We start from the raw sequence: 72,089 nt of genomic DNA on the forward strand, positions 1-72,089 counted from the left end.
TGGCAGCAGGCTGAGTGTTCCCTGGAGCTCATTAAATGAAGTGTTTTTCCTAAAATGACGTTTGTCTCCTTGTTTTCAGCCCCTCTCCTTTCCTCTGCCCTTTACTATAACCAGAGCTCAGCAAAAGCTGAGTGACTTTGTGCAGACCTTACTTAGGCTCAGCCTTTTTTTCTCCATTATTTTATTCATGGCTCCTCCATTTCATTGCTTGCCTTCTCGAAATGTGTTGAAATCTTTCTGTGGTTGATGACTTCCAGAATATCTTGGCTTTTATTGGTTGATTCATTTTGGTATTTCTACAGTTTTATTTAGATATGGTTTCAGGAGGAACAGAAAGTAAATATATTTCCTAGTCTGCCATCTTGAGCTGAAAATCCCTGTGGATTTTAGCATCCAATGTTCCCATGGGAAAACACCCAACCATGGCCTTCATAGATGTAACACTCAAGATTTCAGCTTTTGTTGAGCAATCACTCAGGATTTCATATGTGGTCATTTCTAATGGGGAAATAATAACTATCTCATGACGTTGATTGGAGGATTAAATTAGATAATGAACATGAAAATGCTTTGTAAGATTTAAAAATCAGTAAAAATGTTTTTTGTTATTATTTGATTTGTTGCTATTTCAACTTCACTTGACAGTTGTTTATGACCTTGCGTATGTGAGAAAATGTCCTCTGGGTTATTTTTCTGAAAGGCAGAATGTATTTTTCAATAGCTCAATGGAACTGGCATCATTTGTGAAGGTTAAGGGTGAAGGGGTAAATGTTTCTTGACACCTATCACTTTACAGTGTTTTCAGGAACTAACTGCCTCATGTATTCCTCTTCCAAATTTGGTTGAGGACCTCCTACCAGCCCCATGCTTTACATCAGGTGTTGGAAAGCATTTTCTGGATTTTAAATATCTTAGGCTTTGTGGGCCATATACAGTTTCTGTAGCTTCTCCTCCTCTTTCCTCTTCAACAAGCTTTCTAAACGTGAGAACCATTATTAGCTCACAGTCCCACAGATCCAGGCTGAGAGCCTGATTTGATTCGTGGCCATTATTTGCCAATTGCTGCTCTGCGTCTTCACTGAGGAGGGGGACCATGTTTGAGTAATCATTTCTTTGAATCAACTGTTGGTCTTCTGGGGCTTGTCCTTGCTCTCCTACAGTCTCTAATCAGCGTGGCATCCAGAGAGATCTTGTTAAAACATAAGTCAGATCATGTCACTCAAATTTCTTCAGTGGCTTCTTCACAGAAAATGCAAAGTCCTCAGAGTGCCTCCACAGACCTAGAAATCTGGGCCTCTGTTTCCTCTCTGACTGTTTCATTCTCCTCTCCAATTTGCTCGCTCTGTTTTCCACACGCTGACATCCTTTCTGCTCCTTGGATACTCCAAACCTACTCTTGCCTCATTGACTTTCTGCCGCACGCCAGCCGCATAAGGAGGATTTCACCGCCCAGGGTCAGAAGGGAAGGGGTGAGGACCTGAAGTAGCACTGACGAATGGTGTCAGAAGCCCATGGGGTCAGAAGGCTGCAATGAGAAGCCTACTCTCCGCAACAAAGAATAGACCCCCGCTCGCCGCAACTAGAGAAAGCTCGCATGCAGCAATGAAGACCCAATGCAGCCAAAAATGAATAAATAAAACATAAAGTATAGAATCTTAAAACAGCAACAAAAAAATCGATAAAGAATATTACGAGAATAGAATCACAGGCCAGTTTCTCCTTTGAACATGCATGCAAAATGTGTAAAGAGAAGCACAAACTGTATCCATGGTATGTAAAACAATCATATATCAGAATCAAAGTAGCTTTATTCTGGCAATGCAAGGTTGCTTTAATGTCCAAACATGAAACTGATCCCAGGAATGAATTAGAGTGGGGAAAGAAGTCATTTACAACTGAAATCTTGGGACTTCCCTGGTGGTCCAGTATTTAGAACATGACGCTTTCACTGCTGGGGCCCTGGGGTCCAATCCCAGGTCAGGGAACTAAGATCCTGCAAGACATGAGGCAGGGCCCCGAAAAAAACCAAAAACAAGGAAAGAAAGAAGTCTTAACCGGGAGAAGCACAAGATCGAATAAACATAACAGATAACACCTTATGAAAAGTAGGTAAAGATTATGGAATATTCTAAAATTTAAAACAAAAAGAAAGTTTTAAAGATTCAAAAGGATGTGACAAATATTGTACATAGGCAAAAATGAAATGAAATAAAATATACAAATGATGGGAACCCAGAATTCCAGATGCCCAAGTCCTGTCTCTGAAGAGTCTCATTCAATGGGTTCAGGATTTCCTCTATATTTAAAAACCTACAGGTGATTCTGATACGATTCACAGACACAATGTAAAGCTTCTGTTTTACAGGAAAGAATACCAGATTATTTTGTTATCTTATAGTTATACTAACAGGTTGTACTATTGACAGATAAGTCTGCTGTCAAAATGCACCCCCACTAGGGGTAGAAAAGGAACTAGTAGTCTCTACTGCTACTTGGTGGCAGCATGCATGTATTGCAAGGGCAATTATTGTAGCAATCCAAATTAGTGGAACATTTTAGAATTGGAAGACTACATACAGATCATCTAGTCAAGCTTCCAACTATTAAAGTTGTGAAAACTAAGGCCCATATAAATGACATGATTTATCTCCAAAGAGCATTAGTGAAAGTATGAAATAAAAAATATCTCTGAACTTTTAATTTAGTGCTGTTTTTATTAATCTCAAGTATTAGCTTAAACTACAGTGTGACAGATTTGGGATTGAATTCTTGCTCACGTTTCCTGCTTGCGTGCCTTTTAGTAAGTTACTAAAACACTTTTCTTAAAAATAGACGTATTTATTTATTTATCTTTGGCTGCCTAGGCTGTTCGTTGCTGTGCGCGGGCTTTCTCTAGTTGCGGTGAGCGGGGGCTACTCTTTGTTGCAGTACGTGGGCTTCTCATTGTGGTGGCCTCTCGTTGTTGCTGAGCACGGGGTCTAGGTGCATGGGCTTCAGTAGCTGTGGTTCACGGGCTCTAGCACGCAGGCTCAGTAGTTGTGGCACATGGTCTTAGTTGCTCCGTGGCATGTGGGATCTTCCCGGACCAGGGCTCAAACGTGTGTCCCGTGCACTGGCAGGTGGATCCTTAACCACCGCGCCAACAGGGAAGCCCTACTAATACACTTTTAACTTTACTTTTCACGTATGTAAAATGGTAGCCTTGACTGATATAGAATATGAGATAACCTAGCACTGTTCTTCACACATATATGTAGTTAAAATTTTTTGGCTCTCATCCCACTTAAACAGCCTCTATCCCCTTAATAATGAATGTGTCTTTCAGCTAGCAGAGCACCCCACAGCTGACCACATTCTGGCAAGAGATATAGGATTCTTTTTCTTACTGGGGGTTCTTTATACCTGATATTTGAAGTGCACTTAAACTTGAACAACTCTTGTTTATACTGTATTAATGGATTTGATGGATGAATTTTAGAAAGTAATATGCAGGAATTGAGCTGCCTTACTCTCAAGAAATATAATTCGATAGTGGTGGCTAGAACGATAAACAGTGTTTGGACAGGGAGTCCATATTGGATGTGAACTTCCTGTACTCCCATTCGTCTATTAAGAATAAATAGAATCCTTTCAAAATGTGTTTTAAAGGGCAGTTATTTCTTTCTGCCTCATTTAAGTTACCTGCAAGAAAAAGACAATCTCCTGCATCCTTGTTTAATAGGCTTTTAACGTAAAGCAGATAATTTTTTGCAACATTTCCCAAACTTTTCGTTATCCAATTGGCTGAGGCTTCTCAATGATTATCATTTCACAACAATATCTCCATCTTCAGCTTCTTTCAATGAATTGGCCTAATAGATGTGCCATTAAAACAGAGCTTCACTCTCAACGTATTTTTAATTTTGTATTCAAAGGGTATGAAGGATTCAGCCATAACAGTGAGTGGATTTCTGATACATGCTACATGATGGATGCAACTAAGTGAAAGGAGTCAGGCATGAAAGGCTACATATCGTATGGTTCCATTTATATGAAATGTCCAGCAGTGGCAAATCCATACACACAGAAAAGATTCTACATTAGTGGTTTCCGGGGTTTGGAAGAGAGGGAAATAGGGAATGACTCCTTAAAATGGGTGTAGGTTTCCTCTTGGTTGATGAAAATGTTTTGCAGCTCGGCAGTGGTGATAGTTGCACAACATTGTGACAGTAGTAAATTCCACTGAATGGTACGGTGAATTGTAAAATGATCCAAATGGTGGATGTTGTGTTATGTTCCTTTTACTACACTAAAAAGGAGAAAGAATTCGGGAAAGACTTAGAGTTTGGGAAACTAAGGTGAACTGGTCAAGAAAAAGACAGCTCTATTGTTCAGTTTTCTCTCAGCTCTCCCAGTGCATTAATCCTCAGCCAAAAGTAGCCTGAACTTGTAGATGATAGTCATTCAACACAGTCCAGGGAAAAGTAAATAAAATAAAACCCAACTCTTCTTCTTTAGCACATGCAGGAAAGGTTAACTTGCTGCTCAGCCACGTGGACATTCATGAAGACGTTTCACTTTAGCTGTCCTCTACTTCAGTACTTTACTCACTTGAGCTCATTCACACATGTAGGCAACAGCATTCCTTAATTCGATGGAATCTGCAGCACTGGTTGTGATCGGTCTCATGGAAAGAAAAGGAAAGGTGGTGCGGAAGCCAAGGGAAGAGATTTTCAAGACAAAGACGTTGTTTAAGATCTGACTCGGCGTGGCGGTCAGAAAGATAAGGATTGAGAAGTAGTGCCCTGGACTTGTCAACGGAGAAATCATTGGGGGCTTCAAGGAGATCAGTTTCACGAGAGTAGGGGGGCAGAAACCAGACCGCAGTGTGGATGGGAGGGGAGAAATGGGGGGCAAGTCAAGAAATTGATGGCAAAGGGAAAGAAGGGAGGGGTGGATAGGACAGGAGAATGGAATGGAGGAGAGCATTTCCTTGTGGCTCTTTAATATGGCTGGGAGGGGCCAACAGAGAAGGAGAGCGTGAAGATGTAGGAAGAGGGGGTGGCATCCCGAGCCCAAGGAGGACTGGCCCCTGTCTTCAGCTCCCACCAGCTGGATGTTCCCTCCCTCTAGCTTACCACGTAGGCTGCGGAAGTTGCCCCTTGCCTCCTTGGATCAGCCGCCCTTGATTCGTTCATCCTTTTCTTATTTCTCAGCACATCTGGGTCATACGTTATGTGAAGACTAACAAATCACCACTGATGCTTAATTTTCTTGAAAAATCCCCAGGCAGGTACCATTTTGGAGAACTACATATTGTGCCTCAGCAAGCCAAAGTAGCCCATTTTTCCTCTCTCATTGGGAGAGATTGCTGTTTCTTGGAGAACCTGATGAAGAGGGTGACTCGCACTTAGGAATAACGTTGCTTGAAAAGTGCAAAAGGTGAGGTAGTTTGGCTCTGAGGGGCCTCTGAGGCCTGAGACTTCCTGAGAGATGGCAGACTCACAGCTCCCATTTCCCTCTGACCCTGGGCTAGGAGCTCATCAAATGAGATGGTAAATAAAGTCACTGACATGGTTTAAAGGATAATTTTGTTCTCTCTTGTTCACTCAGAGCAAATTGAATGGAATTTGCATACAATATATGGATGAAATATCCATACGATGGGGCTTGACCATATCCTCATGGTTCCCCTTCCCTTTTCTACATCTGGCCCCTTTAGCTCTGCAGACTTAACCCCACACCATCAGTCCACCCAGTCGGTCCGCTGAACGTCGCTTCCTCCTTCGCATCTGGTCGTTGTCGTCACCTTGTTCTCCACTACCGCCTCCTGCAGTAGCTGTTAGGTCCAGAGAGGTTGGTTCACTGTGAGCAAGTAACTGTCAACTCCATGGACAGGTGGAAGTGACTTGGCAGCCGGGATGCGCCCATCCTGAGTTCATTATACCCATGAGGGTCAAGGAGAATGGGGATGCAGCTGGTCTGCAGAGCCCCGGCAGTTCTGAGACACATGCTCCTGGATCCACACGTTGCTCCAGACCCAGCCTTGCCTTTCCTTGTTCTCTCTCTTGACTCCATCCAGGTTTCTGCTCTCCTTGTCCCTTTGGGGAGGGAGGCCAGTACCAGCCCAGGTGTAGTCCTCCAAAGCTTCCTACTTCCAAGCGTTACGTAGGCTTGTATATCCACTTGCTCGGGTTGCCCTGGCATTCGTGCCAACAAGTTGAGTGGTTTATGCCCTAGGCTCTCTTTTCTGGCAAGAATGTGCCTAAAAATCTCCATCTCTGGTTTGGTGGTCCCTAAAAATTCCCAGTCAGTTTTGGTGAGGGGACACTTGGTGACAGTGTTGTCTTTCGAAATGAGTAGTTCCGTTACCGACAATCCTTTGCTCCCCATACGTTATTTATAAGGTTTCCCTGTTTGTATGTGCAAACTATTTGTGTGTATATTTGGAGAAATACATTGTACAGGCCTCTTTTTTATTTTTTCCACACACCCTAGAGATGTCATAGAGGCAGTAAATATGTCCAACTTTTTGAGAACTTGGAACAATCAAGACTTACCTGTACGGAATGCTGTTAATGATGTCAATTCCCACGACAGTACCTTTCATCTGACACACTTAGGGACTGTTAACAGATTAAAAGCAGTAAAAGATGCGGATACAGAGAATTTTCATTATCTTGTGCTCTGAAATCTTGGATTTTCATTGGTTTCAATGGGCCTGAAAATGTATTTTTCTTAGTAGGGACATAGAAGCCTCTAGCGGTATTCTTAACAAAGCAAGGTGAGTTATAAGCAATCATCTGATGGAGGGTAAATGTACCACAGTCCAGTTTAAGAAAAATACAATATAAAAGTCTTACCATGGAAGAAAATCTTTATATGATCTTTTGAAAAAAAAAGCTTCAAGAAACATAAAGACATGACACCATATTCAGTTTAAAGTCAGTGACTTGTAAGCAAGGCAAAGCAAAGACAGTCTGATTAAGGCCGTTGCATTGTTCTGGCATTTTTTAGGTCTCACCCATTTCTGTGGCCTTTTTAGAACCTAAGCTTCTAGGGCACAGAGAACTTCATCTTGACGTAGGGCTGAGCAAATGCACGGAGCATTTCTCAATAAGTAGGCATTAAATTCTTAGTCCAGAAGGAGCCTTGAGATGCCCTCTCTTTACTCCTTGGTAGAACTGTTTTAACCATCCCCCGAAAACAGATTTTTTTCTTTAAATCTCAAAATTCAGAGATTCCACAATCAGAAGTTACTTCTCATATTGCCTTGTGGTCTGCTGTGGGCATCTGTCGAATGGTGTGAACTCTGCGTGGGGAGCCTGGCCTACCATCGAGGCCCTCGGTTTGGGCTGCGGTGGTGCCATGCTGTGCTCAGGGGCCTTCTTTTTTGGAAGTCTGGGCTCCAGTGAGCCTTGGTCATGTTCTCTTATGGAACCTTGGGTGCTAGACCACTCTGACCCTCAGTCTCATTTGCAGGTTCTGGGGAGGATTAAATGAGCTCATGGGATATCCAGGTGACTGAGGCAGAGTCGGCTCGGGATGAATCTTTGCTTCGTTTTCATTAGCTGCGGAGAAGATGATGACAGCTTGGTGCCTCTCCAGCTTTAATATGGGTATGCCTCTCTTGGGGATCTTGTTCAATGCAGGCTGGTATTCAGTAGTTCTGGGTGGGGCCTGGATTCTGTGCTTCTAACAAGCTCCTAGGTGATGGTGATGCTGAGGGCAAGGGTTTGGCACCTGCGTTTCTCCCTTTCTGCAAGAGCAGGATGTCTGTCCCACCCCCACCCCGAGAGGAGAAAACATCCGCAATGTGACTACTAGGAACCAGCTTCCCTCACATGCAACGGTCCTGTACCAGTGCTCCCAACCATTCTGTCTGAGGCACAGCAAGCCAAGACACTGAAATGCTGAGGTTTGCAGCAAAGAGGAGGTTTATTCACAGGGCAGCCAAGCGAGGACGTGACGTGACAATAGGTCTCAAATCCGCCTCCCCAAAGGCAAGGGGCTTTGGGTATCTGTGGGATAAAGAATAAAGAAGCAGGGCAGTATGAGGCATGGGGAGCATGAGGAAAGGTGATTGGAAAAACGTGTGCTCATCATTGTTCTGAGCTGGCGTAACTAGGCTACAGGCCTCAGCACATTCTCAGGCTGGAGTTTTCGGCCCTCTGATGGCAGGAGGTCAAAAGGCACTTGCCCAGGTGGAAGATCGGTGGTCCTCTCCACTCTAAACCAGCTCAGCCTAACCAGGCACAGCTGATTCCAAGTTCCTGGACGATCACGGGGCAAACATCTTATTGCTTATGCTACATGCTACTTGGAGGACGTGCAGGTGTTCAAGCTACCTTGATGAGTGAAGACCGGGATTTGACTAATCATGACACCTTGTTTCACCTCCAGGCGAGCAGAAGAGAGCTGTAGGCTGAGCCTGGCTCCTGGCACCTGGAATTGGAGGCAGGTGGTTTAAAAACGGGCTCTCCCACCCTCTGTGTGATATTAGGTAGATAGACTATTGAACCTTCCTGTGCCTGTTTCTCCACAAGCAGCATGGGGACACTCAGAGTCCCTCTCTTGGGGGCTGTTATGGGGCTTCAGTGAGATATAGATGCATGCACAGGCACACGGGAGACACCCAGTGTGTGTTCCCTTCGTGCTTATTTTTATTAGGACACCAGTATTGTTAGAAGATTTCTGGTTTGGACAACAAATTAGATAGGTGGTCATTGCTATAGTTTATGCGAGAGCAATTCACATTGCCATTTGCAAAAAAGTAGTTGGTTGTCCAATGGGGATTATAAACATCCGTTTAACATGAGCTACTGAACAGATAGTTCACACAGTAAGTACTTTATTTAAAATCAATTCTCTTTGTTTTCTTAAGCAATTGTTAACCCCCAATTTCGTGAGTACTACCAAGTAAGTCACTTGAAAATCATCTAGAGCAATCTATTTCACTTAGCAAGCCTAAAGCTATAGTTCAACCATATTTACTGTTCTATGACAAAAATTACTCTAAACAGCTATTCCCTGGATAAGTAATCAGCTAAAGCTAGTTTGACTGACTAAATCGATTTACTGAGTTAATAAGCCAGTTGTTTTAGAATAGGTCGAATGCATATTTCTCATCCATTCTGCATTAAACTCTTTCCCATTCGTACATACCCACATTCCTACTTCTGTGCTGTAGGGCTTGGCTGAACTACACCTGCCTTCAGTGAAACTTTTCTCTCCTGCACAACTGGAGATAATTTTAGTCTCCTCGTGACTCCCACGGGGTTACCTCTGTTGTGACACTTGACTATTTGGGGGCATATTTTATTTGAAAAAGCCTTCCGTTATTCCAGGCACGTCAAACAGTAAATGCTTTCTCTTCGTAAACCTGCATAACAATTTTCTGAACTCTTCTGCTCTGGGCAAGATTCATCAGTACACCAGGCAAACATAGTGAAAGAGGAGACAGTACTTGTGTTGTATTCAATTGGGTCTTGATACCTAAGTGTGACTCTTAACCAAGGATTATGCAGTAGTTAAGGACACAGATTCAAGTTGTTTAGGGTGTGTCCTAAAGTGTCAGTGGCAGAATTTAAGTCTCTACTCTGGAAATTGTAGACCTGAGACAAGCTACTTCCCTAAACGTCATTTCCTACGTCTGAGAAAGATAATAGTATCTACCTTGTAGTAGACTGAATAATACCATTGCCCCCAAATGTCCACATTCTACTCTCCAGAACCTGTGGATGTCAACTTAAATGGCAGAAGGCACTTTGCCAGTGGGATGAAAGTAATGGTTCTCAGATGGGAAGATTCTCCTGGACTACCTGGATGGGCCCAAATATAACCACTGGTGTTCTCGTAAGAGAGAGGCAGAGGGGATTTGTACTCCAAAGAGAATGTGATGACGAAGTTGGGGTTGCATTGATGTGGCCAGAAGTGAAGGAATGCTGGCGAGGAAACAAACAGATTCTCGCTTAGAGCCTCTAGAAGGAGGATGGATGGCCCTGTCGACTTCTGGTTTCAGCCCAGGGAAACTGGTTTTGGACTTCTGTCTTCCAGAACCATAAGAAAAGAAGTGTGTTTTGTTAGAAGCAAGCACATTTGTAGTCATTTGTTACAGCAGCCATAGGGAACTGATGCCTACCTCATAGGAAGTAGTTCTCCAATTAAAATGTGTGACTGGAAACACACTTAGTGGCATGTGTGACACACACTAGTTATGCTACCGTAGGTCGTTCTTGGAAACTGAAGCCTTGGTTTTGAGAGATCATCAAAACCAGTACAATGGTTGCCATGTTTCTCCTTGTTCAGCCTGGTGACCAACCCGGTAGAGAGAGCTCCATCCTTTCCCACAGGACCCCACCTGTGGCTACGTAGAGGGAAGCGGTTATGTCTCCCTTAAGGCACCTTTTTCTTTTCCTTTCTACTTTTGTCTTCATTAATCTTCATCCAACTGACCTTTCTAAATTTTACAGAAAACAAAACCATTTCTCCATGGATTCAGATACTACCCCAAGTTAATATTCCAACCAAGTTCTTCTTCTTCCGGGTCTCATCACCAGAAATTTCTGAGCCTAACTCTACTCTAGTTTCTAGGATCACTCATTTTCTCATTTCTCCCTTCTCCTTTTAGTTCAGAGTCTTGTCAATTGAGTTCCTTCCCTAACCACAACTTATAGTACGGCGACACAGCAAAGTGATGAAAGTCTAGACGGTCTGGTTTTAATCCCGGGTTTTGCCACCTACTTACTGTGTGGCATTAGGCAAGCTCTTCAACGTCTCTGGGCCTCAGTTGCCCCCAGAAAAGTGAACATTATGAATATTACCTACCTCTAGGGTTGCCATTATGAGGAATAAGTGAGTTAATATTTGGTAAGCCCTTAGAATAGTACTTGTTATAGTCTAAGCACTACAGTTGTGCTTGTTAATAATAATAAATGAAATTCCAAGCGTATAAACTTACTCAACTTTCTGTCATAACTTTGAAGTGTTGGTCTGTCTGTTGGCTCACGTTGCAGGTAAATGAGTCGAGGCATGGGCTGAGGCATTGCTATCACTGGGTGGTGTGTTCCCAGAACTTGGAACAGCGGTGTGAAATGGGTAGTGGTTCTATTGGAGACAGGGCAGACTGGAAAATGACAGCCTGGGAAGGAAGTGTGGTGTCCATAGCTTTGGTGTTAGAGGTGCTGCCTGCTGAAGCACCAGTGCCGGCCTAAGCCGTAAATGGGGTGCTGGGGTAAAGAGGAGCAGGATGGAAGATGACAGCGTGGGAAGGAGGTGTGGTGTCCATAGGTTCGGGGTCTGAGGTGCTGACTGCTGAGGCACCGATGCCAACCAAAGGCGTAAATGGGTTGCTGGAGAAAACAGGAGCAGAATAGTACATGACAGCGTGTGAAGGAGGTGTGGTGTCCATAGGTTCGGGGTCTGACGTGCTTCCTGCTGAAGCACCGATGCCCGCCAGGGCCGTAAATGGGGTGCTGGGGAAAACAGGAGCAGAATGGAAGATGACAGCATGTGAAGGTGGTGTGGTGTCCATAGGTTCGGGGTCTGACGTGCTTCCTGCTGAAGCACCGATGCTCACCAGGGCCGTAAATGGGGTGGTGGGGAAAACAGGAGCAGAATGGAAGATGACAGCGTGTGAAGGAGGTGTGGTGTCCATAGGTTCGGGGTCTGACGTGCTTCCTGTTGAAGCACCGATGCCCGCCAAAGCCGTAAATGGGGTGCTGGGGAAAACAGGAGCAGAATGGAAGATGACAGCGTGTGAAGGTGGTGTGGTGTCCATAGGTTCGGGGTCTGACGTGCTTCCTGCTGAAGCACCGATGCCCGCCAGGGCTGTAAATGGGGTGGTGGGGAAAACAGGAGCAGAATGGAAGATGACAGCGTGTGAAGGAGGTGTGGTGTCCATAGGTTCGGGGTCTGACGTGCTTCCTGCTGAAGCACCGATGGCCGCCAAAGCCGTAAATGGGGTGCTGGGGAAAACAGGAGCAGAATGGAAGAGGACAGCGTGTGAAGGAGGTGTGGTGTCCATAGCTTCCATATTAGAGGTACTGCCTGCCTGATCTGAGAGCAGAGAGTGAAAGTGGGAGAGCCTCTTCCTAGATTCTAACTCCTCTGAATTTATAGCACTGGCTCTGCCTGGCTTTATGACATATCCATTGTACGTGTCACAGAAAGAGCGGGCGGGGCAGGGGGTGAGGCAGGGGTCACATGCAAGCCCAGCTGCTGGCTTAACCCCGGCCCAAAGGCAAAGGGCGGGGCCCCTTCTGGACTTTCTAGTGGCTGGGACTTCTGGCTGTGGGTGGCAGGTGTTTGGCACCAGATGGGCCACCATGCGGAGACTGTTGGGGACTGTGGAAGCCTCCTCCAGAGCTCACCCTGCCTGGGGACTGGCTCTGCAGGTCCCTCAGCCCTGCGTATGTATCGGCCAGGCCTTCCCCACCACGGGGCCCAGAGGCCAGAGCCTGCTCAGACCTGAGGGCAGGAGGCAGCCAGAGCTTACCAGGGTGTGGGCCACCTCGTCCGCAGACCTCCCCAGCTCCTCTGCGAGACCTGGAGATAGGATCGCCTTCTCCAGGGCTGCTCAGCTGCCATCATCACCATGAGCCAGGTGGCCAAGGTTTGTGAGCAGGAGATGCAGAGCCCTGATCCGGCTGGATGCTGCAGCCCACGATGTCCCTTCCTGGCAGATAGGTTCTTTCTTCACTTCTTTTTTGAAATTTGGTAAAAGAACATTTAAACCTTGGCCTGTCCTTCAGGGTATATAGATGGTAGTGGCTTAGCCGGGATTCGATCCAAGCCTGTGTGATTCCAGAGCTTGTGCTCTGGACTGTGGTGCCTCCTTATCGTATATGCTTCATGTGTTACTTGTTTTTCTTTTTTTCTTGTAGTCCTTATGGTACTTAGCCCTAAGTGCCATACCTGTAACGAACAGCTACACTGCCCTGTGGGAGGTCTTCTTTTGTTCAACGCATGAATTGGTCATCCACCACACTGTGTTCTAATCTCAGAAGATACAGGTCAGGGAGCACCAGTTGTCAGCATGGCACCATTCCATATTTCTAACTGAGGCTTGAAGCCCGTATTTTCCCTTTGTCTAGTTTGAAGGATCCAGATATGTAAAGATGATATTCTAGATAAATCATGGGGTATCCTGAAAGAAATTCACCAGTGAATTGTTCCATATGGATTAGAAGCCAGCTTCTCTGGCCTTCCTGGAGTATATCCAGTAAGGCGTCTCATTCATATGTCCAGAAAGCAAATATATCATTTATTGCAACTTCAGCGTGGAGCGATGTATTGGTATAAAGTACGATCAACACAATTTGGTCATTGTGAGTATGACAGCTGGGTCCACTCTTTACTACACATATGTAACTCTAGGGATTCTTATGCCCAAGAGAGGAGACGTACTCTTGGCTGTCTAGGACAAGGGAAGCATGTGTTGTTATTCAGGAGCTGGAAGCTTCAGCATGACAGGTAGGAATTGAACAATCCTGGTCTACACATCACTTGATCTTGCTTAAAACTTGTTTCTTTGGCTTGCTTCATTGGAGTGTTTTCTCCCTCCTGGGGCTGACATTGTCTGTTATGTATCACGCATGTGACATGTAGAAGTTTCAGAACCCAAAATCATATAGATCAGTAAAAATGTATATATATATATATATATATATATATATATATATATATATATAAACCTATTGAAACTCACACTGGGCATAATTCATATATTCCAAAATCAGTTTGACCCTCTGCTCTTGAGATTCTTTTTATGGTATGTCCCAGCAAATCTGGGCTTCCATCCCCAATAAATTTTGGGGTTGGAGGACACAAAATCTTTTGCTCAGACCTAAATTCTGTCTGAAAACAAGGGAAATATTATAAGCCCTTTGTAACCTCTCCAAGAGCAGAAATGATTTACAGCTGTGGCATTGAACCATAATTCCTCGATCTCATTTGAGAAGAGTTCAGTTAGAAACAGTGTCTTGATTTTTGTTTCTTTTGTTTCTTCCCTGTTTTCTTGTCTTGCTTACCAACAATCCATTGTAATTCATGAGTTAGTATGGCAGCAGGCTGAGTGTTCCCTGGAGCTCATTAAATGAAGTGTTTTTCCTAAAATGACGTTTGTCTCCTTGTTTTCAGCCCCTCTTCTTTCCTCTGCCCTTTACTATAACCAGAGCTCAGCAAAAGCTGAGTGACTTTGTGCAGACCTTACTTAGGCTCAGCGTTTTTTTCTCCATTATTTTATTCATGGCTCCTCCATTTCATTGCTTGCCTTCTCGAAATGTGTTGAAATCTTTCTGTGGTTGATGACTTCCAGAATATCTTGGCTTTTATTGGTTGATTCATTTTGGTATTTCTACAGTTTTATTTAGATATGGTTTCAGGAGGAACAGAAAGTAAATATATTTCCTAGTCTGCCATCTTGAGCTGAAAATCCCTGTGGATTTTAGCATCCAATGTTCCCATGGGAAAACACCCAACCATGGCCTTCATAGATGTAACACTCAAGATTTCAGCTTTTGTTGAGCAATCACTCAGGATTTCATATGTGGTCATTTCTAATGGGGAAATAATAACTATCTCATGACGTTGATTGGAGGATTAAATTAGATAATGAACATGAAAATGCTTTGTAAGATTTAAAAATCAGTAAAAATGTTTTTTGTTATTATTTGATTTGTTGCTATTTCAACTTCACTTGACAGTTGTTTATGACCTTGCGTATGTGAGAAAATGTCCTCTGGGTTATTTTTCTGAAAGGCAGAATGTATTTTTCAATAGCTCAATGGAACTGGCATCATTTGTGAAGGTTAAGGGTGAAGGGGTAAATGTTTCTTGACACCTATCACTTTACAGTGTTTTCAGGAACTAACTGCCTCATGTATTCCTCTTCCAAATTTGGTTGAGGACCTCCTACCAGCCCCATGCTTTACGTCAGGTGTTGGAAAGCATTTTCTGGATTTTAAATATCTTAGGCTTTGTGGGCCATATACAGTTTCTGTAGCTTCTCCTCCTCTTTCCTCTTCAACAAGCTTTCTAAACGTGAGAACCATCATTAGCTCACAGTCCCACAGATCCAGGCTGAGAGCCTGATTTGATTCGTGGCCATTATTTGCCAATTGCTGCTCTGCGTCTTCACTGAGGAGGGGGACCATGTTTGAGTAATCATTTCTTTGAATCAACTGTTGGTCTTCTGGGGCTTGTCCTTGCTCTCCTACAGTCTCTAATCAGCATGGCATCCAGAGAGATCTTGTTAAAACATAAGTCAGATCATGTCACTCAAATTTCTCCAGTGGCTTCTTCACAGAAAATGCAAAGTCCTCAGAATGCCTCCACAGACCTAGAAATCTGGGCCTCTGTTTCCTCTCTGACTGTGTCGTTCTCCTCTCCAATTTGCTCGCTCTGTTTTCCACACACTGACATCCTTTCTGCTCCTTGGATACTCCAAACCTACTCTTGCCTCATTGACTTTCTGCCGCATGCCAGCCGCAGAAAGAGGATTTCACCGCCCAGGGTCAGAAGGGAAGGGGTGAGGACCTGAAGTAGCACTGACGAATGGGGTCAGAAGCCCATGGGGTCAGAAGGCTGCAATGAGAAGCCTACTCACCGCAACAATGAATAGACCCCCGCTCGCCGAAACTAGAGAAAGCTCGCATGCAGCAATGAAGACCCAATGCAGCCAAAAATGAATAAATAAAACATAAAGTATAGAATCTTAAAACAGCAACAAAAAAATCGATAAAGAATATTACGAGAATAGACTCACAGGCCAGTTTCTCCTTTGAACATGCATGCAAAATGTGTAAAGAGAAGCACAAACTGTATCCATGGTATGTAAAACAATCATATATCAGAATCAAAGTAGCTTTATTCTGGCAATGCAAGGTTGCTTTAATGTCCAAACATGAAACTGATCCCAGGAATGAATTAGAGTGGGGAAAGAAGTCATTTACAACTGAAATCTTGGGACTTCCCTGGTGGTCCAGTATTTAGAACATGACGCTTTCACTGCTGGGGCCCTGGGGTCCAATCCCAGGTCAGGGAACTAAGATCCTGCAAGACATGAGGCAGGGCCCCGAAAAAAACCAAAAACAAGGAAAGAAAGAAGTCTTAACCGGGAGAAGCAAAAGATCGAATAAACATAACAGATAACACCTTATGAAAAGTAGGTGAAGATTATGGAATATTCTAAAATTTAAAACAAAAAGTTTTAAAGATTCAAAAGGATGTGACAAATATTGTACATAGGCAAAAATGAAATGAAATAAAATATACAAATGATGGGAACCCAGAATTCCAGATGCCCAAGTCCTGTCTCTGAAGAGTCTCATTCAATGGGTTCAGGATTTCCTCTATATTTAAAAACCTACAGGTGATTCTGATACAATTCACAGACACAATGTAAAGCTTCTCTTTTACAGGAAAGAATACCAGATTATTTTGTTATCTTATAGTTATACTAACAGGTTGTACTATTGACGGATAAGTCTGCTGTCAAAATGCACCCCCACTAGGGGTAGAAAAGGAACTAGTAGTCTCTACTGCTACTTGGTGGCAGCATACATGTATTGCAAGGGCAATTATTGTAGCAATCCAAATTAGTGGAACATTTTAGAATTGGAAGACTACATACAGATCATCTAGTCAAGCTTCCAACTATTAAAGTTGTGAAAACTAAGGCCCATATAAATGACATGATTTATCTCCAAAGAGCGTTAGTGAAAGTATGAAATAAAAAATATCTCTGAACTTTTAATTAGTGCTGCTTTTATTAATCTCAAGTATTAGCTTAAACTTCAGTGTGACAGATTTGGGATTGAATTCTTGCTCACGTTTCCTGCTTGCGTGCCTTTTAGTAAGTTACTAAAACACTTTTCTTAAAAATAGACGTATTTATTTATTTATCTTTGGCTGCCTAGGCTCTTCGTTGCTGTGCGCAGGCTTTTTCTAGTTGCGGTGAGCGGGGGCTACTCTTTGTTGCAGTACGCGGGCTTCTCATTGTGGTGGCTTCTCGTTGTTGCTGAGCACGGGGTCTGGGTGCGTGGGCTTCAGTAGCTGTGGTTCACGGGCTCTAGCACGCAGGCTCAGTAGTTGTGGCACATGGTCTTAGTTGCTCCGTGGCATGTGGGATCTTCCCGGACCAGGGCTCAAACGTGTGTCCCGTGCACTGGCAGGTGGATCCTTAACCACCGCGCCAACAGGGAAGCCCTACTAATACACTTTTAACTTTGCTTTTCACGTATGTAAAATGGTGAGCCTTGACTGATATAGAATATGAGATAACCTAGCACTGTTCTTCACACATATATGTAGTTAAAATTTTTTGGCTCTCATCCCACTTAAACAACCTCTATCCCCTTAATAATGAATGTGTCTTTCAGCTAGCAGAGCACCCCAGAGCTGACCACATTCTGGCAAGAGATATAGGATTCTTTTTCTTACTGGGGGTTCTTTATACCTGATATTTGAAGTGCACTTAAACTTGAACAACTCTTGTTTATACTGTATTAATGGATTTGATGGATGAATTTTAGAAAGTAATATGCAGGAATTGAGCTGCCTTACTCTCAAGAAATATAATTCGATAGTGGTGGCTAGAACGATAAACAGTGTTTGGACAGGGAGTCCATATTGGATGTGAACTTCCTGTACTCCCATTCGTCTATTAAGAATAAATAGAATCCTTTCAAAATGTGTTTTAAAGGGCAGTTATTTCTTTCTGCCTCATTTAAGTTACCTGCAAGAAAAAGACAATCTCCTGCATCCTTGTTTAATAGGCTTTTAATACAAAGCAGATAATTTTTTGCAACATTTCCCAAACTTTTCATTATCCAATTGGCTGAGGCTTCTCAACGATTATCATTTCACAACAACATCTCCATCTTCAGCTTCTTTCAATGAATTGGCCTAATAGATGTGCCATTAAAACAGAGCTTCATTCTCAGCGTATGTTTAATTTTGTATTCAAAGGGTATGAAGGATTCAGCCATAACAGTGAGTGGATTTCTGATACATGCTACATGATGGATGCAACTAAGTGAAAGGAGTCAGGCATGAAAGGCTACATATCGTATGGTTCCATTTATATGAAATGTCCAGCAGTGGCAAATCCATACACACAGAAAAGATTCTACATTAGTGGTTTCCGGGGTTTGGAAGAGAGGGAAATAGGGAATGACTCCTTAAAATGGGTGTAGGTTTCCTCTTGGTTGATGAAAATGTTTTGCAGCTCGGCAGTGGTGATAGTTGCACAACATTGTGACAGTAGTAAATTCCACTGAATGGTACGGTGAATTGTAAAATGATCCAAATGGTGGATGTTGTGTTATGTTCCTTTTACTACACTAAAAAGGAGAAAGAATTCGGGAAAGACTTAGAGTTTGGGAAACTAAGGTGAACTGGTCAAGAAAAAGACAGCTCTATTGTTCAGTTTTCTCTCAGCTCTCCCAGTGCATTAATCCTCAGCCAAAAGTAGCCTGAACTTGTAGATGATAGTCATTCAACACAGTCCAGGGAAAAGTAAATAAAATAAAACCCAACTCTTCTTCTTTAGCACATGCAGGAAAGGTTAACTTGCTGCTCAGCCACGTGGACATTCATGAAGACGTTTCACTTTCGCTGTCCTCTACTTCAGTACTTTACTCACTTGAGCTCATTCACACATGTAGGCAACAGCATTCCTTAATTCGATGGAATCTGCAGCACTGGTTGTGATCGGTCTCATGGAAAGAAAAGGAAAGGTGGTGCGGAAGCCAAGGGAAGAGATTTTCAAGACAAAGACGTTGTTTAAGATCTGACTCGGCGTGGCGGTCAGAAAGATAAGGATTGAGAAGTAGTGCCCTGGACTTGTCAACGGAGAAATCATTGGGGGCTTCAAGGAGATCAGTTTCACGAGAGTAGGGGGGCAGAAACCAGACCGCAGTGTGGATGGGAGGGGAGAAATGGGGGGCAAGTCAAGAAATTGATGGCAAAGGGAAAGAAGGGAGGGGTGGATAGGACAGGAGAATGGAATGGAGGAGAGCATTTCCTTGTGGCTCTTTAATATGGCTGGGAGGGGCCAACAGAGAAGGAGAGCGTGAAGATGTAGGAAGAGGGGGTGGCATCCCGAGCCCAAGGAGGACTGGCCCCTGTCTTCAGCTCCCACCAGCTGGATGTTCCCTCCCTCTAGCTTACCACGTAGGCTGCGGAAGTTGCCCCTTGCCTCCTTGGATCAGCCGCCCTTGATTCGTTCATCCTTTTCTTATTTCTCAGCACATCTGGGTCATACGTTATGTGAAGACTAACAAATCACCACTGATGCTTAATTTTCTTGAAAAATCCCCAGGCAGGTACCATTTTGGAGAACTACATATTGTGCCTCAGCAAGCCAAAGTAGCCCATTTTTCCTCTCTCATTGGGAGAGATTGCTGTTTCTTGGAGAACCTGATGAAGAGGGTGACTCGCACTTAGGAATAACGTTGCTTGAAAAGTGCAAAAGGTGAGGTAGTTTGGCTCTGAGGGGCCTCTGAGGCCTGAGACTTCCTGAGAGATGGCAGACTCACAGCTCCCATTTCCCTCTGACCCTGGGCTAGGAGCTCATCAAATGAGATGGTAAATAAAGTCACTGACATGGTTTAAAGGATAATTTTGTTCTCTCTTGTTCACTCAGAGCAAATTGAATGGAATTTGCATACAATATATGGATGAAATATCCATACGATGGGGCTTGACCATATCCTCATGGTTCCCCTTCCCTTTTCTACATCTGGCCCCTTTAGCTCTGCAGACTTAACCCCACACCATCAGTCCACCCAGTCGGTCCGCTGAACGTCGCTTCCTCCTTCGCATCTGGTCGTTGTCGTCACCTTGTTCTCCACTACCGCCTCCTGCAGTAGCTGTTAGGTCCAGAGAGGTTGGTTCACTGTGAGCAAGTAACTGTCAACTCCATGGACAGGTGGAAGTGACTTGGCAGCCGGGATGCGCCCATCCTGAGTTCATTATACCCATGAGGGTCAAGGAGAATGGGGATGCAGCTGGTCTGCAGAGCCCCGGCAGTTCTGAGACACATGCTCCTGGATCCACACGTTGCTCCAGACCCAGCCTTGCCTTTCCTTGTTCTCTCTCTTGACTCCATCCAGGTTTCTGCTCTCCTTGTCCCTTTGGGGAGGGAGGCCAGTACCAGCCCAGGTGTAGTCCTCCAAAGCTTCCTACTTCCAAGCGTTACGTAGGCTTGTATATCCACTTGCTCGGGTTGCCCTGGCATTCGTGCCAACAAGTTGAGTGGTTTATGCCCTAGGCTCTCTTTTCTGGCAAGAATGTGCCTAAAAATCTCCATCTCTGGTTTGGTGGTCCCTAAAAATTCCCAGTCAGTTTTGGTGAGGGGACACTTGGTGACAGTGTTGTCTTTCGAAATGAGTAGTTCCGTTACCGACAATCCTTTGCTCCCCATACGTTATTTATAAGGTTTCCCTGTTTGTATGTGCAAACTATTTGTGTGTATATTTGGAGAAATACATTGTACAGGCCTCTTTTTTATTTTTTCCACACACCCTAGAGATGTCATAGAGGCAGTAAATATGTCCAACTTTTTGAGAACTTGGAACAATCAAGACTTACCTGTACGGAATGCTGTTAATGATGTCAATTCCCACGACAGTACCTTTCATCTGACACACTTAGGGACTGTTAACAGATTAAAAGCAGTAAAAGATGCGGATACAGAGAATTTTCATTATCTTGTGCTCTGAAATCTTGGATTTTCATTGGTTTCAATGGGCCTGAAAATGTATTTTTCTTAGTAGGGACATAGAAGCCTCTAGCGGTATTCTTAACAAAGCAAGGTGAGTTATAAGCAATCATCTGATGGAGGGTAAATGTACCACAGTCCAGTTTAAGAAAAATACAATATAAAAGTCTTACCATGGAAGAAAATCTTTATATGATCTTTTGAAAAAAAAAGCTTCAAGAAACATAAAGACATGACACCATATTCAGTTTAAAGTCAGTGACTTGTAAGCAAGGCAAAGCAAAGACAGTCTGATTAAGGCCGTTGCATTGTTCTGGCATTTTTTAGGTCTCACCCATTTCTGTGGCCTTTTTAGAACCTAAGCTTCTAGGGCACAGAGAACTTCATCTTGACGTAGGGCTGAGCAAATGCACGGAGCATTTCTCAATAAGTAGGCATTAAATTCTTAGTCCAGAAGGAGCCTTGAGATGCCCTCTCTTTACTCCTTGGTAGAACTGTTTTAACCATCCCCCGAAAACAGATTTTTTTCTTTAAATCTCAAAATTCAGAGATTCCACAATCAGAAGTTACTTCTCATATTGCCTTGTGGTCTGCTGTGGGCATCTGTCGAATGGTGTGAACTCTGCGTGGGGAGCCTGGCCTACCATCGAGGCCCTCGGTTTGGGCTGCGGTGGTGCCATGCTGTGCTCAGGGGCCTTCTTTTTTGGAAGTCTGGGCTCCAGTGAGCCTTGGTCATGTTCTCTTATGGAACCTTGGGTGCTAGACCACTCTGACCCTCAGTCTCATTTGCAGGTTCTGGGGAGGATTAAATGAGCTCATGGGATATCCAGGTGACTGAGGCAGAGTCGGCTCGGGATGAATCTTTGCTTCGTTTTCATTAGCTGCGGAGAAGATGATGACAGCTTGGTGCCTCTCCAGCTTTAATATGGGTATGCCTCTCTTGGGGATCTTGTTCAATGCAGGCTGGTATTCAGTAGTTCTGGGTGGGGCCTGGATTCTGTGCTTCTAACAAGCTCCTAGGTGATGGTGATGCTGAGGGCAAGGGTTTGGCACCTGCGTTTCTCCCTTTCTGCAAGAGCAGGATGTCTGTCCCACCCCCACCCCGAGAGGAGAAAACATCCGCAATGTGACTACTAGGAACCAGCTTCCCTCACATGCAACGGTCCTGTACCAGTGCTCCCAACCATTCTGTCTGAGGCACAGCAAGCCAAGACACTGAAATGCTGAGGTTTGCAGCAAAGAGGAGGTTTATTCACAGGGCAGCCAAGCGAGGACGTGACGTGACAATAGGTCTCAAATCCGCCTCCCCAAAGGCAAGGGGCTTTGGGTATCTGTGGGATAAAGAATAAAGAAGCAGGGCAGTATGAGGCATGGGGAGCATGAGGAAAGGTGATTGGAAAAACGTGTGCTCATCATTGTTCTGAGCTGGCGTAACTAGGCTACAGGCCTCAGCACATTCTCAGGCTGGAGTTTTCGGCCCTCTGATGGCAGGAGGTCAAAAGGCACTTGCCCAGGTGGAAGATCGGTGGTCCTCTCCACTCTAAACCAGCTCAGCCTAACCAGGCACAGCTGATTCCAAGTTCCTGGACGATCACGGGGCAAACATCTTATTGCTTATGCTACATGCTACTTGGAGGACGTGCAGGTGTTCAAGCTACCTTGATGAGTGAAGACCGGGATTTGACTAATCATGACACCTTGTTTCACCTCCAGGCGAGCAGAAGAGAGCTGTAGGCTGAGCCTGGCTCCTGGCACCTGGAATTGGAGGCAGGTGCTTTAAAAACGGGCTCTCCCACCCTCTGTGTGATATTAGGTAGATAGACTATTGAACCTTCCTGTGCCTGTTTCTCCACAAGCAGCATGGGGACACTCAGAGTCCCTCTCTTGGGGGCTGTTATGGGGCTTCAGTGAGATATAGATGCATGCACAGGCACACGGGAGACACCCAGTGTGTGTTCCCTTCGTGCTTATTTTTATTAGGACACCAGTATTGTTAGAAGATTTCTGGTTTGGACAACAAATTAGATAGGTGGTCATTGCTATAGTTTATGCGAGAGCAATTCACATTGCCATTTGCAAAAAAGTAGTTGGTTGTCCAATGGGGATTATAAACATCCGTTTAACATGAGCTACTGAACAGATAGTTCACACAGTAAGTACTTTATTTAAAATCAATTCTCTTTGTTTTCTTAAGCAATTGTTAACCCCCAATTTCGTGAGTACTACCAAGTAAGTCACTTGAAAATCATCTAGAGCAATCTATTTCACTTAGCAAGCCTAAAGCTATAGTTCAACCATATTTACTGTTCTATGACAAAAATTACTCTAAACAGCTATTCCCTGGATAAGTAATCAGCTAAAGCTAGTTTGACTGACTAAATCGATTTACTGAGTTAATAAGCCAGTTGTTTTAGAATAGGTCGAATGCATATTTCTCATCCATTCTGCATTAAACTCTTTCCCATTCGTACATACCCACATTCCTACTTCTGTGCTGTAGGGCTTGGCTGAACTACACCTGCCTTCAGTGAAACTTTTCTCTCCTGCACAACTGGAGATAATTTTAGTCTCCTCGTGACTCCCACGGGGTTACCTCTGTTGTGACACTTGACTATTTGGGGGCATATTTTATTTGAAAAAGCCTTCCGTTATTCCAGGCACGTCAAACAGTAAATGCTTTCTCTTCGTAAACCTGCATAACAATTTTCTGAACTCTTCTGCTCTGGGCAAGATTCATCAGTACACCAGGCAAACATAGTGAAAGAGGAGACAGTACTTGTGTTGTATTCAATTGGGTCTTGATACCTAAGTGTGACTCTTAACCAAGGATTATGCAGTAGTTAAGGACACAGATTCAAGTTGTTTAGGGTGTGTCCTAAAGTGTCAGTGGCAGAATTTAAGTCTCTACTCTGGAAATTGTAGACCTGAGACAAGCTACTTCCCTAAACGTCATTTCCTACGTCTGAGAAAGATAATAGTATCTACCTTGTAGTAGACTGAATAATACCATTGCCCCCAAATGTCCACATTCTACTCTCCAGAACCTGTGGATGTCAACTTAAATGGCAGAAGGCACTTTGCCAGTGGGATGAAAGTAATGGTTCTCAGATGGGAAGATTCTCCTGGACTACCTGGATGGGCCCAAATATAACCACTGGTGTTCTCGTAAGAGAGAGGCAGAGGGGATTTGTACTCCAAAGAGAATGTGATGACGAAGTTGGGGTTGCATTGATGTGGCCAGAAGTGAAGGAATGCTGGCGAGGAAACAAACAGATTCTCGCTTAGAGCCTCTAGAAGGAGGATGGATGGCCCTGTCGACTTCTGGTTTCAGCCCAGGGAAACTGGTTTTGGACCTCTGTCTTCCAGAACCATAAGAAAAGAAGTGTGTTTTGTTAGAAGCAAGCACATTTGTAGTCATTTGTTACAGCAGCCATAGGGAACTGATGCCTACCTCATAGGAAGTAGTTCTCCAATTAAAATGTGTGACTGGAAACACACTTAGTGGCATGTGTGACACACACTAGTTATGCTACCGTAGGTCGTTCTTGGAAACTGAAGCCTTGGTTTTGAGAGATCATCAAAACCAGTACAATGGTTGCCATGTTTCTCCTTGTTCAGCCTGGTGACCAACCCGGTAGAGAGAGCTCCATCCTTTCCCACAGGACCCCACCTGTGGCTACGTAGAGGGAAGCGGTTATGTCTCCCTTAAGGCACCTTTTTCTTTTCCTTTCTACTTTTGTCTTCATTAATCTTCATCCAACTGACCTTTCTAAATTTTACAGAAAACAAAACCATTTCTCCATGGATTCAGATACTACCCCAAGTTAATATTCCAACCAAGTTCTTCTTCTTCCGGGTCTCATCACCAGAAATTTCTGAGCCTAACTCTACTCTAGTTTCTAGGATCACTCATTTTCTCATTTCTCCCTTCTCCTTTTAGTTCAGAGTCTTGTCAATTGAGTTCCTTCCCTAACCACAACTTATAGTACGGCGACACAGCAAAGTGATGAAAGTCTAGACGGTCTGGTTTTAATCCCGGGTTTTGCCACCTACTTACTGTGTGGCATTAGGCAAGCTCTTCAACGTCTCTGGGCCTCAGTTGCCCCCAGAAAAGTGAACATTATGAATATTACCTACCTCTAGGGTTGCCATTATGAGGAATAAGTGAGTTAATATTTGGTAAGCCCTTAGAATAGTACTTGTTATAGTCTAAGCACTACAGTTGTGCTTGTTAATAATAATAAATGAAATTCCAAGCGTATAAACTTACTCAACTTTCTGTCATAACTTTGAAGTGTTGGTCTGTCTGTTGGCTCACGCTGCAGGTAAATGAGTCGAGGCATGGGCTGAGGCATTGCTATCACTGGGTGGTGTGTTCCCAGAACTTGGAACAGCGGTGTGAAATGGGTAGTGGTTCTATTGGAGACAGGGCAGACTGGAAAATGACAGCCTGGGAAGGAAGTGTGGTGTCCATAGCTTTGGTGTTAGAGGTGCTGCCTGCTGAAGCACCAGTGCCGGCCTAAGCCGTAAATGGGGTGCTGGGGTAAAGAGGAGCAGGATGGAAGATGACAGCGTGGGAAGGAGGTGTGGTGTCCATAGGTTCGGGGTCTGAGGTGCTGACTGCTGAGGCACCGATGCCAACCAAAGGCGTAAATGGGTTGCTGGAGAAAACAGGAGCAGAATAGTACATGACAGCGTGTGAAGGAGGTGTGGTGTCCATAGGTTCGGGGTCTGACGTGCTTCCTGCTGAAGCACCGATGCCCGCCAGGGCCGTAAATGGGGTGCTGGGGAAAACAGGAGCAGAATAGAAGATGACAGCATGTGAAGGTGGTGTGGTGTCCATAGGTTCGGGGTCTGACGTGCTTCCTGCTGAAGCACCGATGCTCACCAGGGCCGTAAATGGGGTGGTGGGGAAAACAGGAGCAGAATGGAAGATGACAGCGTGTGAAGGAGGTGTGGTGTCCATAGGTTCGGGGTCTGACGTGCTTCCTGTTGAAGCACCGATGCCCGCCAAAGCCGTAAATGGGGTGCTGGGGAAAACAGGAGCAGAATGGAAGATGACAGCGTGTGAAGGTGGTGTGGTGTCCATAGGTTCGGGGTCTGACGTGCTTCCTGCTGAAGCACCGATGCCCGCCAGGGCTGTAAATGGGGTGGTGGGGAAAACAGGAGCAGAATGGAAGATGACAGCGTGTGAAGGAGGTGTGGTGTCCATAGGTTCGGGGTCTGACGTGCTTCCTGCTGAAGCACCGATGGCCGCCAAAGCCGTAAATGGGGTGCTGGGGAAAACAGGAGCAGAATGGAAGAGGACAGCGTGTGAAGGAGGTGTGGTGTCCATAGCTTCCATATTAGAGGTACTGCCTGCCTGATCTGAGAGCAGAGAGTGAAAGTGGGAGAGCCTCTTCCTAGATTCTAACTCCTCTGAATTTATAGCACTGGCTCTGCCTGGCTTTATGACATATCCATTGTACGTGTCACAGAAAGAGCGGGCGGGGCAGGGGGTGAGGCAGGGGTCACATGCAAGCCCAGCTGCTGGCTTAACCCCGGCCCAAAGGCAAAGGGCGGGGCCCCTTCTGGACTTTCTAGTGGCTGGGACTTCTGGCTGTGGGTGGCAGGTGTTTGGCACCAGATGGGCCACCATGCGGAGACTGTTGGGGACTGTGGAAGCCTCCTCCAGAGCTCACCCTGCCTGGGGACTGGCTCTGCAGGTCCCTCAGCCCTGCGTATGTATCGGCCAGGCCTTCCCCACCACGGGGCCCAGAGGCCAGAGCCTGCTCAGACCTGAGGGCAGGAGGCAGCCAGAGCTTACCAGGGTGTGGGCCACCTCGTCCGCAGACCTCCCCAGCTCCTCTGCGAGACCTGGAGATAGGATCGCCTTCTCCAGGGCTGCTCAGCTGCCATCATCACCATGAGCCAGGTGGCCAAGGTTTGTGAGCAGGAGATGCAGAGCCCTGATCCGGCTGGATGCTGCAGCCCACGATGTCCCTTCCTGGCAGATAGGTTCTTTCTTCACTTCTTTTTTGAAATTTGGTAAAAGAACATTTAAACCTTGGCCTGTCCTTCAGGGTATATAGATGGTAGTGGCTTAGCCGGGATTCGATCCAAGCCTGTGTGATTCCAGAGCTTGTGCTCTGGACTGTGGTGCCTCCTTATCGTATATGCTTCATGTGTTACTTGTTTTTCTTTTTTTCTTGTAGTCCTTATGGTACTTAGCCCTAAGTGCCATACCTGTAACGAACAGCTACACTGCCCTGTGGGAGGTCTTCTTTTGTTCAACGCATGAATTGGTCATCCACCACACTGTGTTCTAATCTCAGAAGATACAGGTCAGGGAGCACCAGTTGTCAGCATGGCACCATTCCATATTTCTAACTGAGGCTTGAAGCCCGTATTTTCCCTTTGTCTAGTTTGAAGGATCCAGATATGTAAAGATGATATTCTAGATAAATCATGGGGTATCCTGAAAGAAATTCACCAGTGAATTGTTCCATATGGATTAGAAGCCAGCTTCTCTGGCCTTCCTGGAGTATATCCAGTAAGGCGTCTCATTCATATGTCCAGAAAGCAAATATATCATTTATTGCAACTTCAGCGTGGAGCGATGTATTGGTATAAAGTACGATCAACACAATTTGGTCATTGTGAGTATGACAGCTGGGTCCACTCTTTACTACACATATGTAACTCTAGGGATTCTTATGCCCAAGAGAGGAGACGTACTCTTGGCTGTCTAGGACAAGGGAAGCATGTGTTGTTATTCAGGAGCTGGAAGCTTCAGCATGACAGGTAGGAATTGAACAATCCTGGTCTACACATCACTTGATCTTGCTTAAAACTTGTTTCTTTGGCTTGCTTCATTGGAGTGTTTTCTCCCTCCTGGGGCTGACATTGTCTGTTATGTATCACGCATGTGACATGTAGAAGTTTCAGAACCCAAAATCATATAGATCAGTAAAAATGTATATATATATATATATATATATATATATATATATATAAACCTATTGAAACTCACACTGGGCATAATTCATATATTCCAAAATCAGTTTGACCCTCTGCTCTTGAGATTCTTTTTATGGTATGTCCCAGCAAATCTGGGCTTCCATCCCCAATAAATTTTGGGGTTGGAGGACACAAAATCTTTTGCTCAGACCTAAATTCTGTCTGAAAACAAGGGAAATATTATAAGCCCTTTGTAACCTCTCCAAGAGCAGAAATGATTTACAGCTGTGGCATTGAACCATAATTCCTCGATCTCATTTGAGAAGAGTTCAGTTAGAAACAGTGTCTTGATTTTTGTTTCTTTTGTTTCTTCCCTGTTTTCTTGTCTTGCTTACCAACAATCCATTGTAATTCATGAGTTAGTATGGCAGCAGGCTGAGTGTTCCCTGGAGCTCATTAAATGAAGTGTTTTTCCTAAAATGACGTTTGTCTCCTTGTTTTCAGCCCCTCTCCTTTCCTCTGCCCTTTACTATAACCAGAGCTCAGCAAAAGCTGAGTGACTTTGTGCAGACCTTACTTAGGCTCAGCCTTTTTTTCTCCATTATTTTATTCATGGCTCCTCCATTTCATTGCTTGCCTTCTCGAAATGTGTTGAAATCTTTCTGTGGTTGATGACTTCCAGAATATCTTGGCTTTTATTGGTTGATTCATTTTGGTATTTCTACAGTTTTATTTAGATATGGTTTCAGGAGGAACAGAAAGTAAATATATTTCCTAGTCTGCCATCTTGAGCTGAAAATCCCTGTGGATTTTAGCATCCAATGTTCCCATGGGAAAACACCCAACCATGGCCTTCATAGATGTAACACTCAAGATTTCAGCTTTTGTTGAGCAATCACTCAGGATTTCATATGTGGTCATTTCTAATGGGGAAATAATAACTATCTCATGACGTTGATTGGAGGATTAAATTAGATAATGAACATGAAAATGCTTTGTAAGATTTAAAAATCAGTAAAAATGTTTTTTGTTATTATTTGATTTGTTGCTATTTCAACTTCACTTGACAGTTGTTTATGACCTTGCGTATGTGAGAAAATGTCCTCTGGGTTATTTTTCTGAAAGGCAGAATGTATTTTTCAATAGCTCAATGGAACTGGCATCATTTGTGAAGGTTAAGGGTGAAGGGGTAAATGTTTCTTGACACCTATCACTTTACAGTGTTTTCAGGAACTAACTGCCTCATGTATTCCTCTTCCAAATTTGGTTGAGGACCTCCTACCAGCCCCATGCTTTACATCAGGTGTTGGAAAGCATTTTCTGGATTTTAAATATCTTAGGCTTTGTGGGCCATATACAGTTTCTGTAGCTTCTCCTCCTCTTTCCTCTTCAACAAGCTTTCTAAACGTGAGAACCATTATTAGCTCACAGTCCCACAGATCCAGGCTGAGAGCCTGATTTGATTCGTGGCCATTATTTGCCAATTGCTGCTCTGCGTCTTCACTGAGGAGGGGGACCATGTTTGAGTAATCATTTCTTTGAATCAACTGTTGGTCTTCTGGGGCTTGTCCTTGCTCTCCTACAGTCTCTAATCAGCGTGGCATCCAGAGAGATCTTGTTAAAACATAAGTCAGATCATGTCACTCAAATTTCTTCAGTGGCTTCTTCACAGAAAATGCAAAGTCCTCAGAGTGCCTCCACAGACCTAGAAATCTGGGCCTCTGTTTCCTCTCTGACTGTTTCATTCTCCTCTCCAATTTGCTCGCTCTGTTTTCCACACGCTGACATCCTTTCTGCTCCTTGGATACTCCAAACCTACTCTTGCCTCATTGACTTTCTGCCGCACGCCAGCCGCATAAGGAGGATTTCACCGCCCAGGGTCAGAAGGGAAGGGGTGAGGACCTGAAGTAGCACTGACGAATGGTGTCAGAAGCCCATGGGGTCAGAAGGCTGCAATGAGAAGCCTACTCTCCGCAACAAAGAATAGACCCCCGCTCGCCGCAACTAGAGAAAGCTCGCATGCAGCAATGAAGACCCAATGCAGCCAAAAATGAATAAATAAAACATAAAGTATAGAATCTTAAAACAGCAACAAAAAAATCGATAAAGAATATTACGAGAATAGAATCACAGGCCAGTTTCTCCTTTGAACATGCATGCAAAATGTGTAAAGAGAAGCACAAACTGTATCCATGGTATGTAAAACAATCATATATCAGAATCAAAGTAGCTTTATTCTGGCAATGCAAGGTTGCTTTAATGTCCAAACATGAAACTGATCCCAGGAATGAATTAGAGTGGGGAAAGAAGTCATTTACAACTGAAATCTTGGGACTTCCCTGGTGGTCCAGTATTTAGAACATGACGCTTTCACTGCTGGGGCCCTGGGGTCCAATCCCAGGTCAGGGAACTAAGATCCTGCAAGACATGAGGCAGGGCCCCGAAAAAAACCAAAAACAAGGAAAGAAAGAAGTCTTAACCGGGAGAAGCACAAGATCGAATAAACATAACAGATAACACCTTATGAAAAGTAGGTGAAGATTATGGAATATTCTAAAATTTAAAACAAAAAGAAAGTTTTAAAGATTCAAAAGGATGTGACAAATATTGTACATAGGCAAAAATGAAATGAAATAAAATATACAAATGATGGGAACCCAGAATTCCAGATGCCCAAGTCCTGTCTCTGAAGAGTCTCATTCAATGGGTTCAGGATTTCCTCTATATTTAAAAACCTACAGGTGATTCTGATACGATTCACAGACACAATGTAAAGCTTCTGTTTTACAGGAAAGAATACCAGATTATTTTGTTATCTTATAGTTATACTAACAGGTTGTACTATTGACAGATAAGTCTGCTGTCAAAATGCACCCCCACTAGGGGTAGAAAAGGAACTAGTAGTCGCTACTGCTACTTGGTGGCAGCATGCATGTATTGCAAGGGCAATTATTGTAGCAATCCAAATTAGTGGAACATTTTAGAATTGGAAGACTACATACAGATCATCTAGTCAAGCTTCCAACTATTAAAGTTGTGAAAACTAAGGCCCATATAAATGACATGATTTATCTCCAAAGAGCATTAGTGAAAGTATGAAATAAAAAATATCTCTGAACTTTTAATTTAGTGCTGTTTTTATTAATCTCAAGTATTAGCTTAAACTACAGTGTGACAGATTTGGGATTGAATTCTTGCTCACGTTTCCTGCTTGCGTGCCTTTTAGTAAGTTACTAAAACACTTTTCTTAAAAATAGACGTATTTATTTATTTATCTTTGGCTGCCTAGGCTGTTCGTTGCTGTGCGCGGGCTTTCTCTAGTTGCGGTGAGCGGGGGCTACTCTTTGTTGCAGTACGTGGGCTTCTCATTGTGGTGGCCTCTCGTTGTTGCTGAGCACGGGGTCTAGGTGCATGGGCTTCAGTAGCTGTGGTTCACGGGCTCTAGCACGCAGGCTCAGTAGTTGTGGCACATGGTCTTAGTTGCTCCGTGGCATGTGGGATCTTCCCGGACCAGGGCTCAAACGTGTGTCCCGTGCACTGGCAGGTGGATCCTTAACCACCGCGCCAACAGGGAAGCCCTACTAATACACTTTTAACTTTACTTTTCACGTATGTAAAATGGTAGCCTTGACTGATATAGAATATGAGATAACCTAGCACTGTTCTTCACACATATATGTAGTTAAAATTTTTTGGCTCTCATCCCACTTAAACAGCCTCTATCCCCTTAATAATGAATGTGTCTTTCAGCTAGCAGAGCACCCCAGAGCTGACCACATTCTGGCAAGAGATATAGGATTCTTTTTCTTACTGGGGGTTCTTTATACCTGATATTTGAAGTGCACTTAAACATGAACAACTCTTGTTTATACTGTATTAATGGATTTGATGGATGAATTTTAGAAAGTAATATGCAGGAATTGAGCTGCCTTACTCTCAAGAAATATAATTCGATAGTGGTGGCTAGAACGATAAACAGTGTTTGGACAGGGAGTCCATATTGGATGTGAACTTCCTGTACTCCCATTCGTCTATTAAGAATAAATAGAATCCTTTCAAAATGTGTTTTAAAGGGCAGTTATTTCTTTCTGCCTCATTTAAGTTACCTGCAAGAAAAAGACAATCTCCTGCATCCTTGTTTAATAGGCTTTTAACGTAAAGCAGATAATTTTTTGCAACATTTCCCAAACTTTTCGTTATCCAATTGGCTGAGGCTTCTCAATGATTATCATTTCACAACAATATCTCCATCTTCAGCTTCTTTCAATGAATTGGCCTAATAGATGTGCCATTAAAACAGAGCTTCACTCTCAACGTATTTTTAATTTTGTATTCAAAGGGTATGAAGGATTCAGCCATAACAGTGAGTGGATTTCTGATACATGCTACATGATGGATGCAACTAAGTGAAAGGAGTCAGGCATGAAAGGCTACATATCGTATGGTTCCATTTATATGAAATGTCCAGCAGTGGCAAATCCATACACACAGAAAAGATTCTACATTAGTGGTTTCCGGGGTTTGGAAGAGAGGGAAATAGGGAATGACTCCTTAAAATGGGTGTAGGTTTCCTCTTGGTTGATGAAAATGTTTTGCAGCTCGGCAGTGGTGATAGTTGCACAACATTGTGACAGTAGTAAATTCCACTGAATGGTACGGTGAATTGTAAAATGATCCAAATGGTGGATGTTGTGTTATGTTCCTTTTACTACACTAAAAAGGAGAAAGAATTCGGGAAAGACTTAGAGTTTGGGAAACTAAGGTGAACTGGTCAAGAAAAAGACAGCTCTATTGTTCAGTTTTCTCTCAGCTCTCCCAGTGCATTAATCCTCAGCCAAAAGTAGCCTGAACTTGTAGATGATAGTCATTCAACACAGTCCAGGGAAAAGTAAATAAAATAAAACCCAACTCTTCTTCTTTAGCACATGCAGGAAAGGTTAACTTGCTGCTCAGCCACGTGGACATTCATGAAGACGTTTCACTTTCGCTGTCCTCTACTTCAGTACTTTACTCACTTGAGCTCATTCACACATGTAGGCAACAGCATTCCTTAATTCGATGGAATCTGCAGCACTGGTTGTGATCGGTCTCATGGAAAGAAAAGGAAAGGTGGTGCGGAAGCCAAGGGAAGAGATTTTCAAGACAAAGACGTTGTTTAAGATCTGACTCGGCGTGGCGGTCAGAAAGATAAGGATTGAGAAGTAGTGCCCTGGACTTGTCAACGGAGAAATCATTGGGGGCTTCAAGGAGATCAGTTTCACGAGAGTAGGGGGGCAGAAACCAGACCGCAGTGTGGATGGGAGGGGAGAAATGGGGGGCAAGTCAAGAAATTGATGGCAAAGGGAAAGAAGGGAGGGGTGGATAGGACAGGAGAATGGAATGGAGGAGAGCATTTCCTTGTGGCTCTTTAATATGGCTGGGAGGGGCCAACAGAGAAGGAGAGCGTGAAGATGTAGGAAGAGGGGGTGGCATCCCAAGCCCAAGGAGGACTGGCCCCTGTCTTCAGCTCCCACCAGCTGGATGTTCCCTCCCTCTAGCTTACCACGTAGGCTGCGGAAGTTGCCCCTTGCCTCCTTGGATCAGCCGCCCTTGATTCGTTCATCCTTTTCTTATTTCTCAGCACATCTGGGTCATACGTTATGTGAAGACTAACAAATCACCACTGATGCTTAATTTTCTTGAAAAATCCCCAGGCAGGTACCATTTTGGAGAACTACATATTGTGCCTCAGCAAGCCAAAGTAGCCCATTTTTCCTCTCTCATTGGGAGAGATTGCTGTTTCTTGGAGAACCTGATGAAGAGGGTGACTCGCACTTAGGAATAACGTTGCTTGAAAAGTGCAAAAGGTGAGGTAGTTTGGCTCTGAGGGGCCTCTGAGGCCTGAGACTTCCTGAGAGATGGCAGACTCACAGCTCCCATTTCCCTCTGACCCTGGGCTAGGAGCTCATCAAATGAGATGGTAAATAAAGTCACTGACATGGTTTAAAGGATAATTTTGTTCTCTCTTGTTCACTCAGAGCAAATTGAATGGAATTTGCATACAATATATGGATGAAATATCCATACGATGGGGCTTGACCATATCCTCATGGTTCCCCTTCCCTTTTCTACATCTGGCCCCTTTAGCTCTGCAGACTTAACCCCACACCATCAGTCCACCCAGTCGGTCCGCTGAACGTCGCTTCCTCCTTCGCATCTGGTCGTTGTCGTCACCTTGTTCTCCACTACCGCCTCCTGCAGTAGCTGTTAGGTCCAGAGAGGTTGGTTCACTGTGAGCAAGTAACTGTCAACTCCATGGACAGGTGGAAGTGACTTGGCAGCCGGGATGCGCCCATCCTGAGTTCATTATACCCATGAGGGTCAAGGAGAATGGGGATGCAGCTGGTCTGCAGAGCCCCGGCAGTTCTGAGACACATGCTCCTGGATCCACACGTTGCTCCAGACCCAGCCTTGCCTTTCCTTGTTCTCTCTCTTGACTCCATCCAGGTTTCTGCTCTCCTTGTCCCTTTGGGGAGGGAGGCCAGTACCAGCCCAGGTGTAGTCCTCCAAAGCTTCCTACTTCCAAGCGTTACGTAGGCTTGTATATCCACTTGCTCGGGTTGCCCTGGCATTCGTGCCAACAAGTTGAGTGGTTTATGCCCTAGGCTCTCTTTTCTGGCAAGAATGTGCCTAAAAATCTCCATCTCTGGTTTGGTGGTCCCTAAAAATTCCCAGTCAGTTTTGGTGAGGGGACACTTGGTGACAGTGTTGTCTTTCGAAATGAGTAGTTCCGTTACCGACAATCCTTTGCTCCCCATACGTTATTTATAAGGTTTCCCTGTTTGTATGTGCAAACTATTTGTGTGTATATTTGGAGAAATACATTGTACAGGCCTCTTTTTTATTTTTTCCACACACCCTAGAGATGTCATAGAGGCAGTAAATATGTCCAACTTTTTGAGAACTTGGAACAATCAAGACTTACCTGTACGGAATGCTGTTAATGATGTCAATTCCCACGACAGTACCTTTCATCTGACACACTTAGGGACTGTTAACAGATTAAAAGCAGTAAAAGATGCGGATACAGAGAATTTTCATTATCTTGTGCTCTGAAATCTTGGATTTTCATTGGTTTCAATGGGCCTGAAAATGTATTTTTCTTAGTAGGGACATAGAAGCCTCTAGCGGTATTCTTAACAAAGCAAGGTGAGTTATAAGCAATCATCTGATGGAGGGTAAATGTACCACAGTCCAGTTTAAGAAAAATACAATATAAAAGTCTTACCATGGAAGAAAATCTTTATATGATCTTTTGAAAAAAAAAGCTTCAAGAAACATAAAGACATGACACCATATTCAGTTTAAAGTCAGTGACTTGTAAGCAAGGCAAAGCAAAGACAGTCTGATTAAGGCCGTTGCATTGTTCTGGCATTTTTTAGGTCTCACCCATTTCTGTGGCCTTTTTAGAACCTAAGCTTCTAGGGCACAGAGAACTTCATCTTGACGTAGGGCTGAGCAAATGCACGGAGCATTTCTCAATAAGTAGGCATTAAATTCTTAGTCCAGAAGGAGCCTTGAGATGCCCTCTCTTTACTCCTTGGTAGAACTGTTTTAACCATCCCCCGAAAACAGATTTTTTTCTTTAAATCTCAAAATTCAGAGATTCCACAATCAGAAGTTACTTCTCATATTGCCTTGTGGTCTGCTGTGGGCATCTGTCGAATGGTGTGAACTCTGCGTGGGGAGCCTGGCCTACCATCGAGGCCCTCGGTTTGGGCTGCGGTGGTGCCATGCTGTGCTCAGGGGCCTTCTTTTTTGGAAGTCTGGGCTCCAGTGAGCCTTGGTCATGTTCTCTTATGGAACCTTGGGTGCTAGACCACTCTGACCCTCAGTCTCATTTGCAGGTTCTGGGGAGGATTAAATGAGCTCATGGGATATCCAGGTGACTGAGGCAGAGTCGGCTCGGGATGAATCTTTGCTTCGTTTTCATTAGCTGCGGAGAAGATGATGACAGCTTGGTGCCTCTCCAGCTTTAATATGGGTATGCCTCTCTTGGGGATCTTGTTCAATGCAGGCTGGTATTCAGTAGTTCTGGGTGGGGCCTGGATTCTGTGCTTCTAACAAGCTCCTAGGTGATGGTGATGCTGAGGGCAAGGGTTTGGCACCTGCGTTTCTCCCTTTCTGCAAGAGCAGGATGTCTGTCCCACCCCCACCCCGAGAGGAGAAAACATCCGCAATGTGACTACTAGGAACCAGCTTCCCTCACATGCAACGGTCCTGTACCAGTGCTCCCAACCATTCTGTCTGAGGCACAGCAAGCCAAGACACTGAAATGCTGAGGTTTGCAGCAAAGAGGAGGTTTATTCACAGGGCAGCCAAGCGAGGACGTGACGTGACAATAGGTCTCAAATCCGCCTCCCCAAAGGCAAGGGGCTTTGGGTATCTGTGGGATAAAGAATAAAGAAGCAGGGCAGTATGAGGCATGGGGAGCATGAGGAAAGGTGATTGGAAAAACGTGTGCTCATCATTGTTCTGAGCTGGCGTAACTAGGCTACAGGCCTCAGCACATTCTCAGGCTGGAGTTTTCGGCCCTCTGATGGCAGGAGGTCAAAAGGCACTTGCCCAGGTGGAAGATCGGTGGTCCTCTCCACTCTAAACCAGCTCAGCCTAACCAGGCACAGCTGATTCCAAGTTCCTGGACGATCACGGGGCAAACATCTTATTGCTTATGCTACATGCTACTTGGAGGACGTGCAGGTGTTCAAGCTACCTTGATGAGTGAAGACCGGGATTTGACTAATCATGACACCTTGTTTCACCTCCAGGCGAGCAGAAGAGAGCTGTAGGCTGAGCCTGGCTCCTGGCACCTGGAATTGGAGGCAGGTGGTTTAAAAACGGGCTCTCCCACCCTCTGTGTGATATTAGGTAGATAGACTATTGAACCTTCCTGTGCCTGTTTCTCCACAAGCAGCATGGGGACACTCAGAGTCCCTCTCTTGGGGGCTGTTATGGGGCTTCAGTGAGATATAGATGCATGCACAGGCACACGGGAGACACCCAGTGTGTGTTCCCTTCGTGCTTATTTTTATTAGGACACCAGTATTGTTAGAAGATTTCTGGTTTGGACAACAAATTAGATAGGTGGTCATTGCTATAGTTTATGCGAGAGCAATTCACATTGCCATTTGCAAAAAAGTAGTTGGTTGTCCAATGGGGATTATAAACATCCGTTTAACATGAGCTACTGAACAGATAGTTCACACAGTAAGTACTTTATTTAAAATCAATTCTCTTTGTTTTCTTAAGCAATTGTTAACCCCCAATTTCGTGAGTACTACCAAGTAAGTCACTTGAAAATCATCTAGAGCAATCTATTTCACTTAGCAAGCCTAAAGCTATAGTTCAACCATATTTACTGTTCTATGACAAAAATTACTCTAAACAGCTATTCCCTGGATAAGTAATCAGCTAAAGCTAGTTTGACTGACTAAATCGATTTACTGAGTTAATAAGCCAGTTGTTTTAGAATAGGTCGAATGCATATTTCTCATCCATTCTGCATTAAACTCTTTCCCATTCGTACATACCCACATTCCTACTTCTGTGCTGTAGGGCTTGGCTGAACTACACCTGCCTTCAGTGAAACTTTTCTCTCCTGCACAACTGGAGATAATTTTAGTCTCCTCGTGACTCCCACGGGGTTACCTCTGTTGTGACACTTGACTATTTGGGGGCATATTTTATTTGAAAAAGCCTTCCGTTATTCCAGGCACGTCAAACAGTAAATGCTTTCTCTTCGTAAACCTGCATAACAATTTTCTGAACTCTTCTGCTCTGGGCAAGATTCATCAGTACACCAGGCAAACATAGTGAAAGAGGAGACAGTACTTGTGTTGTATTCAATTGGGTCTTGATACCTAAGTGTGACTCTTAACCAAGGATTATGCAGTAGTTAAGGACACAGATTCAAGTTGTTTAGGGTGTGTCCTAAAGTGTCAGTGGCAGAATTTAAGTCTCTACTCTGGAAATTGTAGACCTGAGACAAGCTACTTCCCTAAACGTCATTTCCTACGTCTGAGAAAGATAATAGTATCTACCTTGTAGTAGACTGAATAATACCATTGCCCCCAAATGTCCACATTCTACTCTCCAGAACCTGTGGATGTCAACTTAAATGGCAGAAGGCACTTTGCCAGTGGGATGAAAGTAATGGTTCTCAGATGGGAAGATTCTCCTGGACTACCTGGATGGGCCCAAATATAACCACTGGTGTTCTCGTAAGAGAGAGGCAGAGGGGATTTGTACTCCAAAGAGAATGTGATGACGAAGTTGGGGTTGCATTGATGTGGCCAGAAGTGAAGGAATGCTGGCGAGGAAACAAACAGATTCTCGCTTAGAGCCTCTAGAAGGAGGATGGATGGCCCTGTCGACTTCTGGTTTCAGCCCAGGGAAACTGGTTTTGGACCTCTGTCTTCCAGAACCATAAGAAAAGAAGTGTGTTTTGTTAGAAGCAAGCACATTTGTAGTCATTTGTTACAGCAGCCATAGGGAACTGATGCCTACCTCATAGGAAGTAGTTCTCCAATTAAAATGTGTGACTGGAAACACACTTAGTGGCATGTGTGACACACACTAGTTATGCTACCGTAGGTCGTTCTTGGAAACTGAAGCCTTGGTTTTGAGAGATCATCAAAACCAGTACAATGGTTGCCATGTTTCTCCTTGTTCAGCCTGGTGACCAACCCGGTAGAGAGAGCTCCATCCTTTCCCACAGGACCCCACCTGTGGCTACGTAGAGGGAAGCGGTTATGTCTCCCTTAAGGCACCTTTTTCTTTTCCTTTCTACTTTTGTCTTCATTAATCTTCATCCAACTGACCTTTCTAAATTTTACAGAAAACAAAACCATTTCTCCATGGATTCAGATACTACCCCAAGTTAATATTCCAACCAAGTTCTTCTTCTTCCGGGTCTCATCACCAGAAATTTCTGAGCCTAACTCTACTCTAGTTTCTAGGATCACTCATTTTCTCATTTCTCCCTTCTCCTTTTAGTTCAGAGTCTTGTCAATTGAGTTCCTTCCCTAACCACAACTTATAGTACGGTGACACAGCAAAGTGATGAAAGTCTAGACGGTCTGGTTTTAATCCCGGGTTTTGCCACCTACTTACTGTGTGGCATTAGGCAAGCTCTTCAACGTCTCTGGGCCTCAGTTGCCCCCAGAAAAGTGAACATTATGAATATTACCTACCTCTAGGGTTGCCATTATGAGGAATAAGTGAGTTAATATTTGGTAAGCCCTTAGAATAGTACTTGTTATAGTCTAAGCACTACAGTTGTGCTTGTTAATAATAATAAATGAAATTCCAAGCGTATAAACTTACTCAACTTTCTGTCATAACTTTGAAGTGTTGGTCTGTCTGTTGGCTCACGTTGCAGGTAAATGAGTCGAGGCATGGGCTGAGGCATTGCTATCACTGGGTGGTGTGTTCCCAGAACTTGGAACAGCGGTGTGAAATGGGTAGTGGTTCTATTGGAGACAGGGCAGACTGGAAAATGACAGCCTGGGAAGGAAGTGTGGTGTCCATAGCTTTGGTGTTAGAGGTGCTGCCTGCTGAAGCACCAGTGCCGGCCTAAGCCGTAAATGGGGTGCTGGGGTAAAGAGGAGCAGGATGGAAGATGACAGCGTGGGAAGGAGGTGTGGTGTCCATAGGTTCGGGGTCTGACGTGCTGACTGCTGAGGCACCGATGCCAACCAAAGGCGTAAATGGGTTGCTGGAGAAAACAGGAGCAGAATAGTACATGACAGCGTGTGAAGGAGGTGTGGTGTCCATAGGTTCGGGGTCTGACGTGCTTCCTGCTGAAGCACCGATGCCCGCCAGGGCCGTAAATGGGGTGCTGGGGAAAACAGGAGCAGAATGGAAGATGACAGCATGTGAAGGTGGTGTGGTGTCCATAGGTTCGGGGTCTGACGTGCTTCCTGCTGAAGCACCGATGCTCACCAGGGCCGTAAATGGGGTGGTGGGGAAAACAGGAGCAGAATGGAAGATGACAGCGTGTGAAGGAGGTGTGGTGTCCATAGGTTCGGGGTCTGACGTGCTTCCTGTTGAAGCACCGATGCCCGCCAAAGCCGTAAATGGGGTGCTGGGGAAAACAGGAGCAGAATGGAAGATGACAGCGTGTGAAGGTGGTGTGGTGTCCATAGGTTCGGGGTCTGACGTGCTTCCTGCTGAAGCACCGATGCCCGCCAGGGCCGTAAATGGGGTGGTGGGGAAAACAGGAGCAGAATGGAAGAGGACAGCGTGTGAAGGAGGTGTGGTGTCCATAGCTTCCATATTAGAGGTACTGCCTGCCTGATCTGAGAGCAGAGAGTGAAAGTGGGAGAGCCTCTTCCTAGATTCTAACTCCTCTGAATTTATAGCACTGGCTCTGCCTGGCTTTATGACATATCCATTGTACGTGTCACAGAAAGTGCGGGCGGGGCAGGGGCTGAGGCAGAGGTCACATGCAAGCCCAGCTGCTGGCTTAACCCCGGCCCAAAGGCAAAGGGCGGGGCCCCTTCTGGACTTTCTAGTGGCTGGGACTTCTGGCTGTGGGTGGCAGGTGTTTGGCACCAGATGGGCCACCATGCGGAGACTGTTGGGGACTGTGGAAGCCTCCTCCAGAGCCCACCCTGCCTGGGGACTGGCTCTGCAGGCCCCTCAGCCCTGCGTATGTATCGGCCAGGCCTTCCCCACCACGGGGCCCAGAGGCCAGAGCCTGCTCAGACCTGAGGGCAGGAGGCAGCCAGAGCTTACCAGGGTGTGGGCCACCTCGTCCGCAGACCTCCCCAGCTCCTCTGCGAGACCTGGAGACAGGATCGCCTTCTCCAGGGCTGCTCAGCTGCCAGCATCACCATGAGCCAGGTGGCCAAGGTTTGTGAGCAGGAGATGCAGAGCCCTGATCCGGCTGGATGCTGCAGCCCACGATGTCCCTTCCTGGCAGATAGGTTCTTTCTTCACTTCTTTTTTGAAATTTGGTAAAAGAACATTTAAACCTTGGCCTGTCCTTCAGGGTATATAGATGGTAGTGGCTTAGCCGGGATTCGATCCAAGCCTGTGTGATTCCAGAGCTTGTGCTCTGGACTGTGGTGCCTCCTTATCGTATATGCTTCATGTGTTACTTGTTTCTCTTTTTTTCTTGTAGTCCTTATGGTACTTAGCCCTAAGTGCCATACCTGTAACGAACAGCTACACTGCCCTGTAGGAGGTCTTCTTTTGTTCAACGCATGAATTGGTCATCCACCACACTGTGTTCTAATCTCAGAAGATACAGGTCAGGGAGCACCAGTTGTCAGCATGGCACCATTCCATATTTCTAACTGAGGCTTGAAGCCCGTATTTTCCCTTTGTCTAGTTTGAAGGATCCAGATATGTAAAGATGATATTCTAGATAAATCATGGGCTATCCTGAAAGAAATTCACCAGTGAATTGTTCCGTATGGATTAGAAGCCAGCTTCTCTGGCCTTCCTGGAGTATATCCAGTAAGGCGTCTCATTCATATGTCCAGAAAGCAAATATATCATTTATTGCAACTTCAGCGTGGAGCGATGTATTGGTATAAAGTACGATCAACACAATTTGGTCATTGTGAGTATGGCAGCTGGGTCCACTCTTTACTACACATATGTAACTCTAGGGATTCTTATGCCCAAGAGAGGAGACGTACTCTTGGCTGTCTAGGACAAAGGAAGCATGTGTTGTTATTCAGGAGCTGGAAGCTTCAGCATGACAGGTAGGAATTGAACAATCCTGGTCTACACATCACTTGACCTTGCTTAAAACTTGTTTCTTTGGCTTGCTTCATTGGAGTGTTTTCTCCCTCCTGGGGCTGACATTGTCTGTTATGTATCACGCATGTGACATGTAGAAGTTTCAGAACCCAAAATCATATAGATCAGTAAAAATGTATATATATATATATATATATATATATATATATATATAAACCTATTGAAACTCACACTGGGCATAATTCATATATTCCAAAATCAGTTTGACCCTCTGCTCTTGAGATTCTTTTTATGGTATGTCCCAGCAAATCTGGGCTTCCATCCCCAATAAATTTTGGGGTTGGAGGACACAAAATCTTTTGCTCAGACCTAAATTCTGTCTGAAAACAAGGGAAATATTATAAGCCCTTTGTAACCTCTCCAAGAGCAGAAATGATTTACAGCTGTGGCATTGAACCATAATTCCTCGATCTCATTTGAGAAGAGTTCAGTTAGAAACAGTGTCTTGATTTTTGTTTCTTTTGTTTCTTCCCTGTTTTCTTGTCTTGCTTACCAACAATCCATTGTAATTCATGAGTTAGTATGGCAGCAGGCTGAGTGTTCCCTGGAGCTCATTAAATGAAGTGTTTTTCCTAAAATGACGTTTGTCTCCTTGTTTTCAGCCCCTCTCCTTTCCTCTGCCCTTTACTATAACCAGAGCTCAGCAAAAGCTGAGTGACTTTGTGCAGACCTTACTTAGGCTCAGCCTTTTTTTCTCCATTATTTTATTCATGGCTCCTCCATTTCATTGCTTGCCTTCTCGAAATGTGTTGAAATCTTTCTGTGGTTGATGACTTCCAGAATATCTTGGCTTTTATTGGTTGATTCATTTTGGTATTTCTACAGTTTTATTTAGATATGGTTTCAGGAGGAACAGAAAGTAAATATATTTCCTAGTCTGCCATCTTGAGCTGAAAATCCCTGTGGATTTTAGCATCCAATGTTCCCATGGGAAAACACCCAACCATGGCCTTCATAGATGTAACACTCAAGATTTCAGCTTTTGTTGAGCAATCACTCAGGATTTCATATGTGGTCATTTCTAATGGGGAAATAATAACTATCTCATGACGTTGATTGGAGGATTAAATTAGATAATGAACATGAAAATGCTTTGTAAGATTTAAAAATCAGTAAAAATGTTTTTTGTTATTATTTGATTTGTTGCTATTTCAACTTCACTTGACAGTTGTTTATGACCTTGCGTATGTGAGAAAATGTCCTCTGGGTTATTTTTCTGAAAGGCAGAATGTATTTTTCAATAGCTCAATGGAACTGGCATCATTTGTGAAGGTTAAGGGTGAAGGGGTAAATGTTTCTTGACACCTATCACTTTACAGTGTTTTCAGGAACTAACTGCCTCATGTATTCCTCTTCCAAATTTGGTTGAGGACCTCCTACCAGCCCCATGCTTTACATCAGGTGTTGGAAAGCATTTTCTGGATTTTAAATATCTTAGGCTTTGTGGGCCATATACAGTTTCTGTAGCTTCTCCTCCTCTTTCCTCTTCAACAAGCTTTCTAAACGTGAGAACCATTATTAGCTCACAGTCCCACAGATCCAGGCTGAGAGCCTGATTTGATTCGTGGCCATTATTTGCCAATTGCTGCTCTGCGTCTTCACTGAGGAGGGGGACCATGTTTGAGTAATCATTTCTTTGAATCAACTGTTGGTCTTCTGGGGCTTGTCCTTGCTCTCCTACAGTCTCTAATCAGCGTGGCATCCAGAGAGATCTTGTTAAAACATAAGTCAGATCATGTCACTCAAATTTCTTCAGTGGCTTCTTCACAGAAAATGCAAAGTCCTCAGAGTGCCTCCACAGACCTAGAAATCTGGGCCTCTGTTTCCTCTCTGACTGTTTCATTCTCCTCTCCAATTTGCTCGCTCTGTTTTCCACACGCTGACATCCTTTCTGCTCCTTGGATACTCCAAACCTACTCTTGCCTCATTGACTTTCTGCCGCACGCCAGCCGCATAAGGAGGATTTCACCGCCCAGGGTCAGAAGGGAAGGGGTGAGGACCTGAAGTAGCACTGACGAATGGTGTCAGAAGCCCATGGGGTCAGAAGGCTGCAATGAGAAGCCTACTCTCCGCAACAAAGAATAGACCCCCGCTCGCCGCAACTAGAGAAAGCTCGCATGCAGCAATGAAGACCCAATGCAGCCAAAAATGAATAAATAAAACATAAAGTATAGAATCTTAAAACAGCAACAAAAAAATCGATAAAGAATATTACGAGAATAGAATCACAGGCCAGTTTCTCCTTTGAACATGCATGCAAAATGTGTAAAGAGAAGCACAAACTGTATCCATGGTATGTAAAACAATCATATATCAGAATCAAAGTAGCTTTATTCTGGCAATGCAAGGTTGCTTTAATGTCCAAACATGAAACTGATCCCAGGAATGAATTAGAGTGGGGAAAGAAGTCATTTACAACTGAAATCTTGGGACTTCCCTGGTGGTCCAGTATTTAGAACATGACGCTTTCACTGCTGGGGCCCTGGGGTCCAATCCCAGGTCAGGGAACTAAGATCCTGCAAGACATGAGGCAGGGCCCCGAAAAAAACCAAAAACAAGGAAAGAAAGAAGTCTTAACCGGGAGAAGCACAAGATCGAATAAACATAACAGATAACACCTTATGAAAAGTAGGTGAAGATTATGGAATATTCTAAAATTTAAAACAAAAAGAAAGTTTTAAAGATTCAAAAGGATGTGACAAATATTGTACGTAGGCAAAAATGAAATGAAATAAAATATACAAATGATGGGAACCCAGAATTCCAGATGCCCAAGTCCTGTCTCTGAAGAGTCTCATTCAATGGGTTCAGGATTTCCTCTATATTTAAAAACCTACAGGTGATTCTGATACGATTCACAGACACAATGTAAAGCTTCTGTTTTACAGGAAAGAATACCAGATTATTTTGTTATCTTATAGTTATACTAACAGGTTGTACTATTGACAGATAAGTCTGCTGTCAAAATGCACCCCCACTAGGGGTAGAAAAGGAACTAGTAGTCTCTACTGCTACTTGGTGGCAGCATGCATGTATTGCAAGGGCAATTATTGTAGCAATCCAAATTAGTGGAACATTTTAGAATTGGAAGACTACATACAGATCATCTAGTCAAGCTTCCAACTATTAAAGTTGTGAAAACTAAGGCCCATATAAATGACATGATTTATCTCCAAAGAGCATTAGTGAAAGTATGAAATAAAAAATATCTCTGAACTTTTAATTTAGTGCTGTTTTTATTAATCTCAAGTATTAGCTTAAACTACAGTGTGACAGATTTGGGATTGAATTCTTGCTCACGTTTCCTGCTTGCGTGCCTTTTAGTAAGTTACTAAAACACTTTTCTTAAAAATAGACGTATTTATTTATTTATCTTTGGCTGCCTAGGCTGTTCGTTGCTGTGCGCGGGCTTTCTCTAGTTGCGGTGAGCGGGGGCTACTCTTTGTTGCAGTACGTGGGCTTCTCATTGTGGTGGCCTCTCGTTGTTGCTGAGCACGGGGTCTAGGTGCATGGGCTTCAGTAGCTGTGGTTCACGGGCTCTAGCACGCAGGCTCAGTAGTTGTGGCACATGGTCTTAGTTGCTCCGTGGCATGTGGGATCTTCCCGGACCAGGGCTCAAACGTGTGTCCCGTGCACTGGCAGGTGGATCCTTAACCACCGCGCCAACAGGGAAGCCCTACTAATACACTTTTAACTTTACTTTTCACGTATGTAAAATGGTAGCCTTGACTGATATAGAATATGAGATAACCTAGCACTGTTCTTCACACATATATGTAGTTAAAATTTTTTGGCTCTCATCCCACTTAAACAGCCTCTATCCCCTTAATAATGAATGTGTCTTTCAGCTAGCAGAGCACCCCACAGCTGACCACATTCTGGCAAGAGATATAGGATTCTTTTTCTTACTGGGGGTTCTTTATACCTGATATTTGAAGTGCACTTAAACATGAACAACTCTTGTTTATACTGTATTAATGGATTTGATGGATGAATTTTAGAAAGTAATATGCAGGAATTGAGCTGCCTTACTCTCAAGAAATATAATTCGATAGTGGTGGCTAGAACGATAAACAGTGTTTGGACAGGGAGTCCATATTGGATGTGAACTTCCTGTACTCCCATTCGTCTATTAAGAATAAATAGAATCCTTTCAAAATGTGTTTTAAAGGGCAGTTATTTCTTTCTGCCTCATTTAAGTTACCTGCAAGAAAAAGACAATCTCCTGCATCCTTGTTTAATAGGCTTTTAACGTAAAGCAGATAATTTTTTGCAACATTTCCCAAACTTTTCGTTATCCAATTGGCTGAGGCTTCTCAATGATTATCATTTCACAACAATATCTCCATCTTCAGCTTCTTTCAATGAATTGGCCTAATAGATGTGCCATTAAAACAGAGCTTCACTCTCAACGTATTTTTAATTTTGTATTCAAAGGGTATGAAGGATTCAGCCATAACAGTGAGTGGATTTCTGATACATGCTACATGATGGATGCAACTAAGTGAAAGGAGTCAGGCATGAAAGGCTACATATCGTATGGTTCCATTTATATGAAATGTCCAGCAGTGGCAAATCCATACACACAGAAAAGATTCTACATTAGTGGTTTCCGGGGTTTGGAAGAGAGGGAAATAGGGAATGACTCCTTAAAATGGGTGTAGGTTTCCTCTTGGTTGATGAAAATGTTTTGCAGCTCGGCAGTGGTGATAGTTGCACAACATTGTGACAGTAGTAAATTCCACTGAATGGTACGGTGAATTGTAAAATGATCCAAATGGTGGATGTTGTGTTATGTTCCTTTTACTACACTAAAAAGGAGAAAGAATTCGGGAAAGACTTAGAGTTTGGGAAACTAAGGTGAACTGGTCAAGAAAAAGACAGCTCTATTGTTCAGTTTTCTCTCAGCTCTCCCAGTGCATTAATCCTCAGCCAAAAGTAGCCTGAACTTGTAGATGATAGTCATTCAACACAGTCCAGGGAAAAGTAAATAAAATAAAACCCAACTCTTCTTCTTTAGCACATGCAGGAAAGGTTAACTTGCTGCTCAGCCACGTGGACATTCATGAAGACGTTTCACTTTAGCTGTCCTCTACTTCAGTACTTTACTCACTTGAGCTCATTCACACATGTAGGCAACAGCATTCCTTAATTCGATGGAATCTGCAGCACTGGTTGTGATCGGTCTCATGGAAAGAAAAGGAAAGGTGGTGCGGAAGCCAAGGGAAGAGATTTTCAAGACAAAGACGTTGTTTAAGATCTGACTCGGCGTGGCGGTCAGAAAGATAAGGATTGAGAAGTAGTGCCCTGGACTTGTCAACGGAGAAATCATTGGGGGCTTCAAGGAGATCAGTTTCACGAGAGTAGGGGGGCAGAAACCAGACCGCAGTGTGGATGGGAGGGGAGAAATGGGGGGCAAGTCAAGAAATTGATGGCAAAGGGAAAGAAGGGAGGGGTGGATAGGACAGGAGAATGGAATGGAGGAGAGCATTTCCTTGTGGCTCTTTAATATGGCTGGGAGGGGCCAACAGAGAAGGAGAGCGTGAAGATGTAGGAAGAGGGGGTGGCATCCCGAGCCCAAGGAGGACTGGCCCCTGTCTTCAGCTCCCACCAGCTGGATGTTCCCTCCCTCTAGCTTACCACGTAGGCTGCGGAAGTTGCCCCTTGCCTCCTTGGATCAGCCGCCCTTGATTCGTTCATCCTTTTCTTATTTCTCAGCACATCTGGGTCATACGTTATGTGAAGACTAACAAATCACCACTGATGCTTAATTTTCTTGAAAAATCCCCAGGCAGGTACCATTTTGGAGAACTACATATTGTGCCTCAGCAAGCCAAAGTAGCCCATTTTTCCTCTCTCATTGGGAGAGATTGCTGTTTCTTGGAGAACCTGATGAAGAGGGTGACTCGCACTTAGGAATAACGTTGCTTGAAAAGTGCAAAAGGTGAGGTAGTTTGGCTCTGAGGGGCCTCTGAGGCCTGAGACTTCCTGAGAGATGGCAGACTCACAGCTCCCATTTCCCTCTGACCCTGGGCTAGGAGCTCATCAAATGAGATGGTAAATAAAGTCACTGACATGGTTTAAAGGATAATTTTGTTCTCTCTTGTTCACTCAGAGCAAATTGAATGGAATTTGCATACAATATATGGATGAAATATCCATACGATGGGGCTTGACCATATCCTCATGGTTCCCCTTCCCTTTTCTACATCTGGCCCCTTTAGCTCTGCAGACTTAACCCCACACCATCAGTCCACCCAGTCGGTCCGCTGAACGTCGCTTCCTCCTTCGCATCTGGTCGTTGTCGTCACCTTGTTCTCCACTACCGCCTCCTGCAGTAGCTGTTAGGTCCAGAGAGGTTGGTTCACTGTGAGCAAGTAACTGTCAACTCCATGGACAGGTGGAAGTGACTTGGCAGCCGGGATGCGCCCATCCTGAGTTCATTATACCCATGAGGGTCAAGGAGAATGGGGATGCAGCTGGTCTGCAGAGCCCCGGCAGTTCTGAGACACATGCTCCTGGATCCACACGTTGCTCCAGACCCAGCCTTGCCTTTCCTTGTTCTCTCTCTTGACTCCATCCAGGTTTCTGCTCTCCTTGTCCCTTTGGGGAGGGAGGCCAGTACCAGCCCAGGTGTAGTCCTCCAAAGCTTCCTACTTCCAAGCGTTACGTAGGCTTGTATATCCACTTGCTCGGGTTGCCCTGGCATTCGTGCCAACAAGTTGAGTGGTTTATGCCCTAGGCTCTCTTTTCTGGCAAGAATGTGCCTAAAAATCTCCATCTCTGGTTTGGTGGTCCCTAAAAATTCCCAGTCAGTTTTGGTGAGGGGACACTTGGTGACAGTGTTGTCTTTCGAAATGAGTAGTTCCGTTACCGACAATCCTTTGCTCCCCATACGTTATTTATAAGGTTTCCCTGTTTGTATGTGCAAACTATTTGTGTGTATATTTGGAGAAATACATTGTACAGGCCTCTTTTTTATTTTTTCCACACACCCTAGAGATGTCATAGAGGCAGTAAATATGTCCAACTTTTTGAGAACTTGGAACAATCAAGACTTACCTGTACGGAATGCTGTTAATGATGTCAATTCCCACGACAGTACCTTTCATCTGACACACTTAGGGACTGTTAACAGATTAAAAGCAGTAAAAGATGCGGATACAGAGAATTTTCATTATCTTGTGCTCTGAAATCTTGGATTTTCATTGGTTTCAATGGGCCTGAAAATGTATTTTTCTTAGTAGGGACATAGAAGCCTCTAGCGGTATTCTTAACAAAGCAAGGTGAGTTATAAGCAATCATCTGATGGAGGGTAAATGTACCACAGTCCAGTTTAAGAAAAATACAATATAAAAGTCTTACCATGGAAGAAAATCTTTATATGATCTTTTGAAAAAAAAAGCTTCAAGAAACATAAAGACATGACACCATATTCAGTTTAAAGTCAGTGACTTGTAAGCAAGGCAAAGCAAAGACAGTCTGATTAAGGCCGTTGCATTGTTCTGGCATTTTTTAGGTCTCACCCATTTCTGTGGCCTTTTTAGAACCTAAGCTTCTAGGGCACAGAGAACTTCATCTTGACGTAGGGCTGAGCAAATGCACGGAGCATTTCTCAATAAGTAGGCATTAAATTCTTAGTCCAGAAGGAGCCTTGAGATGCCCTCTCTTTACTCCTTGGTAGAACTGTTTTAACCATCCCCCGAAAACAGATTTTTTTCTTTAAATCTCAAAATTCAGAGATTCCACAATCAGAAGTTACTTCTCATATTGCCTTGTGGTCTGCTGTGGGCATCTGTCGAATGGTGTGAACTCTGCGTGGGGAGCCTGGCCTACCATCGAGGCCCTCGGTTTGGGCTGCGGTGGTGCCATGCTGTGCTCAGGGGCCTTCTTTTTTGGAAGTCTGGGCTCCAGTGAGCCTTGGTCATGTTCTCTTATGGAACCTTGGGTGCTAGACCACTCTGACCCTCAGTCTCATTTGCAGGTTCTGGGGAGGATTAAATGAGCTCATGGGATATCCAGGTGACTGAGGCAGAGTCGGCTCGGGATGAATCTTTGCTTCGTTTTCATTAGCTGCGGAGAAGATGATGACAGCTTGGTGCCTCTCCAGCTTTAATATGGGTATGCCTCTCTTGGGGATCTTGTTCAATGCAGGCTGGTATTCAGTAGTTCTGGGTGGGGCCTGGATTCTGTGCTTCTAACAAGCTCCTAGGTGATGGTGATGCTGAGGGCAAGGGTTTGGCACCTGCGTTTCTCCCTTTCTGCAAGAGCAGGATGTCTGTCCCACCCCCACCCCGAGAGGAGAAAACATCCGCAATGTGACTACTAGGAACCAGCTTCCCTCACATGCAACGGTCCTGTACCAGTGCTCCCAACCATTCTGTCTGAGGCACAGCAAGCCAAGACACTGAAATGCTGAGGTTTGCAGCAAAGAGGAGGTTTATTCACAGGGCAGCCAAGCGAGGACGTGACGTGACAATAGGTCTCAAATCCGCCTCCCCAAAGGCAAGGGGCTTTGGGTATCTGTGGGATAAAGAATAAAGAAGCAGGGCAGTATGAGGCATGGGGAGCATGAGGAAAGGTGATTGGAAAAACGTGTGCTCATCATTGTTCTGAGCTGGCGTAACTAGGCTACAGGCCTCAGCACATTCTCAGGCTGGAGTTTTCGGCCCTCTGATGGCAGGAGGTCAAAAGGCACTTGCCCAGGTGGAAGATCGGTGGTCCTCTCCACTCTAAACCAGCTCAGCCTAACCAGGCACAGCTGATTCCAAGTTCCTGGACGATCACGGGGCAAACATCTTATTGCTTATGCTACATGCTACTTGGAGGACGTGCAGGTGTTCAAGCTACCTTGATGAGTGAAGACCGGGATTTGACTAATCATGACACCTTGTTTCACCTCCAGGCGAGCAGAAGAGAGCTGTAGGCTGAGCCTGGCTCCTGGCACCTGGAATTGGAGGCAGGTGGTTTAAAAACGGGCTCTCCCACCCTCTGTGTGATATTAGGTAGATAGACTATTGAACCTTCCTGTGCCTGTTTCTCCACAAGCAGCATGGGGACACTCAGAGTCCCTCTCTTGGGGGCTGTTATGGGGCTTCAGTGAGATATAGATGCATGCACAGGCACACGGGAGACACCCAGTGTGTGTTCCCTTCGTGCTTATTTTTATTAGGACACCAGTATTGTTAGAAGATTTCTGGTTTGGACAACAAATTAGATAGGTGGTCATTGCTATAGTTTATGCGAGAGCAATTCACATTGCCATTTGCAAAAAAGTAGTTGGTTGTCCAATGGGGATTATAAACATCCGTTTAACATGAGCTACTGAACAGATAGTTCACACAGTAAGTACTTTATTTAAAATCAATTCTCTTTGTTTTCTTAAGCAATTGTTAACCCCCAATTTCGTGAGTACTACCAAGTAAGTCACTTGAAAATCATCTAGAGCAATCTATTTCACTTAGCAAGCCTAAAGCTATAGTTCAACCATATTTACTGTTCTATGACAAAAATTACTCTAAACAGCTATTCCCTGGATAAGTAATCAGCTAAAGCTAGTTTGACTGACTAAATCGATTTACTGAGTTAATAAGCCAGTTGTTTTAGAATAGGTCGAATGCATATTTCTCATCCATTCTGCATTAAACTCTTTCCCATTCGTACATACCCACATTCCTACTTCTGTGCTGTAGGGCTTGGCTGAACTACACCTGCCTTCAGTGAAACTTTTCTCTCCTGCACAACTGGAGCTAATTTTAGTCTCCTCGTGACTCCCACGGGGTTACCTCTGTTGTGACACTTGACTATTTGGGGGCATATTTTATTTGAAAAAGCCTTCCGTTATTCCAGGCACGTCAAACAGTAAATGCTTTCTCTTCGTAAACCTGCATAACAATTTTCTGAACTCTTCTGCTCTGGGCAAGATTCATCAGTACACCAGGCAAACATAGTGAAAGAGGAGACAGTACTTGTGTTGTATTCAATTGGGTCTTGATACCTAAGTGTGACTCTTAACCAAGGATTATGCAGTAGTTAAGGACACAGATTCAAGTTGTTTAGGGTGTGTCCTAAAGTGTCAGTGGCAGAATTTAAGTCTCTACTCTGGAAATTGTAGACCTGAGACAAGCTACTTCCCTAAACGTCATTTCCTACGTCTGAGAAAGATAATAGTATCTACCTTGTAGTAGACTGAATAATACCATTGCCCCCAAATGTCCACATTCTACTCTCCAGAACCTGTGGATGTCAACTTAAATGGCAGAAGGCACTTTGCCAGTGGGATGAAAGTAATGGTTCTCAGATGGGAAGATTCTCCTGGACTACCTGGATGGGCCCAAATATAACCACTGGTGTTCTCGTAAGAGAGAGGCAGAGGGGATTTGTACTCCAAAGAGAATGTGATGACGAAGTTGGGGTTGCATTGATGTGGCCAGAAGTGAAGGAATGCTGGCGAGGAAACAAACAGATTCTCGCTTAGAGCCTCTAGAAGGAGGATGGATGGCCCTGTCGACTTCTGGTTTCAGCCCAGGGAAACTGGTTTTGGACCTCTGTCTTCCAGAACCATAAGAAAAGAAGTGTGTTTTGTTAGAAGCAAGCACATTTGTAGTCATTTGTTACAGCAGCCATAGGGAACTGATGCCTACCTCATAGGAAGTAGTTCTCCAATTAAAATGTGTGACTGGAAACACACTTAGTGGCATGTGTGACACACACTAGTTATGCTACCGTAGGTCGTTCTTGGAAACTGAAGCCTTGGTTTTGAGAGATCATCAAAACCAGTACAATGGTTGCCATGTTTCTCCTTGTTCAGCCTGGTGACCAACCCGGTAGAGAGAGCTCCATCCTTTCCCACAGGACCCCACCTGTGGCTACGTAGAGGGAAGCGGTTATGTCTCCCTTAAGGCACCTTTTTCTTTTCCTTTCTACTTTTGTCTTCATTAATCTTCATCCAACTGACCTTTCTAAATTTTACAGAAAACAAAACCATTTCTCCATGGATTCAGATACTACCCCAAGTTAATATTCCAACCAAGTTCTTCTTCTTCCGGGTCTCATCACCAGAAATTTCTGAGCCTAACTCTACTCTAGTTTCTAGGATCACTCATTTTCTCATTTCTCCCTTCTCCTTTTAGTTCAGAGTCTTGTCAATTGAGTTCCTTCCCTAACCACAACTTATAGTACGGTGACACAGCAAAGTGATGAAAGTCTAGACGGTCTGGTTTTAATCCCGGGTTTTGCCACCTACTTACTGTGTGGCATTAGGCAAGCTCTTCAACGTCTCTGGGCCTCAGTTGCCCCCAGAAAAGTGAACATTATGAATATTACCTACCTCTAGGGTTGCCATTATGAGGAATAAGTGAGTTAATATTTGGTAAGCCCTTAGAATAGTACTTGTTATAGTCTAAGCACTACAGTTGTGCTTGTTAATAATAATAAATGAAATTCCAAGCGTATAAACTTACTCAACTTTCTGTCATAACTTTGAAGTGTTGGTCTGTCTGTTGGCTCACGTTGCAGGTAAATGAGTCGAGGCATGGGCTGAGGCATTGCTATCACTGGGTGGTGTGTTCCCAGAACTTGGAACAGCGGTGTGAAATGGGTAGTGGTTCTATTGGAGACAGGGCAGACTGGAAAATGACAGCCTGGGAAGGAAGTGTGGTGTCCATAGCTTTGGTGTTAGAGGTGCTGCCTGCTGAAGCACCAGTGCCGGCCTAAGCCGTAAATGGGGTGCTGGGGTAAAGAGGAGCAGGATGGAAGATGACAGCGTGGGAAGGAGGTGTGGTGTCCATAGGTTCGGGGTCTGAGGTGCTGACTGCTGAGGCACCGATGCCAACCAAAGGCGTAAATGGGTTGCTGGAGAAAACAGGAGCAGAATAGTACATGACAGCGTGTGAAGGAGGTGTGGTGTCCATAGGTTCGGGGTCTGACGTGCTTCCTGCTGAAGCACCGATGCCCGCCAGGGCCGTAAATGGGGTGCTGGGGAAAACAGGAGCAGAATGGAAGATGACAGCATGTGAAGGTGGTGTGGTGTCCATAGGTTCGGGGTCTGACGTGCTTCCTGCTGAAGCACCGATGCTCACCAGGGCCGTAAATGGGGTGGTGGGGAAAACAGGAGCAGAATGGAAGATGACAGCGTGTGAAGGAGGTGTGGTGTCCATAGGTTCGGGGTCTGACGTGCTTCCTGTTGAAGCACCGATGCCCGCCAAAGCCGTAAATGGGGTGCTGGGGAAAACAGGAGCAGAATGGAAGATGACAGCGTGTGAAGGTGGTGTGGTGTCCATAGGTTCGGGGTCTGACGTGCTTCCTGCTGAAGCACCGATGCCCGCCAGGGCCGTAAATGGGGTGGTGGGGAAAACAGGAGCAGAATGGAAGAGGACAGCGTGTGAAGGAGGTGTGGTGTCCATAGCTTCCATATTAGAGGTACTGCCTGCCTGATCTGAGAGCAGAGAGTGAAAGTGGGAGAGCCTCTTCCTAGATTCTAACTCCTCTGAATTTATAGCACTGGCTCTGCCTGGCTTTATGACATATCCATTGTACGTGTCACAGAAAGTGCGGGCGGGGCAGGGGCTGAGGCAGAGGTCACATGCAAGCCCAGCTGCTGGCTTAACCCCGGCCCAAAGGCAAAGGGCGGGGCCCCTTCTGGACTTTCTAGTGGCTGGGACTTCTGGCTGTGGGTGGCAGGTGTTTGGCACCAGATGGGCCACCATGCGGAGACTGTTGGGGACTGTGGAAGCCTCCTCCAGAGCCCACCCTGCCTGGGGACTGGCTCTGCAGGCCCCTCAGCCCTGCGTATGTATCGGCCAGGCCTTCCCCACCACGGGGCCCAGAGGCCAGAGCCTGCTCAGACCTGAGGGCAGGAGGCAGCCAGAGCTTACCAGGGTGTGGGCCACCTCGTCCGCAGACCTCCCCAGCTCCTCTGCGAGACCTGGAGACAGGATCGCCTTCTCCAGGGCTGCTCAGCTGCCAGCATCACCATGAGCCAGGTGGCCAAGGTTTGTGAGCAGGAGATGCAGAGCCCTGATCCGGCTGGATGCTGCAGCCCACGATGTCCCTTCCTGGCAGATAGGTTCTTTCTTCACTTCTTTTTTGAAATTTGGTAAAAGAACATTTAAACCTTGGCCTGTCCTTCAGGGTATATAGATGGTAGTGGCTTAGCCGGGATTCGATCCAAGCCTGTGTGATTCCAGAGCTTGTGCTCTGGACTGTGGTGCCTCCTTATCGTATATGCTTCATGTGTTACTTGTTTCTCTTTTTTTCTTGTAGTCCTTATGGTACTTAGCCCTAAGTGCCATACCTGTAACGAACAGCTACACTGCCCTGTAGGAGGTCTTCTTTTGTTCAACGCATGAATTGGTCATCCACCACACTGTGTTCTAATCTCAGAAGATACAGGTCAGGGAGCACCAGTTGTCAGCATGGCACCATTCCATATTTCTAACTGAGGCTTGAAGCCCGTATTTTCCCTTTGTCTAGTTTGAAGGATCCAGATATGTAAAGATGATATTCTAGATAAATCATGGGCTATCCTGAAAGAAATTCACCAGTGAATTGTTCCGTATGGATTAGAAGCCAGCTTCTCTGGCCTTCCTGGAGTATATCCAGTAAGGCGTCTCATTCATATGTCCAGAAAGCAAATATATCATTTATTGCAACTTCAGCGTGGAGCGATGTATTGGTATAAAGTACGATCAACACAATTTGGTCATTGTGAGTATGGCAGCTGGGTCCACTCTTTACTACACATATGTAACTCTAGGGATTCTTATGCCCAAGAGAGGAGACGTACTCTTGGCTGTCTAGGACAAAGGAAGCATGTGTTGTTATTCAGGAGCTGGAAGCTTCAGCATGACAGGTAGGAATTGAACAATCCTGGTCTACACATCACTTGACCTTGCTTAAAACTTGTTTCTTTGGCTTGCTTCATTGGAGTGTTTTCTCCCTCCTGGGGCTGACATTGTCTGTTATGTATCACGCATGTGACATGTAGAAGTTTCAGAACCCAAAAGCATATAGATCAGTAAAAATGTATATATATATATATATATATATATATATATATATATAAACCTATTGAAACTCACACTGGGCATAATTCATATATTCCAAAATCAGTTTGACCCTCTGCTCTTGAGATTCTTTTTATGGTATGTCCCAGCAAATCTGGGCTTCCATCCCCAATAAATTTTGGGGTTGGAGGACACAAAATCTTTTGCTCAGACCTAAATTCTGTCTGAAAACAAGGGAAATATTATAAGCCCTTTGTAACCTCTCCAAGAGCAGAAATGATTTACAGCTGTGGCATTGAACCATAATTCCTCGATCTCATTTGAGAAGAGTTCAGTTAGAAACAGTGTCTTGATTTTTGTTTCTTTTGTTTCTTCCCTGTTTTCTTGTCTTGCTTACCAACAATCCATTGTAATTCATGAGTTAGTATGGCAGCAGGCTGAGTGTTCCCTGGAGCTCATTAAATGAAGTGTTTTTCCTAAAATGACGTTTGTCTCCTTGTTTTCAGCCCCTCTCCTTTCCTCTGCCCTTTACTATAACCAGAGCTCAGCAAAAGCTGAGTGACTTTGTGCAGACCTTACTTAGGCTCAGCCTTTTTTTCTCCATTATTTTATTCATGGCTCCTCCATTTCATTGCTTGCCTTCTCGAAATGTGTTGAAATCTTTCTGTGGTTGATGACTTCCAGAATATCTTGGCTTTTATTGGTTGATTCATTTTGGTATTTCTACAGTTTTATTTAGATATGGTTTCAGGAGGAACAGAAAGTAAATATATTTCCTAGTCTGCCATCTTGAGCTGAAAATCCCTGTGGATTTTAGCATCCAATGTTCCCATGGGAAAACACCCAACCATGGCCTTCATAGATGTAACACTCAAGATTTCAGCTTTTGTTGAGCAATCACTCAGGATTTCATATGTGGTCATTTCTAATGGGGAAATAATAACTATCTCATGACGTTGATTGGAGGATTAAATTAGATAATGAACATGAAAATGCTTTGTAAGATTTAAAAATCAGTAAAAATGTTTTTTGTTATTATTTGATTTGTTGCTATTTCAACTTCACTTGACAGTTGTTTATGACCTTGCGTATGTGAGAAAATGTCCTCTGGGTTATTTTTCTGAAAGGCAGAATGTATTTTTCAATAGCTCAATGGAACTGGCATCATTTGTGAAGGTTAAGGGTGAAGGGGTAAATGTTTCTTGACACCTATCACTTTACAGTGTTTTCAGGAACTAACTGCCTCATGTATTCCTCTTCCAAATTTGGTTGAGGACCTCCTACCAGCCCCATGCTTTACATCAGGTGTTGGAAAGCATTTTCTGGATTTTAAATATCTTAGGCTTTGTGGGCCATATACAGTTTCTGTAGCTTCTCCTCCTCTTTCCTCTTCAACAAGCTTTCTAAACGTGAGAACCATTATTAGCTCACAGTCCCACAGATCCAGGCTGAGAGCCTGATTTGATTCGTGGCCATTATTTGCCAATTGCTGCTCTGCGTCTTCACTGAGGAGGGGGACCATGTTTGAGTAATCATTTCTTTGAATCAACTGTTGGTCTTCTGGGGCTTGTCCTTGCTCTCCTACAGTCTCTAATCAGCGTGGCATCCAGAGAGATCTTGTTAAAACATAAGTCAGATCATGTCACTCAAATTTCTTCAGTGGCTTCTTCACAGAAAATGCAAAGTCCTCAGAGTGCCTCCACAGACCTAGAAATCTGGGCCTCTGTTTCCTCTCTGACTGTTTCATTCTCCTCTCCAATTTGCTCGCTCTGTTTTCCACACGCTGACATCCTTTCTGCTCCTTGGATACTCCAAACCTACTCTTGCCTCATTGACTTTCTGCCGCACGCCAGCCGCATAAGGAGGATTTCACCGCCCAGGGTCAGAAGGGAAGGGGTGAGGACCTGAAGTAGCACTGACGAATGGGGTCAGAAGCCGATGGGGTCAGAAGGCTGCAATGAGAAGCCTACTCTCCGCAACAAAGAATAGACCCCCGCTCGCCGCAACTAGAGAAAGCTCGCATGCAGCAATGAAGACCCAATGCAGCCAAAAATGAATAAATAAAACATAAAGTATAGAATCTTAAAACAGCAACAAAAAAATCGATAAAGAATATTACGAGAATAGAATCACAGGCCAGTTTCTCCTTTGAACATGCATGCAAAATGTGTAAAGAGAAGCACAAACTGTATCCATGGTATGTAAAACAATCATATATCAGAATCAAAGTAGCTTTATTCTGGCAATGCAAGGTTGCTTTAATGTCCAAACATGAAACTGATCCCAGGAATGAATTAGAGTGGGGAAAGAAGTCATTTACAACTGAAATCTTGGGACTTCCCTGGTGGTCCAGTATTTAGAACATGACGCTTTCACTGCTGGGGCCCTGGGGTCCAATCCCAGGTCAGGGAACTAAGATCCTGCAAGACATGAGGCAGGGCCCCGAAAAAAACCAAAAACAAGGAAAGAAAGAAGTCTTAACCGGGAGAAGCACAAGATCGAATAAACATAACAGATAACACCTTATGAAAAGTAGGTGAAGATTATGGAATATTCTAAAATTTAAAACAAAAAGAAAGTTTTAAAGATTCAAAAGGATGTGACAAATATTGTACATAGGCAAAAATGAAATGAAATAAAATATACAAATGATGGGAACCCAGAATTCCAGATGCCCAAGTCCTGTCTCTGAAGAGTCTCATTCAATGGGTTCAGGATTTCCTCTATATTTAAAAACCTACAGGTGATTCTGATACGATTCACAGACACAATGTAAAGCTTCTGTTTTACAGGAAAGAATACCAGATTATTTTGTTATCTTATAGTTATACTAACAGGTTGTACTATTGACAGATAAGTCTGCTGTCAAAATGCACCCCCACTAGGGGTAGAAAAGGAACTAGTAGTCTCTACTGCTACTTGGTGGCAGCATGCATGTATTGCAAGGGCAATTATTGTAGCAATCCAAATTAGTGGAACATTTTAGAATTGGAAGACTACATACAGATCATCTAGTCAAGCTTCCAACTATTAAAGTTGTGAAAACTAAGGCCCATATAAATGACATGATTTATCTCCAAAGAGCATTAGTGAAAGTATGAAATAAAAAATATCTCTGAACTTTTAATTTAGTGCTGTTTTTATTAATCTCAAGTATTAGCTTAAACTACAGTGTGACAGATTTGGGATTGAATTCTTGCTCACGTTTCCTGCTTGCGTGCCTTTTAGTAAGTTACTAAAACACTTTTCTTAAAAATAGACGTATTTATTTATTTATCTTTGGCTGCCTAGGCTGTTCGTTGCTGTGCGCGGGCTTTCTCTAGTTGCGGTGAGCGGGGGCTACTCTTTGTTGCAGTACGTGGGCTTCTCATTGTGGTGGCCTCTCGTTGTTGCTGAGCACGGGGTCTAGGTGCATGGGCTTCAGTAGCTGTGGTTCACGGGCTCTAGCACGCAGGCTCAGTAGTTGTGGCACATGGTCTTAGTTGCTCCGTGGCATGTGGGATCTTCCCGGACCAGGGCTCAAACGTGTGTCCCGTGCACTGGCAGGTGGATCCTTAACCACCGCGCCAACAGGGAAGCCCTACTAATACACTTTTAACTTTACTTTTCACGTATGTAAAATGGTAGCCTTGACTGATATAGAATATGAGATAACCTAGCACTGTTCTTCACACATATATGTAGTTAAAATTTTTTGGCTCTCATCCCACTTAAACAGCCTCTATCCCCTTAATAATGAATGTGTCTTTCAGCTAGCAGAGCACCCCACAGCTGACCACATTCTGGCAAGAGATATAGGATTCTTTTTCTTACTGGGGGTTCTTTATACCTGATATTTGAAGTGCACTTAAACATGAACAACTCTTGTTTATACTGTATTAATGGATTTGATGGATGAATTTTAGAAAGTAATATGCAGGAATTGAGCTGCCTTACTCTCAAGAAATATAATTCGATAGTGGTGGCTAGAACGATAAACAGTGTTTGGACAGGGAGTCCATATTGGATGTGAACTTCCTGTACTCCCATTCGTCTATTAAGAATAAATAGAATCCTTTCAAAATGTGTTTTAAAGGGCAGTTATTTCTTTCTGCCTCATTTAAGTTACCTGCAAGAAAAAGACAATCTCCTGCATCCTTGTTTAATAGGCTTTTAACGTAAAGCAGATAATTTTTTGCAACATTTCCCAAACTTTTCGTTATCCAATTGGCTGAGGCTTCTCAATGATTATCATTTCACAACAATATCTCCATCTTCAGCTTCTTTCAATGAATTGGCCTAATAGATGTGCCATTAAAACAGAGCTTCACTCTCAACGTATTTTTAATTTTGTATTCAAAGGGTATGAAGGATTCAGCCATAACAGTGAGTGGATTTCTGATACATGCTACATGATGGATGCAACTAAGTGAAAGGAGTCAGGCATGAAAGGCTACATATCGTATGGTTCCATTTATATGAAATGTCCAGCAGTGGCAAATCCATACACACAGAAAAGATTCTACATTAGTGGTTTCCGGGGTTTGGAAGAGAGGGAAATAGGGAATGACTCCTTAAAATGGGTGTAGGTTTCCTCTTGGTTGATGAAAATGTTTTGCAGCTCGGCAGTGGTGATAGTTGCACAACATTGTGACAGTAGTAAATTCCACTGAATGGTACGGTGAATTGTAAAATGATCCAAATGGTGGATGTTGTGTTATGTTCCTTTTACTACACTAAAAAGGAGAAAGAATTCGGGAAAGACTTAGAGTTTGGGAAACTAAGGTGAACTGGTCAAGAAAAAGACAGCTCTATTGTTCAGTTTTCTCTCAGCTCTCCCAGTGCATTAATCCTCAGCCAAAAGTAGCCTGAACTTGTAGATGATAGTCATTCAACACAGTCCAGGGAAAAGTAAATAAAATAAAACCCAACTCTTCTTCTTTAGCACATGCAGGAAAGGTTAACTTGCTGCTCAGCCACGTGGACATTCATGAAGACGTTTCACTTTAGCTGTCCTCTACTTCAGTACTTTACTCACTTGAGCTCATTCACACATGTAGGCAACAGCATTCCTTAATTCGATGGAATCTGCAGCACTGGTTGTGATCGGTCTCATGGAAAGAAAAGGAAAGGTGGTGCGGAAGCCAAGGGAAGAGATTTTCAAGACAAAGACGTTGTTTAAGATCTGACTCGGCGTGGCGGTCAGAAAGATAAGGATTGAGAAGTAGTGCCCTGGACTTGTCAACGGAGAAATCATTGGGGGCTTCAAGGAGATCAGTTTCACGAGAGTAGGGGGGCAGAAACCAGACCGCAGTGTGGATGGGAGGGGAGAAATGGGGGGCAAGTCAAGAAATTGATGGCAAAGGGAAAGAAGGGAGGGGTGGATAGGACAGGAGAATGGAATGGAGGAGAGCATTTCCTTGTGGCTCTTTAATATGGCTGGGAGGGGCCAACAGAGAAGGAGAGCGTGAAGATGTAGGAAGAGGGGGTGGCATCCCGAGCCCAAGGAGGACTGGCCCCTGTCTTCAGCTCCCACCAGCTGGATGTTCCCTCCCTCTAGCTTACCACGTAGGCTGCGGAAGTTGCCCCTTGCCTCCTTGGATCAGCCGCCCTTGATTCGTTCATCCTTTTCTTATTTCTCAGCACATCTGGGTCATACGTTATGTGAAGACTAACAAATCACCACTGATGCTTAATTTTCTTGAAAAATCCCCAGGCAGGTACCATTTTGGAGAACTACATATTGTGCCTCAGCAAGCCAAAGTAGCCCATTTTTCCTCTCTCATTGGGAGAGATTGCTGTTTCTTGGAGAACCTGATGAAGAGGGTGACTCGCACTTAGGAATAACGTTGCTTGAAAAGTGCAAAAGGTGAGGTAGTTTGGCTCTGAGGGGCCTCTGAGGCCTGAGACTTCCTGAGAGATGGCAGACTCACAGCTCCCATTTCCCTCTGACCCTGGGCTAGGAGCTCATCAAATGAGATGGTAAATAAAGTCACTGACATGGTTTAAAGGATAATTTTGTTCTCTCTTGTTCACTCAGAGCAAATTGAATGGAATTTGCATACAATATATGGATGAAATATCCATACGATGGGGCTTGACCATATCCTCATGGTTCCCCTTCCCTTTTCTACATCTGGCCCCTTTAGCTCTGCAGACTTAACCCCACACCATCAGTCCACCCAGTCGGTCCGCTGAACGTCGCTTCCTCCTTCGCATCTGGTCGTTGTCGTCACCTTGTTCTCCACTACCGCCTCCTGCAGTAGCTGTTAGGTCCAGAGAGGTTGGTTCACTGTGAGCAAGTAACTGTCAACTCCATGGACAGGTGGAAGTGACTTGGCAGCCGGGATGCGCCCATCCTGAGTTCATTATACCCATGAGGGTCAAGGAGAATGGGGATGCAGCTGGTCTGCAGAGCCCCGGCAGTTCTGAGACACATGCTCCTGGATCCACACGTTGCTCCAGACCCAGCCTTGCCTTTCCTTGTTCTCTCTCTTGACTCCATCCAGGTTTCTGCTCTCCTTGTCCCTTTGGGGAGGGAGGCCAGTACCAGCCCAGGTGTAGTCCTCCAAAGCTTCCTACTTCCAAGCGTTACGTAGGCTTGTATATCCACTTGCTCGGGTTGCCCTGGCATTCGTGCCAACAAGTTGAGTGGTTTATGCCCTAGGCTCTCTTTTCTGGCAAGAATGTGCCTAAAAATCTCCATCTCTGGTTTGGTGGTCCCTAAAAATTCCCAGTCAGTTTTGGTGAGGGGACACTTGGTGACAGTGTTGTCTTTCGAAATGAGTAGTTCCGTTACCGACAATCCTTTGCTCCCCATACGTTATTTATAAGGTTTCCCTGTTTGTATGTGCAAACTATTTGTGTGTATATTTGGAGAAATACATTGTACAGGCCTCTTTTTTATTTTTTCCACACACCCTAGAGATGTCATAGAGGCAGTAAATATGTCCAACTTTTTGAGAACTTGGAACAATCAAGACTTACCTGTACGGAATGCTGTTAATGATGTCAATTCCCACGACAGTACCTTTCATCTGACACACTTAGGGACTGTTAACAGATTAAAAGCAGTAAAAGATGCGGATACAGAGAATTTTCATTATCTTGTGCTCTGAAATCTTGGATTTTCATTGGTTTCAATGGGCCTGAAAATGTATTTTTCTTAGTAGGGACATAGAAGCCTCTAGCGGTATTCTTAACAAAGCAAGGTGAGTTATAAGCAATCATCTGATGGAGGGTAAATGTACCACAGTCCAGTTTAAGAAAAATACAATATAAAAGTCTTACCATGGAAGAAAATCTTTATATGATCTTTTGAAAAAAAAAGCTTCAAGAAACATAAAGACATGACACCATATTCAGTTTAAAGTCAGTGACTTGTAAGCAAGGCAAAGCAAAGACAGTCTGATTAAGGCCGTTGCATTGTTCTGGCATTTTTTAGGTCTCACCCATTTCTGTGGCCTTTTTAGAACCTAAGCTTCTAGGGCACAGAGAACTTCATCTTGACGTAGGGCTGAGCAAATGCACGGAGCATTTCTCAATAAGTAGGCATTAAATTCTTAGTCCAGAAGGAGCCTTGAGATGCCCTCTCTTTACTCCTTGGTAGAACTGTTTTAACCATCCCCCGAAAACAGATTTTTTTCTTTAAATCTCAAAATTCAGAGATTCCACAATCAGAAGTTACTTCTCATATTGCCTTGTGGTCTGCTGTGGGCATCTGTCGAATGGTGTGAACTCTGCGTGGGGAGCCTGGCCTACCATCGAGGCCCTCGGTTTGGGCTGCGGTGGTGCCATGCTGTGCTCAGGGGCCTTCTTTTTTGGAAGTCTGGGCTCCAGTGAGCCTTGGTCATGTTCTCTTATGGAACCTTGGGTGCTAGACCACTCTGACCCTCAGTCTCATTTGCAGGTTCTGGGGAGGATTAAATGAGCTCATGGGATATCCAGGTGACTGAGGCAGAGTCGGCTCGGGATGAATCTTTGCTTCGTTTTCATTAGCTGCGGAGAAGATGATGACAGCTTGGTGCCTCTCCAGCTTTAATATGGGTATGCCTCTCTTGGGGATCTTGTTCAATGCAGGCTGGTATTCAGTAGTTCTGGGTGGGGCCTGGATTCTGTGCTTCTAACAAGCTCCTAGGTGATGGTGATGCTGAGGGCAAGGGTTTGGCACCTGCGTTTCTCCCTTTCTGCAAGAGCAGGATGTCTGTCCCACCCCCACCCCGAGAGGAGAAAACATCCGCAATGTGACTACTAGGAACCAGCTTCCCTCACATGCAACGGTCCTGTACCAGTGCTCCCAACCATTCTGTCTGAGGCACAGCAAGCCAAGACACTGAAATGCTGAGGTTTGCAGCAAAGAGGAGGTTTATTCACAGGGCAGCCAAGCGAGGACGTGACGTGACAATAGGTCTCAAATCCGCCTCCCCAAAGGCAAGGGGCTTTGGGTATCTGTGGGATAAAGAATAAAGAAGCAGGGCAGTATGAGGCATGGGGAGCATGAGGAAAGGTGATTGGAAAAACGTGTGCTCATCATTGTTCTGAGCTGGCGTAACTAGGCTACAGGCCTCAGCACATTCTCAGGCTGGAGTTTTCGGCCCTCTGATGGCAGGAGGTCAAAAGGCACTTGCCCAGGTGGAAGATCGGTGGTCCTCTCCACTCTAAACCAGCTCAGCCTAACCAGGCACAGCTGATTCCAAGTTCCTGGACGATCACGGGGCAAACATCTTATTGCTTATGCTACATGCTACTTGGAGGACGTGCAGGTGTTCAAGCTACCTTGATGAGTGAAGACCGGGATTTGACTAATCATGACACCTTGTTTCACCTCCAGGCGAGCAGAAGAGAGCTGTAGGCTGAGCCTGGCTCCTGGCACCTGGAATTGGAGGCAGGTGGTTTAAAAACGGGCTCTCCCACCCTCTGTGTGATATTAGGTAGATAGACTATTGAACCTTCCTGTGCCTGTTTCTCCACAAGCAGCATGGGGACACTCAGAGTCCCTCTCTTGGGGGCTGTTATGGGGCTTCAGTGAGATATAGATGCATGCACAGGCACACGGGAGACACCCAGTGTGTGTTCCCTTCGTGCTTATTTTTATTAGGACACCAGTATTGTTAGAAGATTTCTGGTTTGGACAACAAATTAGATAGGTGGTCATTGCTATAGTTTATGCGAGAGCAATTCACATTGCCATTTGCAAAAAAGTAGTTGGTTGTCCAATGGGGATTATAAACATCCGTTTAACATGAGCTACTGAACAGATAGTTCACACAGTAAGTACTTTATTTAAAATCAATTCTCTTTGTTTTCTTAAGCAATTGTTAACCCCCAATTTCGTGAGTACTACCAAGTAAGTCACTTGAAAATCATCTAGAGCAATCTATTTCACTTAGCAAGCCTAAAGCTATAGTTCAACCATATTTACTGTTCTATGACAAAAATTACTCTAAACAGCTATTCCCTGGATAAGTAATCAGCTAAAGCTAGTTTGACTGACTAAATCGATTTACTGAGTTAATAAGCCAGTTGTTTTAGAATAGGTCGAATGCATATTTCTCATCCATTCTGCATTAAACTCTTTCCCATTCGTACATACCCACATTCCTACTTCTGTGCTGTAGGGCTTGGCTGAACTACACCTGCCTTCAGTGAAACTTTTCTCTCCTGCACAACTGGAGCTAATTTTAGTCTCCTCGTGACTCCCACGGGGTTACCTCTGTTGTGACACTTGACTATTTGGGGGCATATTTTATTTGAAAAAGCCTTCCGTTATTCCAGGCACGTCAAACAGTAAATGCTTTCTCTTCGTAAACCTGCATAACAATTTTCTGAACTCTTCTGCTCTGGGCAAGATTCATCAGTACACCAGGCAAACATAGTGAAAGAGGAGACAGTACTTGTGTTGTATTCAATTGGGTCTTGATACCTAAGTGTGACTCTTAACCAAGGATTATGCAGTAGTTAAGGACACAGATTCAAGTTGTTTAGGGTGTGTCCTAAAGTGTCAGTGGCAGAATTTAAGTCTCTACTCTGGAAATTGTAGACCTGAGACAAGCTACTTCCCTAAACGTCATTTCCTACGTCTGAGAAAGATAATAGTATCTACCTTGTAGTAGACTGAATAATACCATTGCCCCCAAATGTCCACATTCTACTCTCCAGAACCTGTGGATGTCAACTTAAATGGCAGAAGGCACTTTGCCAGTGGGATGAAAGTAATGGTTCTCAGATGGGAAGATTCTCCTGGACTACCTGGATGGGCCCAAATATAACCACTGGTGTTCTCGTAAGAGAGAGGCAGAGGGGATTTGTACTCCAAAGAGAATGTGATGACGAAGTTGGGGTTGCATTGATGTGGCCAGAAGTGAAGGAATGCTGGCGAGGAAACAAACAGATTCTCGCTTAGAGCCTCTAGAAGGAGGATGGATGGCCCTGTCGACTTCTGGTTTCAGCCCAGGGAAACTGGTTTTGGACCTCTGTCTTCCAGAACCATAAGAAAAGAAGTGTGTTTTGTTAGAAGCAAGCACATTTGTAGTCATTTGTTACAGCAGCCATAGGGAACTGATGCCTACCTCATAGGAAGTAGTTCTCCAATTAAAATGTGTGACTGGAAACACACTTAGTGGCATGTGTGACACACACTAGTTATGCTACCGTAGGTCGTTCTTGGAAACTGAAGCCTTGGTTTTGAGAGATCATCAAAACCAGTACAATGGTTGCCATGTTTCTCCTTGTTCAGCCTGGTGACCAACCCGGTAGAGAGAGCTCCATCCTTTCCCACAGGACCCCACCTGTGGCTACGTAGAGGGAAGCGGTTATGTCTCCCTTAAGGCACCTTTTTCTTTTCCTTTCTACTTTTGTCTTCATTAATCTTCATCCAACTGACCTTTCTAAATTTTACAGAAAACAAAACCATTTCTCCATGGATTCAGATACTACCCCAAGTTAATATTCCAACCAAGTTCTTCTTCTTCCGGGTCTCATCACCAGAAATTTCTGAGCCTAACTCTACTCTAGTTTCTAGGATCACTCATTTTCTCATTTCTCCCTTCTCCTTTTAGTTCAGAGTCTTGTCAATTGAGTTCCTTCCCTAACCACAACTTATAGTACGGTGACACAGCAAAGTGATGAAAGTCTAGACGGTCTGGTTTTAATCCCGGGTTTTGCCACCTACTTACTGTGTGGCATTAGGCAAGCTCTTCAACGTCTCTGGGCCTCAGTTGCCCCCAGAAAAGTGAACATTATGAATATTACCTACCTCTAGGGTTGCCATTATGAGGAATAAGTGAGTTAATATTTGGTAAGCCCTTAGAATAGTACTTGTTATAGTCTAAGCACTACAGTTGTGCTTGTTAATAATAATAAATGAAATTCCAAGCGTATAAACTTACTCAACTTTCTGTCATAACTTTGAAGTGTTGGTCTGTCTGTTGGCTCACGTTGCAGGTAAATGAGTCGAGGCATGGGCTGAGGCATTGCTATCACTGGGTGGTGTGTTCCCAGAACTTGGAACAGCGGTGTGAAATGGGTAGTGGTTCTATTGGAGACAGGGCAGACTGGAAAATGACAGCCTGGGAAGGAAGTGTGGTGTCCATAGCTTTGGTGTTAGAGGTGCTGCCTGCTGAAGCACCAGTGCCGGCCTAAGCCGTAAATGGGGTGCTGGGGTAAAGAGGAGCAGGATGGAAGATGACAGCGTGGGAAGGAGGTGTGGTGTCCATAGGTTCGGGGTCTGAGGTGCTGACTGCTGAGGCACCGATGCCAACCAAAGGCGTAAATGGGTTGCTGGAGAAAACAGGAGCAGAATAGTACATGACAGCGTGTGAAGGAGGTGTGGTGTCCATAGGTTCGGGGTCTGACGTGCTTCCTGCTGAAGCACCGATGCCCGCCAGGGCCGTAAATGGGGTGCTGGGGAAAACAGGAGCAGAATGGAAGATGACAGCATGTGAAGGTGGTGTGGTGTCCATAGGTTCGGGGTCTGACGTGCTTCCTGCTGAAGCACCGATGCTCACCAGGGCCGTAAATGGGGTGGTGGGGAAAACAGGAGCAGAATGGAAGATGACAGCGTGTGAAGGAGGTGTGGTGTCCATAGGTTCGGGGTCTGACGTGCTTCCTGTTGAAGCACCGATGCCCGCCAAAGCCGTAAATGGGGTGCTGGGGAAAACAGGAGCAGAATGGAAGATGACAGCGTGTGAAGGTGGTGTGGTGTCCATAGGTTCGGGGTCTGACGTGCTTCCTGCTGAAGCACCGATGCCCGCCAGGGCCGTAAATGGGGTGGTGGGGAAAACAGGAGCAGAATGGAAGATGACAGCGTGTGAAGGAGGTGTGGTGTCCATAGGTTCGGGGTCTGACGTGCTTCCTGCTGAAGCACCGATGCCCGCCAAAGCCGTAAATGGGGTGCTGGGGAAAACAGGAGCAGAATGGAAGAGGACAGCGTGTGAAGGAGGTGTGGTGTCCATAGCTTCCATATTAGAGGTACTGCCTGCCTGATCTGAGAGCAGAGAGTGAAAGTGGGAGAGCCTCTTCCTAGATTCTAACTCCTCTGAATTTATAGCACTGGCTCTGCCTGGCTTTATGACATATCCATTGTACGTGTCACAGAAAGTGCGGGCGGGGCAGGGGCTGAGGCAGGGGTCACATGCAAGCCCAGCTGCTGGCTTAACCCCGGCCCAAAGGCAAAGGGCGGGGCCCCTTCTGGACTTTCTAGTGGCTGGGACTTCTGGCTGTGGGTGGCAGGTGTTTGGCACCAGATGGGCCACCATGCGGAGACTGTTGGGGACTGTGGAAGCCTCCTCCAGAGCCCACCCTGCCTGGGGACTGGCTCTGCAGGCCCCTCAGCCCTGCGTATGTATCGGCCAGGCCTTCCCCACCACGGGGCCCAGAGGCCAGAGCCTGCTCAGACCTGAGGGCAGGAGGCAGCCAGAGCTTACCAGGGTGTGGGCCACCTCGTCCGCAGACCTCCCCAGCTCCTCTGCGAGACCTGGAGACAGGATCGCCTTCTCCAGGGCTGCTCAGCTGCCAGCATCACCATGAGCCAGGTGGCCAAGGTTTGTGAGCAGGAGATGCAGAGCCCTGATCCGACTGGATGCTGCAGCCCACGATGTCCCTTCCTGGCAGATAGGTTCTTTCTTCACTTCTTTTTTGAAATTTGGTAAAAGAACATTTAAACCTTGGCCTGTCCTTCAGGGTATATAGATGGTAGTGGCTTAGCCGGGATTCGATCCAAGCCTGTGTGATTCCAGAGCTTGTGCTCTGGACTGTGGTGCCTCCTTATCGTATATGCTTCATGTGTTACTTGTTTCTCTTTTTTTCTTGTAGTCCTTATGGTACTTAGCCCTAAGTGCCATACCTGTAACGAACAGCTACACTGCCCTGTAGGAGGTCTTCTTTTGTTCAACGCATGAATTGGTCATCCACCACACTGTGTTCTAATCTCAGAAGATACAGGTCAGGGAGCACCAGTTGTCAGCATGGCACCATTCCATATTTCTAACTGAGGCTTGAAGCCCGTATTTTCCCTTTGTCTAGTTTGAAGGATCCAGATATGTAAAGATGATATTCTAGATAAATCATGGGCTATCCTGAAAGAAATTCACCAGTGAATTGTTCCGTATGGATTAGAAGCCAGCTTCTCTGGCCTTCCTGGAGTATATCCAGTAAGGCGTCTCATTCATATGTCCAGAAAGCAAATATATCATTTATTGCAACTTCAGCGTGGAGCGATGTATTGGTATAAAGTACGATCAACACAATTTGGTCATTGTGAGTATGGCAGCTGGGTCCACTCTTTACTACACATATGTAACTCTAGGGATTCTTATGCCCAAGAGAGGAGACGTACTCTTGGCTGTCTAGGACAAAGGAAGCATGTGTTGTTATTCAGGAGCTGGAAGCTTCAGCATGACAGGTAGGAATTGAACAATCCTGGTCTACACATCACTTGACCTTGCTTAAAACTTGTTTCTTTGGCTTGCTTCATTGGAGTGTTTTCTCCCTCCTGGGGCTGACATTGTCTGTTATGTATCACGCATGTGACATGTAGAAGTTTCAGAACCCAAAAGCATATAGATCAGTAAAAATGTATATATATATATATATATATATATATAAACCTATTGAAACTCACACTGGGCATAATTCATATATTCCAAAATCAGTTTGACCCTCTGCTCTTGAGATTCTTTTTATGGTATGTCCCAGCAAATCTGGGCTTCCATCCCCAATAAATTTTGGGGTTGGAGGACACAAAATCTTTTGCTCAGACCTAAATTCTGTCTGAAAACAAGGGAAATATTATAAGCCCTTTGTAACCTCTCCAAGAGCAGAAATGATTTACAGCTGTGGCATTGAACCATAATTCCTCGATCTGATTTGAGAAGAGTTCAGTTAGAAACAGTGTCTTGATTTTTGTTTCTTTTGTTTCTTCCCTGTTTTCTTGTCTTGCTTACCAACAATCCATTGTAATTCATGAGTTAGTATGGCAGCAGGCTGAGTGTTCCCTGGAGCTCATTAAATGAAGTGTTTTTCCTAAAATGACGTTTGTCTCCTTGTTTTCAGCCCCTCTCCTTTCCTCTGCCCTTTACTATAACCAGAGCTCAGCAAAAGCTGAGTGACTTTGTGCAGACCTTACTTAGGCTCAGCCTTTTTTTCTCCATTATTTTATTCATGGCTCCTCCATTTCATTGCTTGCCTTCTCGAAATGTGTTGAAATCTTTCTGTGGTTGATGACTTCCAGAATATCTTGGCTTTTATTGGTTGATTCATTTTGGTATTTCTACAGTTTTATTTAGATATGGTTTCAGGAGGAACAGAAAGTAAATATATTTCCTAGTCTGCCATCTTGAGCTGAAAATCCCTGTGGATTTTAGCATCCAATGTTCCCATGGGAAAACACCCAACCATGGCCTTCATAGATGTAACACTCAAGATTTCAGCTTTTGTTGAGCAATCACTCAGGATTTCATATGTGGTCATTTCTAATGGGGAAATAATAACTATCTCATGACGTTGATTGGAGGATTAAATTAGATAATGAACATGAAAATGCTTTGTAAGATTTAAAAATCAGTAAAAATGTTTTTTGTTATTATTTGATTTGTTGCTATTTCAACTTCACTTGACAGTTGTTTATGACCTTGCGTATGTGAGAAAATGTCCTCTGGGTTATTTTTCTGAAAGGCAGAATGTATTTTTCAATAGCTCAATGGAACTGGCATCATTTGTGAAGGTTAAGGGTGAAGGGGTAAATGTTTCTTGACACCTATCACTTTACAGTGTTTTCAGGAACTAACTGCCTCATGTATTCCTCTTCCAAATTTGGTTGAGGACCTCCTACCAGCCCCATGCTTTACATCAGGTGTTGGAAAGCATTTTCTGGATTTTAAATATCTTAGGCTTTGTGGGCCATATACAGTTTCTGTAGCTTCTCCTCCTCTTTCCTCTTCAACAAGCTTTCTAAACGTGAGAACCATTATTAGCTCACAGTCCCACAGATCCAGGCTGAGAGCCTGATTTGATTCGTGGCCATTATTTGCCAATTGCTGCTCTGCGTCTTCACTGAGGAGGGGGACCATGTTTGAGTAATCATTTCTTTGAATCAACTGTTGGTCTTCTGGGGCTTGTCCTTGCTCTCCTACAGTCTCTAATCAGCGTGGCATCCAGAGAGATCTTGTTAAAACATAAGTCAGATCATGTCACTCAAATTTCTTCAGTGGCTTCTTCACAGAAAATGCAAAGTCCTCAGAGTGCCTCCACAGACCTAGAAATCTGGGCCTCTGTTTCCTCTCTGACTGTTTCATTCTCCTCTCCAATTTGCTCGCTCTGTTTTCCACACGCTGACATCCTTTCTGCTCCTTGGATACTCCAAACCTACTCTTGCCTCATTGACTTTCTGCCGCACGCCAGCCGCATAAGGAGGATTTCACCGCCCAGGGTCAGAAGGGAAGGGGTGAGGACCTGAAGTAGCACTGACGAATGGGGTCAGAAGCCGATGGGGTCAGAAGGCTGCAATGAGAAGCCTACTCTCCGCAACAAAGAATAGACCCCCGCTCGCCGCAACTAGAGAAAGCTCGCATGCAGCAATGAAGACCCAATGCAGCCAAAAATGAATAAATAAAACATAAAGTATAGAATCTTAAAACAGCAACAAAAAAATCGATAAAGAATATTACGAGAATAGAATCACAGGCCAGTTTCTCCTTTGAACATGCATGCAAAATGTGTAAAGAGAAGCACAAACTGTATCCATGGTATGTAAAACAATCATATATCAGAATCAAAGTAGCTTTATTCTGGCAATGCAAGGTTGCTTTAATGTCCAAACATGAAACTGATCCCAGGAATGAATTAGAGTGGGGAAAGAAGTCATTTACAACTGAAATCTTGGGACTTCCCTGGTGGTCCAGTATTTAGAACATGACGCTTTCACTGCTGGGGCCCTGGGGTCCAATCCCAGGTCAGGGAACTAAGATCCTGCAAGACATGAGGCAGGGCCCCGAAAAAAACCAAAAACAAGGAAAGAAAGAAGTCTTAACCGGGAGAAGCACAAGATCGAATAAACATAACAGATAACACCTTATGAAAAGTAGGTGAAGATTATGGAATATTCTAAAATTTAAAACAAAAAGAAAGTTTTAAAGATTCAAAAGGATGTGACA

Source organism: Lagenorhynchus albirostris, chromosome 12 (assembly GCF_949774975.1).
Source record: "Lagenorhynchus albirostris chromosome 12, mLagAlb1.1, whole genome shotgun sequence".
Lineage (NCBI taxonomy): Eukaryota > Metazoa > Chordata > Mammalia > Artiodactyla > Delphinidae > Lagenorhynchus > Lagenorhynchus albirostris.